Source organism: Amblyomma maculatum, chromosome 11 (assembly GCF_055883805.1).
Source record: "Amblyomma maculatum isolate TAMU_Amacu chromosome 11, ASM5588380v1, whole genome shotgun sequence".
NCBI classification, from domain to species: Eukaryota; Metazoa; Arthropoda; class Arachnida; order Ixodida; family Ixodidae; genus Amblyomma; species Amblyomma maculatum.
Window position 1 is genome coordinate 74,898,849 of NC_139354.1, and position 71,935 is coordinate 74,970,783.

Consider the following 71,935-nt stretch of genomic DNA (forward strand, 5'->3'; position numbering starts at 1 on the left):
GTTATCTAAATAAAATAAACGACAACCACTTCTGCCTTTATAGCAGGGCAGCCGCTGTGGGTACCGGTGCAAGTATAGCGGCGGTGTTGCTTGTGGGATTGTTTTGTAATGCTTTTCAAAAGCAGATCGAGCGGCAACATGCAATAAAGGTACATATAGTTTGTTTAGAGAAAGTAGTATAGGCTTTCTTATCTGCACGTGATCAAAATAGCTGTGTGTATGACACTGTGATATAATAAAGAGGGATGGTATATTCGTGTCATATTCTCGTAACGGCTATAGTGTTAGCCGTTACGACAGTAGGTAACATGGCGCTACCATCCGCTCAGGTCTGACTTTACTGACAAAGTTAAAATATAAATGTCTGTTTAAAGCGTGCTTTCTGGCATTGTAAATGCCCGAAAATGAGCTCACATCCAGGGCAGAACTCGCAGCGAGAACTTACCTGTCGTGGTTGACATATCTGTGGCCGGTTCACCGAAGCGACGACTCCGAGCGGCGGTAGATTTTATTTAGGCTCCTGCTGGACCGCACCGCTCGCCGCTTGCTAGCAATGTCTGTCTCCACGTATACGTAACGCTTTGTGCCATTTATCTCACATGACCGCATAGGAGAAAGCTACGTTCGAATAAGAGTGACGGGATAAACCTGCTGCCAATAGCTAATTAAGCAATCAGTGTAGGTTGAGCCACTTGAAAATTTCCAACGAAAGCATGACTAGCACCACTATCGCACATCGCTGCGGTAAAATTATGATTGAGCTGTCTAGAGTGTCCATTTAAAGGAGGTGATGAAGAATTTTCCCCTTTATTGGGAGGGGAGGTGATAGCCATTTTCAAAGAAAGTATTAGACACGCTGTAGGTAAAGACCTCTAAATTAACCAAACAACCTGCAGAAGGTCCAGTAAATAAAAACTGATTCTTTAATTTCAAGCGTTTCGTAAGAAGGGCTCAGCGACTCAACAAGAGAACATACTGAGAAATTTCCCTATGTCTACCGCTTCACCACATTCATTTTTCGAAAGAAGTCTTTGAGAGAAGCCTTTTCTAACCACTTAAAATGAAAAGTACCACGCAAATGCGGGACAATTTCTATGTTGCTTTTCCCCATAATGCTGGAAAAGTACCTATATGGGGCAAGTACAAAAGCTTTGTTGGGAATGTGAAATTTGTGCATTTTGGCGCGTGGATGCATCGTAAAGGCAATTCTATGGAATTTTTTGTGTATTTTCTTTGGGCATGGTTACTTGAAGAGTGTTTGTCGAATCCAAACATTAAGAATACATCTGAATTCACATTTGGCTGACGTTGTCGACCTTATTGCGTTGGTAAGAAGCATGCGACTTGCACTACCTCAAAAATTGCACATTCTTTTCTATGCGCCGCACTACAAAATGGAGTGTTAACATTACTTGCAATGAGATTCAAAACTCTCTAACAACCTGCACAAAACACTTTGGTGTCCTCATGGCCAAGACAAAGCATGCTGAAAACACCGGGAATTTTCACTTGCCGGAGCATTCAAATATATCGTTAATAAGCAATAGGGAAGAAAACTTCGACAATAGCATTCAACGCTGATGAAGGGGACATTACGCGGGTCGTGGTTTCACGCAATTGATTTGTTATTTAGGTAGGCTATGAGTCTTCTTTTAGGTTAGGGCTGCGCTCTTTCTTATGAGATAGACGTCGGTTACACAGCCCAAAACAACTAAAGATAAAATGAAAAACTCGGCGGAAACAACTCAAAAAATCCCCCCAATCAGTAGGGTCACATGTGAAACAGTAGCCATTGTGTGAGTTTTACTGCAATCAATCTTTTATTATACGCGTGTATTTGTCAAGCGTTGTGATGGAAATTGCATCCTTCAACACCACTGGGGTCACGTTTTCACGAGTGCTGAACTGTATGACCCTGACGGGGTCCTTGAGCAAAAAGCCGTTGTCGGAGAACCGGCCACTCAGGTTTCGTGCAGTAAGCCATACAAAAAGGGCGATCCGGTCTGTGCTGATAGCCACATCAAACTCGTTCACATCGGTCTTAGACGCAGCCTCCGTACGTCCTGTAACAGATACTACCTGCGAAGGAATATATAATAGATGTTCTGAAATCACACAAACGTGAACATTCGATTTAAACATGGTATTTTTTTCTTCCCGTTCTACTGCCGTGGCACGATAGGAAGTTTGCAAAACGTTCCACGGAAGACCTTCGTCTGCCAGCGGTAGTTGAATGCCGGGAAGATCTAATATTATTTTCGATACGGCTGTAGGTTTGGACATCCCCATAATAATTTTTGTTAGTTTGTGTATTTTAACGTTCGAAAAGCCACTCGGGCTATGAAAGACGCCGTAGTGGAGGACTCCAGAAATTTCAACCACCAGGGTTCTTCCCGTGGAATGACATCGCTCAGCACGTGGACGCCTTGCTTTTCGCCTCCATCGAAATGCAACCGCTGAAGCGGGGATTCAATCCCGCGTTCATGGGAACAGTAGCTGAGCCCCGTAGCCACTGCACGACCCCGGCGGGCACATCCCCATAGTGAGATAACTCGTTCAAGCACATTGCATACTTCATTGAAGACGTTATCCTGCACTGAAGATGCCCACCTCTCCTGTAAAAACCATTACCTAGGAGCCTTTGAGGAATAATAGATACCCAAACAAACAAATAAATAAATTTCATAATTCAGAATACCTAACAATGTTTAACACTGTATCACTCAACACAACGTACTAGGGCCGGAGACCTACCTCTCAAGAAAATACACAGCTTCTAAAATAGAATATAAACTACAAAACTATTTTGGTTCACTTCTCGAAATAAACAGCTTGCTACTGGCTAACATCGACAGAGGCGACCGAGAAGCTTTTAAGAATACCTGACAAGATTTTTATTCACCAAAGTGTTGCATGTTATGGAGACTGAAAAACTACTCATGTACTTGAACGACTACGTACTTGTTTTTTTTTTTTTTTTTTTGGGGGGGGGGGGGCGCTGTTAATACCGTTCAGATGAATAAAACTCATTGAGTCCTCTATGAAGGATGTAGGATAACATTCGAGTTTTCAGCTGCATTTCATTTCGTGTATGTACTATTTCCCTCTAGCAATTATTAGCACATCTTTCGCCCGCTATCGGTGGGAGAGGTAATACCTTAATAAATGTTTTCGGGTGGTCGAGGTGTTTTTAAAGTTTATTGTTTTGGATCGAACTCTGGGATTTTGTTTGTGGTCAACTGATATCTTTGGAACCATCCCCGTGCCGGCCAAGAAAGTAATTTTGTATTTCATGGGGCGGCACGATTTGGTGTTACGGACAGATACTAAATTTTGCAGGTGGGCTAACGGGGTAGCTTTCAAACACAACTCGTGCTGTTGTTGCTCACTGATCATTCGGTGTTTAGTAATTGCTAGTTTATTGTGACATCATGAGCGTCTAAATTAATCAGTGAGTTAAGGCCCTTTTCGAAATTGGTGCCCGCTCGTGGTCTATGACGTCACCCCTGTCTCGGCCAATATGGGAGTTCGTTGACCAAAGATGGCGGGCATTTGTCTGACGGAAATTCTTGTGCTATCTCATTAGTACTGTCTCTTTGTTTACTGAGTTAATTAACAGTAGTCGCCCACTGACTTTCAGCTTACAGTAAGCCTTAAAGCAACTGCCCATATTTGAACAATCTCGCTTTTATTGTATCATCATCTTCATCATTATCAGCCTGACTATACCCACTGCAGGGCGAAAGCCTCTCCCAAATTTCTCCAATTCACCCGGTTCTGTGCTAGCTGCATCCACTTGACCCCTGCGAACTTCTTAACCTCATCCGCCCACCTAACTTTCTGCCGCCCCCGGCTACGCTTTCCTTCCCTTGGAATCCAGTTTCTTACCCTAAGCGACCATCGGTTATCCTTCGCACTTACATGTCCTGCCCATGCCCATTTCTTCTTCTTGATTTCCACTAGAATGTCAGTAACTTGAGTTATTTCTCTGACCCGGTCTGCACGCTTCCTATCTCTTAGTGTTACCCCCACCATTTTTCGTTCCATAGCCCTCTGCGTTGTCCTCAATTTAAGTAGAACCCTCTTGGTTAGCCTCCGCGTTTGAGCCCCATAGGTGAGTACAGGTAAGATGCAACTGTTGTATAATTCCCCCTTGAGCGATACCGGTAAGCTGCTAGTCATAAACTGCGAGTGCTTGCCAAATGCGCTCCATCCTAATCTTATTTTTCTTGTTATATCCTTTTCATGGTCCGGATCTGCGGTTACTACCTGTCCTTAGTAGACATATTTGCCTACTACTTCCAGTGCTTCGCTACCTGACGTAAACTGCTGTTCCTTCCTGAGGCTGCTGAACATTACCTTAGTCTTCTGCATATTGATTTTCAAGCCTACCTTTCTACTTTTCCTGTCTAGGTCATCGATCATTATTTGCAGTTCATCCCCCGAGTTACTTAGCACGTTACTTAGCTTTTATTACAAAGGGACGTAATGTAGGTACTTCAAGAAAGGTGCGTGCATATCAAATTACTTAGTTTCAACGAAAAATGAATAAAGCTTCTACTTCTTTTAGGCAGCACACCGGGTGTTTTATGATGGTGAGAAAAAAAACATCTGCGCTATCTCTTCCAAATGTGCCCTAGAGCTTTCTCTGTAACGGATTTACAAGTTCGGAAGTATTGAATAAGGGCATGAACAAGCCGTACACAAGTGAAAATGAAACGAATTGTTCTGCTTGCCCAGTACACAGTACTGTATCACCTGAGGCACTCTTTCAGCTTTCAGCTTTAGCTTGGCATTGCCAAAGCTAAAGCGCATCTAACTAAAATACGACTGTACCCTACAGTTCTTAGGAAATAATGCATAGAACATTACATGATTTCAAGATGCCTCAGTTCCAGACAGCGTTGCAGTTTGGTATGGTATAGGAAGCGTGCAAGGTTCTTTTAGCCTTTACTTATGTTCATTAGTGCTGTTTTGCGCATCCGGTAATCTGCACTGATTACCTATATCTCTTTACTTGGTACGTTTCGCTTCACGGGCACCACAAGTTCGGACGTACTGAATAAGAGCATAAACAAGCCGTGCACAAGTGAGAATGAAATGATTTGTTCTGCTGGCCCAGTACGCAGTACTTTATCACCTAAGGCACTCTTTCAGATGAACATTAGCTTGGCATTATCAAAGGTAAAGAGCACCTAACTAGAATACGACTGTATAGAACTTAGGAAATATTAGAACATTACATGATTTTACAATGCGTGGGTTCCAGACAGCGTCGCAGTTTGGTATGCTACGGGAAGCATGTAAGGTTCTTTTAGCCTTTACCTGTGTTCATTTGTGCTGTTTTGCGCATCAGCTAATCTGCACAGATTATCTATATCTCTTTACTTGGTACTTTTCGCTTCACGGGCACGATTTTCACCGCTAACCTTAATTCGTGAGTAATGCTTTGTAAAGGCGCAAAGGCTGTTAAGGAGCTATAGTAAGGCATTATGGACACGTATTTGTAGTCTCCAACATTTCTTGAAATGCTCCATAGTGGCAGCTCTTCTTCCTTAGCATTCATTCTGTGCAATCAGATCGGGCAAATTTTTAGGACTGCGGTTGGCAGCCTTACTGAAAGAAAAGTCACCAATTCACCTTCGAGAGCTAGAACAGCGGACAGCTATTATGGTATTCTGTGATCAGGCTATCGTAACGGAGAAATATTGCGTCATGATGGCTGTCACGTGCTCCAGGCTGTGTAAAAAGGCGAACATGTCTGTGTTAGCTTTGCAATAGCTACTTTTATTTCATAGAAGTTCCGCCTCAATGGGGTTCCCTTGGACTTCGCTGTTCGCTTACGTGTCGCTATCTGGAAGTACAGCTCCTGCAAGTGATGGCTTAAATTTCCGCAGCTGCAGCTGAAATGACTGGTTAACGCGCATTCATAAAGTTCCCTATTGCGAAAAGAAATAGAACCTGATCGGTTCATTTTCTTACGTGTTTGACAAGCACTAGGGTTCTCTTGCAGTCTCAGTGCATGCGGGAAGTAGGGACGAGGGCTAATGCATATAAAACCTTAGAAAATTAGGTAGACAGTGATGCGTTCGTCGTTCACGTTATTATAAACAGTGCCGAGGCCATTCATGCTGCATGCGGATGACTACTGCGCAAGATTTGCGTCACAGCCAAAGTACAGTGCTCTTACTCTCTAAGAGGGTAGGATAAGCATGTGGTCGTATTACGAACGACTAATATTTTCTCTTCGGTATAGGTATACTGCCGGAATTGAGTATAATGGAACAAAACAAAAACATGATATGAAGGTAATTACGCTGCATGTGTTGTGTTGCTGAGTTTAGTTTGAGTTTTAATTTAATTATGACTGAATCTCGAACGAGTCGAATGATCTGCTTTGCTTACTGTTACGTTGACGGCATGAAGCCTTGTCGTTTTGAGGTCACTAAGCAGTAGATAGGCTTCTGGGGCAAGCAGCCTTCCCGTAGAATTCTCGGTGAGCGTGAACCAGAAGAAGCAGAAAACAATTTCTGAGCAGCCGTAGAGTTGTCGCTGGTCGTCTATCGAAAAGCAGCCAAGATCCACAGACGACGCACTTGGCTGCGAAACGTTTAATGGAAAACACTGCAGAACAACTAAGTATTTGTCGCTGGTTACCTGACCACAACAGGTAGTACTTATACACATAACACAGAAGCGTAAACTAGAATAAACGGTAAACATTAGGTTTACCTGGTGGTGACCATGGTGTTGGAAAAATTGATGACCTCGTCTCAGTCTTAGGTCTCGCGGCTGAAGAGGCTAAATAGCACCACAATAAGGCTTTGAAAGACTGTGCGGAGTCCAGCCAGATAGTATAGCACAGAGTGGAATGTAATACACCAGAAACCTTTCGAACACAATCGTTGTCTTCCGCTCCGAAGTGTGCGAGTAAGGTTGAAAATTCTTCGTAGCCTTAGCTTGTTTGGGCATAGCATATTCCGGCTTACAAACAAAACACCGCCGCCACATGAAAACGCCGCAGAGCATCACGCATAAGTGCAGGAAAAAAGCAAAGCTAGTACTAATATAAGACACAAGCCTATTATACTTGAAAAAACAATTGATTATTAATGAGCTATTCTAGTGTAAATGAAAAGTGTTTAGTTAACATAATGTTTTATCACCTCCCAGAATTTTGAAAGAAATGGCGATTGTAACCAAGTACATTATTATTGCACATAGTGATATGGCATATTGGTTTCTTGCTATTAGTTATGGTTCATGCAGTTAGAATCAGCAGCATGGGAAAGCCGCTCCTCTGTAACTTATTTCCTTTCAAGCCCTTGTAATAATGGACACGTATTGAAGTCCTGCAGAAGGATTCTCTATTATATTAGTATAAAACTAATTGCTACACAAGTGCCTTTGTCTCGCTTTCGCAATCCCTTATAATGAAGATTCCGCACTAAAATCATGCACAAAAATTCGCTATTATATTAGTATAAACCCAAGCACAAACCAACAAAAGCCAAGACAGCGGACAATAGGGAATGCATCACAAGCTCCTCAGTTTCATGTTATAAAATGGGTCAGGAGTCTATTTAATTAGCTTATCGCATCCGGCTTCAAGGCTATTTCAAGCCGATGGGAGAAGATACTTGGCGCATACTCTTTAATGGAAAGAAAAGGGGAAAGAGTGGGGTCGGTTGGAAGAAGTAAACAGGGAGAGAAAAAAGTTCTAGCCATACATTGATAAGGTTTTAGTTCATATTGTGCAATAGATGGCGCGGTTGAGGATAAGACAAAAATTGCAGTATCTCTCTGATGGTGAGGCGAATCAATATTCCACTTGCCAAGCTCGTTTGCATGCAAATGTGCTCAAGAAATTTGCGCGACAAAATTATGTCGCCCTTCGCCTCAGCGAATTACGCAATTTTAAGCTCGCACTGTGCTTCTAATGCCGTTTCATTTGCGTGCGTTTTACAACCTGCATGATTTATCCAATAAAGCATGTTGACGGGCTGGTTGGCTTAACATCTTTTTATAACTGAGGAAAGACCGTGGCGCAAAAAATTAACGCACGGGACAATGGACAGGCGCCACTACCGTGCTGTTTCAGAAAACACGCACATGCATTTATACCGTCAGGCTACGCCCACATTCAAAGACGTACTTCATCGAATTCGTAGCTTATCACCGCGCGCTACCTTTACAATGAAAATCTTACTCCGCCGCATACAAAATGACTGAAGTATCAGTGACGCACAAGAATGCCCTTTTCTCTACGTGAAAGGCTTCCAATAGTGGCTTTTTCTCTTTGTTCTTGCTTCTGACTAGAATCTTCGCCTCTTCTAGTCGAGGCTCACAGTTGCACGTGTTGACATGTCTGACAAAATCAGCATATTTATCTTTATTGCTATCTACATTTTTGCCATGTTCCCCAAGGTGTGTGTTCATACATCTGCCCATTTGCCCTATATAAGACCTTCCACAGGTCAGGGGTGTCTCGTTTGTGTTATTGCAGGTGTTGTCCCCTTGTCTTTCTCTTTTGTGTGCGTTAATGTTTTGCGCCAGGGTGTGTTCTCAGTTTTTAAATAATGATGTTACCCAGTTTGCGAGAGGATGATTATAAAAGGGACTGTATATGGGCATTATTTTAAAACCTCGGAATGAAACGGACAGATAGAACGAGACACACACATTTGATACACAGTGTGTGTTTTGTTCAATTTTTATGTTTGTAGTGACATTTTAAAATAATTTTAGGCAACTCGAACGACAAGCCACTCTACTTAGTAACAGTGCTAAAGCATAAAGGAACAGTTCGCGTCACTTCCTGTTCACTCCTTCCAGCTGCAAGGCACACTGCGGTGACAATTCAGCAAATATTTCTCCACGTACTAACAATTTTCCTGACTTCATTTCTCACTCGGCATGCGTTATAGTTCGAAAAAAGCAAGATTCAGTCATTTAAATCAGTTCAGAGTGGAAGTTACTAAAGCAGAAAGTACTCTACAGGATCCGAGTACAAAAGCGTAGCGTCCGAAGAACGAAAAAAAGGAGTAACAGTTTGGTACTCACCACAATCGGCTGAAGTGTAAACCTCCATGTAGGATGAAATGAGCGCAGCGTGTACAGAGCGACATTCAAAATTGCATCATTGACAGGAACGAGCAGGTCACTGATGATAAAGAGTCTGAAGGTAGAGCCACTGCCACTTTCCAGATAGGCAGACACAATGACGGGGCTGAAGAACTTTCTGGCGAAATAATGAAGCATCTTCCATCGGCCACCGTACTCTAATAGAAAGGGAGAGATAATGGAAGGTCGCATTTGTGGAGAAAAAGGTACATAGCTATTTACAGCACATGTGCTGAGACACGGAAGTCTATTCTTCAATTGCAGGTTGCCTTTCACTACTTAGATTACCATCACTTTGTGTAAATTTATGCCTCTTTTCTTATACGTACCAGGTAAGCAGTGCGCTAGCCGTGCATCAAATAAGCTAAGAAAACTGATGCGTGGTCTCAGGCCTGTGCCACTTTTTCTCTCCCCGATTATGAGCAATATTTTTATAATGCCTTTATCCTCCCCATCCTTTTCAAACGAGGTGATTTCACTTATGCAGACGTTAGTTTAAAATTCTGGTTTACATGAGAAGCTTTTCCTCAAACGTCTTCAGGAATGTAACACTCGCCCATTGCGTTTAGTTCCGTCTAGTGGCCTACATTTTGTCTACGTACCCTCTTCTTGTGTGCTGCCAGCTGCTGAGGTAGCTGAGCATTACTGATATTTTTGGGCTGATGAAAGTACATAAGATAACATCGATATTCTACTCCCATCGGAACGAATTCAGTGAGCATTTCACTCATCAGTTTGTGTCTGGAAATATTAGCCTGTTGTACTCAGAGTGGTCTTCTCCGGCAGCGATCAGCCGCATTAAAATAAGCTTACATGATGAACTCGATATGCAAGTGTTCGGCCACACGACGTGTGAAATGCGATTCATCTGTCCGCGCCGAGCATTCAAAAAGCATTAGCAAAAGAAGACAACAGCGCGGAGTAAGTTTTGCTCGTACCGTTTTGCCAAAGAATTGCAGAGGTGATTGTATCGTATCCCTTGGAGTGACAAAAGACGGCGAAGGTGCAGACGGTTATCTGAAGTGCATGTTAGCGCTTGCTCTAATAAATACTTCGCAAAGATGTTACGTGGAACACATTGAAAGACACCAACCGCTCTGCTGCTCCTATGTCTCAAAAGCCGAAGCTTGGATGTCGATACCTGATATATCGAATTATTGCTTATCTTGCGCACTCAGAAAGTCTTGAAACATCCAGACAAAAGTGTAAGAGAGGTCTTTGCTTCTAGCGAACTCTCATTCAGAGCAACATTTATTACATCAAACTTTCTACAGTTACACTGCAGGATGCTCATTTATGTCTCTCTGAGTGCGAGGGTTTTTTTTCTTCAGGGGGGGCCGGGGGGGGGGGGGGGGGGGGCAGGAGGGCTCTTGTAAGAGCTGCAAAACCGCTTGACAAGAGCAACGTCGTCGCCGCTTGAATGTGGTGTTGGTACTAGGGCGCTTGTTTTCACTGCGACATTGCTACTAAGCGGAGAAGACGGCTGTTTGTGCGCTGGTTGTGTGGCAATTACCACACAACCCAGCCTTGCTGAGCGAAGGCTCGCGGCTGCTATATAAGTGGTCTGCTTCGCTACTCTAGGAAACGAAGAAATCAACTGTACGCTTTTTTAATGTCTTGTTATCGAGTTTATAGTTTGCTGTTAACAAAAGTGGTCTTTTTATGACCAGCAGCACCTTTCACCAAAGCACCGTCCGCTGCAGCTTCACTGTAAGCCCCAGCAGCACGGTGATATTCGGTGCGAGAAGCAAGCTGTGAGCAGAGTGGTGCGCCGAGTTCGTTTCCCGTTTTAAAGCTTGGCGCGAAGGGACGAACAGCGCGCGCGGGTTTGCGTCATGTGCTTCACGGCTTGCTGCACCCGCGGCGAGCTGCTATAATGCCGAAAGCATACCGTTAACGTCAGTACACCGTATACGTTCCTGGGTTACCGATGAGTTCAACAGCTGATGTGTTTTGCTCATCAAATTATCGATATGTCAACTATTCAGCGATCGCCTTCGAGTTTGATGTATTCGGGATCGACTGTTACAGCGTAATATTTTAGCTTAGTAAAAGGCTCGAGAAAAGCCACAAAAACGTTCCAGCGAGTGATCTTTGCAGCCGCAAAGGTCACGCATCCGGAGTCGCATATTTGCGAAGGAGGTTCACCACAGAAAACTTAACAAGGCCGGTACATCATGTTTTTGCAACACACGCCTACATCACGATTGCTAATAAACAATGAACATAGACATTGAAGACTCATAAAATAAACTTTCCGCTCTGGTATTAGTGCTAAGAGGAGCAACTCATGACTAGACTGAGATATGCTCTGGAAGCTTCTTTTATTTTCTGTCCATTGGTATAGGCTCTGAGTGTCGACCTTGTCACGTTTTTTGTGGCGATGGAAAAGCTGTAATGCAGCTTTTCTATCTAAACCACGGCGGGCGAAAAATGACAGGAGTTAGTAAAGTGGTTTTAATTACAGAGTAGTTAGACTGCGAAACGTTTCCTGCACGCCGGTCCCGGTACCGGCGTGTACAAATACATTCACTTGGTGTGCGCAGTCGTGTTTGGTCCAGGCCACTATCGCCTTTTGTCAAGCTTCAAGCTGCTGGTACGACAAAGCATAATTAAGGCGCTGCACTGCGCGGGCGTTATAACTTAGCACCTCAATCTATATCGCTCATTGACACTGCTTTTTGATGTTGCGGAGCAACCAATCTTCCTCTGGTGTCCGATAGAAATTTTTCCTTGAAGAGGTAGCTGCACAACCTGACCTGCTAGCCCGCGCTAAGTAAATGATAATTCGTTTGCTTTGATGAAGCTATTACGGCATGACATCCACTGTACGCACGTGTTGGCCAGCCAGCGGAGCAGAGAAAATGGGCGTGCGTCGGTTTGAAAACGAAAATGCCCGCCCAGCAATCATCGCGGACAGTTTCAATGCTTGATGTCGCGATGTTCGTTTACGTTTTCCTATTTCTTGTACTTCTGTCTTTTCGTCAGATTTCAATTTGAAATGTAACTTCTCAGAAGTCGACATATCTGCGTATATTTTACGTGTCGAACTCAATTACTCTCCATCATTGCTACCCTGCAGAAACCGAGTTACTGTATGAGCATCCTGCTCAGCTCAGTCCTTAATTCTCTTCCGACAGGAACATGCTGGGCACTAAATGGCCACACGCGTAAGAAGGTACAAGAAAACTGCTTTTCGACCAAAAGCTAAGAAGTGCAGATAAAAACTCACTTCCGTAATTATAAATGAAAACATTGGCTTGGTTCTGATGGAACTGTTAGATTTTATATACAAGCGTAGTATCTCGTTGGGAGTGTCCGCTTTTTTTCTTTCCCGGTGTAAAGTTTTGCAGAATTCTGTGCTTGGGAGAAGGCTGTCAGTACCTGTGCCCCCTCTTACTGGGGTTACATGGTTACTTGCGAACAGTAATTGAATAGTAACAGTGGAGATTCGATTGGACTCTGCCAAAGATAATCAGCTCGGCTTTCGTCCCAATCCAGATGCAGGCTTCGGGAAGAAGAATAACCATTGGTTGTACGCAGACTCATTCTATTGAGAGTCCTGCGAGGGTTCCACTGAACCTGTTATTGCAAATTCGTGTTCCCCAAGATCTGGTCTTTGCGTTTGTGGCAATCACAGAAAACAAAGTGATAGAGGTTATTCGCAACCACGCAAATGTACACACAGTAGTGCTTTTATACATTTTTTACCAATGATGCTTAAACAAAGTTATGCGCATATGCTTGGGATGCACCACGCAGAACAGAGTGCGACGCCATTAGGTTGGCGCCTTTCCTCCGTCCATTGGTTCTGGGTGCGTTCTCCATGTGGCTTCCGTTTAATAAAGACAAAAACAAGCGATGTGTGGCAAGAAAAGGAAATTGACAAACCTATGGAAGACCAAGACACTCCAGGCCATATATCGTTGAGCTGCCAGTACAGGGCACCCATACTGTAGCCGAGACCTTCGTATAGATAGCCGCGCAGGCGCCGGAAGGATTCAGAGCCTACTCGTACGCTCTCCGCCTGGACGAGCTGCGCAGGTGTGAAAGCGAATGAATACAGTAATTTTCGCGGAGAAATTGATTAGGAGGTAGTACCTCACAGTCAGACATGCGCGAACAGTTAAACTGACTTGATGGAATTTTCATTGAATTAACGCCTCGTGCAAAAATATGAATAATTGGCACTTGTGATATGGTTACATTTTTTCGAAAAAAACAAAAATTTACTGGATAGAAAAACTAATCTAGAATTATTAGTTTAATGGAAATAAATTATTTATTCCCCAGTCAGGCTTTAAAGTTTTCAAGGACAGCAAATATAGGGAGGCATATCTAATCGAGAAACTTAGAATATGGGAATCAATGTGAATAAATATCTCGAAAGGAACATAAGAATCCTTATAATATTGTCACGCTTGCCGCTTTTGTCATCTGGTAGTGATGGTGACAACTTTGATGACTACCTAGCGCCTATCTCAGCAACGTTTGTTGATCCTCAGCTGTTCCAGAGAGAACAACGCAACGATCAGACTTTGGCACCAGTCTTGTCTGCCGCTCATGCTTCAAGAGAAGCGCATTTCTCTTGTAAGAGAAGACCTCTCTTACAAGAACAATATCAACTCCGGATGTGCTGAAATTGTTCTCACGGTGCCCCAACGCATGTGGCAATATATTCCCTCTGCGCCATAATTAGCCGGGAAAACAATCCCATATAGCATTATTTTGCAGTTTGTTCACAGCACGTGCATACGCTATCTTTCCCCGGCAATGGCTCTAGCGCGGCAGGTATTGTTCACTTGATTTGTTATTATTATGTCTCTTAGTCAGTCACCCCTCTCTGCTGAAAGCTCTTGACAGCCATTCCCCGTGCAGCTCTATTCATTATGAGGACCCTTTGGATTGCTTGCTGCGATTTGAAGGCATTCATACGGAGCTATGCTCTATAGCTACAGAAACGATTCGGTGAGCAGTTATCGTATTTTTAGAGCGAGGGCTCGACCAGTTTATCTTGGCTACTTGAGTCGCCCTAAACGTTAGAGAGAACTGCGGATTCCACGGCTGTTATCAAGAAAATACCCATACATTCCACAGTATGTATTGTATGATTGCAACAAAAATGTACATGCATCTGGTCAGCTTCTAGGGAGTTTTCGTGCGCATGGTATTATAAGTGGAGGAGAAGTGCGACCTGTGTCACGTAGGACGCCTTGTCATAATTAGCTGGCGTCGGCGTAACGCTCCGCTGTTCTTTGCGGATCCCGAAATAGGCGTCCATGACCCAATCTACATACCGCATACCTGAAACAAACAAAAAATTTAGCATTTTTAGCGTGTAGGTAATGAAGAGATAAGCATGGAATGTTTCCTACTATTCTGGCAACGTTTTTGATCTAGAAGGAACTTTATGTCATGATCACTTTTAATTATATCAGTAAAACCCAGCCGTGGTAGGCCCACTCTCAATTATCTGTTCAAGCAATTTTGAAGCATGTTTCGAAGCTCACGCCAATAACATACCACAAGCCCTACTGCAACACTAATTTTTGTATATGACTGCTTGCAAAACTTGTAGCACAAAAGCGCCATCTTAAGAGATATATATTGATGCTGTAGTAATCCCGATCACCATCAGCTCGCGCGCCAACCCGAAGAGGTAGACGAAGTGGAGCCGGAGCCTTGTTGGCGCTGCACTGTTGGTTCGAACGCTACCCCCGTCGCTTTGATTGGCGGGTGTTGCCTATGGTCTTGGTGCTCCAATAAACACCTTACACTTGGTGGAGGTGTCTCGGTCGTCGCCCCAGTCCTCCTCGCAAATTTCACCCGGGAACTTCGGAACCGCACGCTACCGCCTTCGGTCACAACCATGCAGGACGCTCCCAGTCAACCATCGGCGCCCATCCCTGCCACTCTACTGTCTGAAGCGCACACATTTGCCGAAGAATGCCGACAATTGGCGCGCTCCTTCACAACGGAGAACCAGGCTCAACAAAAGCATAACCGGGACCCTACAAATCCAGCGCCTTCATATCCCTCAGGCGCCCTCGTTTGGCTTTGGGTGTCTTCCTCTGCACCCGGCCTCTCATCCAAACTCCTATCGCGCTATCATGGACCTTACCGCATTCTCGAACAATCTTCTCTCGTCAATTACGTAGTAGAGACCTTGAACCCATCTCCAGATCATCGCCGCCGCGGCCTAGAAACTGTACATGTCGACCGCCTCAAGCCGTATTATGATCCCCCTACCCTTTCCTCACCATGAGTCGCCAGGATGGCTCCTTTTCCGCCGGGGGGTATTGTAGTAATCCCGATCGCCATCAGCTCGCGCGCCAACCCGAAGAGGTAGACGAAGTGGAGCCGGAGCCTTGTTGGCACTGCACTGTTGGTTCGAACGCTACCCCCGTCGCTTTGGTTTGCGGACGTTCCCTACGGTCTTGGTGCTCCAATAAGCACCTTACAATGCTGTTAACTGTGCAACAGGCCCGTCTTAAGATTCATACAATAAGCTGTAACGGGAGTACCCAAACTGTGTACAAAATGGTTGCATCCCCTGCACTAAAGCTTATGCAAATACTACAGTTATGTACAGGGTGATCCACTTCTAGGTATAACACAGTCACTGCTTTCTAGGCAGCATTGCGTCGGATGCAGACGCTTAACGAAGCGAAACGATATATGCACAGTGGGACACGGAGCTGATCCTTCGCATGGCCTGCCGCTTAGCTTTATGGAATGACCGGGTCGAACTCAATGACGTTTTGAAAGCAGTGGCAGTGTTATAGATAGAAGTGAATCACCCTGTATACTCTACTGAAGGGAAAGCCGATCGAGCGTACGCCTTGCCCTTGCACAAAATTATTCACCCACTTCGCGGTGCAGTGTTATATCTAGTAATATTCCCAGCGAAATGTAGCGTTAAGTGTGAACAAGAACGTATAATGTTTATAGAATGACACACAGATTTTGAATGTAGTTTAGCATAAGCCGCCGAAAGTGCACGTCTGAGGACACTGTCGGCGGAAGGGAGAAAGGTGGGAGTGAAAGTGGAAAGAAAGAAAGAGGAGCCGTAGTGGAGGGCTACGGAGTAATTTCGACCACCTGGGGATCTTTAACGTGCGCTGATATCGCACAGCACACGGATGCCTCTTCGTTTCGACTCCATCGAAACGCAGCCGCCGAGGTCGCGTTTCGATGGAGGCGAAACGAAGTGGCGTCCGTGTGCTGTGCGATGTCACGATCAGTGCACATTAAAGATCCCCAAGTGATCAGCATTACTCCATAGCTCTGAAATACGGCTCCTCTTTCTCTCTTTCCACTTTCACTCCCACCTTCCTCCCTTCTCCTACGGCCCGATTGAGGTTTCCACAGAGCAAGTGTGGCAGATACTGCGCCTTTCCCTTAATTCCTGTTAAACAGTAAAAAATATAAAAATATGAAAAATTGAAACTCCTGTGTTAAAGTGATCACCGCGGCTAGTAATAGTAGTAATAACGTTAATAAAACAGAAGAGTTTGGGGCATGCATGCCCCTGGGCCCCTGCACGGCCCCACTGATCCTGGCTCTGATGGGGCTGGAGAGGTAGGCCATCGCCGCTTGCGGCAGGGGCTAGCCTGCCTCAGAATTTTTGTCTGTTGTAGGCCGTCGTTGTACCTGCCCCTGCTTCGGTGGTGGTGGACGACATCTGTTGCGGCGCGCTTCTTTCTCTCCTTCTTTCTTGTCTATTTTGTCTTCTATCTGCACGAGGCAGCGGAGGTGGCTCAGTACAGAGCCAGTCGCAGGCCCATGCATTTTCTTTTCCTTCTTCGTACAGCCACAACAACACTCAAACATTCCTATGGTTCATGATGTCGGCACCCAGTCTGCACTTCGAGGAGCCGGTTCGATAGAAGACCACGGCTACTCTCACGGCTTTCGCTAGTATAACTAGCTGGGTTTAAGCAACGCTTAAACCCACACAAGTTTAATTCTAACCACCAACATCCTTAGTTTGGGTAGGCTGATAACTTATTCACAAAGGCCTCGCGTTTGGCGCACACTACGATACGAGTCTTAGGCAATCTCAGTAACAGCTTAAATACCAAGTGTCATTTTTAGGTGAAGCTTTGGAAGTTAATCATGTCTAATTCTGTTTCAAGACGCGGACTTCCTTCGGACACTAGTTATCCTTGAAATGAATATTTTTCTCATCATTGTATTTCATAAGTTGATTCGCCTGGGCACGTATCCAAGATAGCGCAGGTGTTGACGCAGCGATGTCCGCACCACCAACAGTAGATGAGGTAGCTAAAGTTGATGAGGGCATAGCTTGGTTCCCGCAGTTTAACATATACATGTACAGCCTTTGTCAAACGTGTAGAGCCCACGAAGCCTGCTTCTGAGCCATGTAGTGGCAGTGAATTAGAATTAGTGGAGGTTCCTCTGATTGGCGATGGTAGCACAAACAAACTTACTACCAACAGATTCGGAATACTAGAAATGCATTACAAGCCTCACGATGTGGCTCAGAAGCGGACCCTCAGGGCCCTACACTTCTCGCAGACTGTACGTACAGAGTAGTCCAAAAGGCACAGCGGAAGGGCGAAGAATGTACAGACACCACGGGCTCTCTGTTGCGTATGCCTTTTGCATTCGTCTGTTGTTAGAACATGAGTGTAATTTTAGCTGGGTCAATTTTAAGACAACAAGGAATAATTTTACGCACTATTGGCATTACGCTGTCGGTGCGCCATGAAACGGGTGAACGGGAACGTCACCATCGATGCGGGCATCACTCGCTCCATCGAGTCTCGAGAAGGATATGAAAACAAGCCGAATTCGGACATAAACCGCGGCTTTGGAAATGCGTGTGGATTCCACAGGTTTGTCCAATAGCTGTAGAAGTGCACTGAAAACGATACAAATAAAATGCTTGTTTAAAACCAAAGTGCAACGTGAAAATAAGCTAGCAAGGAATAGCAGGCATCACATTATTACAAAAAGCTTTGCTATTTATAATTATGCATTTCTTGCTGCAAATGAATGACCCCTACAATGGCATCCAGTGAAAGGCGACGTTTTCTTCTGGTCTAGGGTCCTTCTTTCATTTTTTGCGCATTTATTCCTTACTATGGTTGAGCCAACTGATTTAGCTGTCGATTAAAGAGTTAAGAGCATGTCAAACCAAAGTGGTTAAATTTATTTTTTCTATTCCGTAGTTGTGACCATCACACATTATTAAAACAGAAATCGGAGTGGGATCAATATTTTGAAGCAATGAAGGGAAGAATGGGGCAAGCACAAATTTAGTTCAGACAACCTTTGCCTCATGTTTCGCTCGCCGCTTAATTGTTTTACGTCACAGCGGCTTGCAAGAAAAAAGAACACGATGCTTTCACTAATCACGAGTTCATGACTGCACATTCGTATTAAATAAATGCGTATGTGCAGTTGAAAGGAACGCTTGTGGTAAGTGCAATGCATACAATCCTTCTCTTTATCTTGTGTAGTTTGATGTCTTAGCAGAAAATATCACCTATAACGTGCCGAATATTACACTTTCAATTTATTCTATCATACGGTTATTATGCCACGCGTAGCAGAGAAATGACAGGCGTTAAATTACTCAAATGAGCAACTTGCCCTAACTCTACCTCGAATAAATGTGAACTATAGCAGCCTAGGGATCCTTTTCCTCGTGTGGCCATGTGGATGAAAAACTTCAAGTGCGCCCTTTTTCACGGACGAAATCTGGTTACTAGAGCTCTCTAGAACTCTGAAGCAATGGGCTGCGGTACAAAAAGTAGCAAGGGCAGCTGCTACGTTCTAGTACCGAAATCTATGGCATCTATGCCTTTCAGGCGCGAGCCCGCTAGCGCCTGAATTTTATTGGTGCTTGCGATTATAATTACTTGAGCTATTATTTATCTCTCATTTGTGCTGAGTCCAGTGTTCCAGCACTTCAGAAAAGCCTCTTCTCTTATGTGAACTCTATCTACATTTCATAGGTTCCTAGAAGTCAGGGAATAATTGCGACGCTCATTCTACATAGAAATAAACGGAAACCTTCCTGGCAATTTGACTGACGACTGCTAGAGGACAGCCAAAATTAGCCGATTCAAGAACGGGTAGCATTGACAAAGGTTAACGCTGAGTCCAGACCAATAAAGAGGGCGCCATGAATACTACGGCCGTGTTCCTGTTTAGAATCCAGAGAAGGGAATGCCAAACAGTCTACAGAAATTATCAGAAACCCAACTTTTCTGGCATCCAACTGTGGTATATGAACAGCTTCCGACACTCCGCAATATTGATACATGTGTACTCACTGTCACCATTGGTCTCGCTGTTTGGGCTGACGCTCAACCCACCAGCTTCGAAAGTTCTTGTGCCATCGCTGGGACTTGAAGGCAAGAACGGTCTTGTGCGGTCTTCGGCTTCGACAGTAGTTTTCACAACACCGATGCACAGCTTCAGGTAATGACTACGGTACAGGCCTTTCAATGGAACCTCTGTGGCCCTTTCAGTCACGACGCAGCAATGCTTTGATCAGTTACACAGACCGTAATGTTTCCAGCCATACTGTTGCATCATTTGCAGCTATTGCTACAATGTAGGAGTTAACATGCACATGGATATGAGAATGTATGTCGTATTTCAATTGATGCCTACATGCCACGACAATTTAAATGTCACGATTTTTTATCCAAGGCAGAGTAAGAGGTACGAAAATCGTACAGTTGCACCAAATCAATTGCATGATTTTATTGTAGAAAAAAAACCAGTTGTCAAACCTTCTCCCTCACTACGGCTGCTGACATTGGCTTTTGTGAGTTTCTTAGAATCGCATAAAGATTACAGTTGGAACTCATATCTTTCATGATATCAGTAAATGTGTAATTATACGTTTTTAATTTCAGGCAATGGGCAAAATATTCCAACACATTTGGTATATTTTACAAATCTTTGGTGAATATTGCTTACTAAGAGGAAACAATTAACAAGCAACGAAAAGAGATAGGGGATCTTTCCACATGTTTTTATAATGATATTACTTAAAGAAATCTAGTAAATAAATAAAATAGAACAATACATGCGTGCCTGAAATGTATTTTGGGTGTAGTTGCACCCTTGCCTATATTTTCGCAGCCTTCATACGCCTACTTATCCGCTAATGCATATTGATTTTGAACCGCTTTTTATGTGATCTAAAACTATGTCAAGCTAACTTTATCGGTACTGAATCGATTACAACTCAATTTAAGCGAATTGCTTTACTAGTGTAAAATATGCTGGCTCCTATTATTCGAACTTTATAAAAACGCACTAAAATATGAAATGCAGCATTTCAGTACATCAGGTAGTCGTTCTGAACTTGCGAATATAAGATTATCGTTTTTGTTATTTTTGGTACACAGGACCAGCACCCCAAGATGCAACCTCACGTTGAACTGAACATGAATATATTTTTTTATATTAAAGCTTTAAATATTTTTATTTTCTGGAAAACATGTCGTCCGCAAAACAGCCTTCCAAAACGTTGCGTATCCCTCCAGAATCTCTACAGCTTGGCAATTTTTGCAGTCAAAATTTGTTCTACGGACGACAGCCGCAGATGGCATTCAGTAAGCAGGGAGTATTGATGGGCGGCCCCCATGAACTACCTACTTCGTCTATCGGTTTGGCACTCCCTCACCCGTGATCGCGTGACCATTTCTACGACCATTTCTACGACCATATCGATGGTGGTTAATGAAACGTCGCAGCCACTAACTCCGGCAAGCACAAAAGGATGCGCTTTCTTCAGGTACGCCAACAAAAAGAGTATCATGCGAACGACGGCCTTCATTCTTTTCTACTTATAATCATGGCGCGGCACGTCGAAGCCAGCGCGAATTAGCGTATCTGCATATATATTTCTACAGCAGAGGTATCGACAGCTGCTAGGCTCTTCCCCCATTTTTTTTCATATGACAAAGCCCAGTTGCCTTCTTACCGTTACACTCCACCCTATAATTGCGTCACGATAGTGACAAAGGGTTGTGAGAGTGTGCGTGAGGAACTGTTCGATTTATTTTTACTCACGTAGACTGCTTTCTCTCTGCAGTAGTGTGCACTACTGAAGGTTGACTGATGATAAAATTTATGGTCGCACCTAAATTACTGATATCCGACCGATTGTTTCTAGGACCTGTATAGGAGTTCTGCCTAAGTCACTGACAGAGGGCGTTGCTGGGGTTATTTACTTGCAGCGCACAAACTAGCTCTGTTCTTTAGAAACAAGTGCAGTGACGCCAACGACAAGCGGTCTTGAAATGTGCCTTACGGCCAAAGCGTGACGGCAAACGCAAATGATAAACACAGACGAATGTTGCTAATGCAATGGTACTTTTAGCATTTACTCCTGCTTGGTGTTGAGTCTTGCATCCATGCATGCATAAAACACCTCCACAAGCATTGAAGTCATGTAAGATTGTTGTACATTTTCCAGTTTGTATACTTGTGGTCAACGACTGTGTTTATACATCTACTTTCCGCATATTTAAACACAGTGAAATGCTCCAAGCTTAGTTAGCAATTTCCTCCATTACCGATGTGATCTCGTACTTTAGTCGATAATCGTTTGCAGCTGTTTGTTCGTGCGGATTTTCAAACTACAATTACGATAAAGTTCAACTTCTCATGGTGTAACCCCTAGAAATCATGCTGACTTAAAAATAATACTTTTCCTTACTATTGAGCATACCTATCTCACCTTCAAAGCTACACGGCAAAAACGCACTGAATGAGCTATTATCACGCTAAAAACCAAGTTTAGAGTTTAAAGCTAAAGTAAGGGGCACAGTAAAACTGCTAATTTTATGGTTCAAAGAGTGCCGTTCAGCTAAGAGAGTGATCAATAAACCTTCACATCTGCACTGTCATAAGTTTAAAAAAACGTGCAGCAACGCTTGGAAGGACGGTAAACTATTGTTTCCCTATATTAAATAAATGTTTTACCGTATTAAACCCTGTAAAAATCAAAGATGCCAACGATGACGCTGTATGAAGCCTTTATTGTAAATTTATTCAAAAGCTCCCCTCGCAAGGCACGGTTTCCATGATATAAATGAGTCATTTAGGAGGAACTAAAGTTGTATTTCCACAGATATTTCCACTTGGAAGTATATGACTAGTCTATCACACGTGCATGTGTACGTCTTACACCCCCCCCCCCCCCACCCATAACCCCCAATAAAAAAAATAACAAGGTCCCTTATTTACTATATAATTCACGGGATGCACATAGGTATGAAGAAAACAGTAATATATTTCCTCCCCAGAGAAATGGAACACGAACATAGCACCTAAGATCAGGAGGGTGCAACAGTAGCAAGTAAACTAGCTCAATTGAAAATTTGTCATGAAGTCTGTTTCCCGTGTGCAAGAATAGCTGCGATGCAGGCAGAAGTGAGTAGAGCAGAGCGCTTGTCTTCTGCTGCTCTAGCTTTGGGAATTATTTTGATTGCCTACGATAGTAGGTAAACACATATAATCTTATTAGATATATAAAATATTGGGATTGGAACAACATGTCACAGTTTGCGTGGGTGTGCACTACGACAATGAAAAAAGGTACACGATAAGTTGACAAAGGGGACGGTATAGGAGGTAACGTGGCATGATGCAACTCAATTTTACGAACGTGTCTTTAAATTTCGATTTGTAGTGTGATCGCGAAATAATGCATCTTCATAAGTATTTTCAAGAGGTCAGCGTTGAAACTCTGTCTTCTTAGTTTTATGAAGTGAACCACGCTAGAGTCAACAGTCGACAGAGGAAATCTCACCGAGGTAACCTGTCAGCTCTATGCGTTAATGCTGACTTCTAGTTAGGTGCCGGTAAGCGGAAAGGAACTTCAGGTATTGTGGATGCCCACTGCAGAGTTCGAAACAATTTTATATAGCGTAATGAAGCGAAAGGTACGACATTGTGCTTTTTTGTTATATTGCGACGCCAGTGAAATGGTAGAAATGAGCGGCGAGACAGCGAACGTGATGACGAATAACACGCACTCACGGCTATTACCAAGACAAGTAGTATAGATGAACACGATGCTCATTATGATAGCGCCAACGACACCAATCGGTGTGGTAGTTAGTTCCTGTTAACATTTGCAGAGGGCTCAGACCAAGAAACCCAATCGCAAAAAGGGTATTAAAAGTACAGTACTCCTATTTTACACCCCATTAATTGGTGAATTGAGCAAGATGGCGCATCTCAGTAGATTTTCTTCGTATTGGTCCTGTAAGTATTCCCACGGAAGGATAATCAAAGGCGACATCGGATTTGTAAATCTAAATTTCTTTTCGATGTGATCAGTGTTTACAGTGCAGATTACAACTTGTGAAAGGTTGCGAAATGATAGATCAAAATATACCACCTGAGTGCGGATATGGCGGCTTCGTTTTCGTTGTTTCCCACCCAGACAATAATTGAGGGGTGATGCTGAAGACGCCGAACCTGTGAAAAATTCAAGGCAGACCGTCTTTAAGTTTTAAGGCGCAACTCTTTAATGGTTCGTACTGGCGGCGTTCGTTCGGTCACACTATCGCACTCAATCAAATGACGTAATCATCCGAAACCCAAACTAAAGTCATTAGAAAAATAAAAATCTGGTCTACACCTTTAATCGATCCTCCATCCTTTGGATCTCGAGCTAAGCATTTCAATCAGCTACGCCACAACCCGGATCATGAAACGCACATCATAACTCTCTTTGTCTACCGTGATGATGATAGTTGAAAAAAAAATAACTAAACAAATTCTGTCTCCACCGCGAATCGAATCTGCATCCCTCGAATTCCCAGCCTTGCGCATTAACCAACTCCACAACACCTGCGATCGTGAAATACATATCATACTTCTTGTCTATACTGAGGATGATATTAGCGATCACAATGAGGCTGCCATTAGTGATGACGAAAATGATGACATTAGCGATGATAACGACGGTGAATTCAATGATAATGAGAGCAAATGTGATGCACTGCGTTCACCAGCAATGCTCAGGCTTTCGCATTTCCGCAGTGTAGATTTCACAATGCTCTCGAAGTTTTTATGCTGCCTCATGATCACTCCTAGAGATGGCAAACGCTTTTAGACCGCTCAGAGACGATCACTAAATTAAAACACGCTAGAGTAATGTGCTTCGCTTTGCTCGTAGGAGGAAACTATATAGAATGCTGGTGCAGTGCTACAATAATAATTTAGCTTGAATTTTGCTTGCTCAGGCAAAGTTCTAGGCCTATCAACACGGCTAAAGCTGTGAATTAGGGCGGCCGTCATATTGAAGTAAATTTGGCGCTGGACTGTGCTTTTAAGACTACAATTCTTCTCATCTCTCTTGTAAGAAAAAAGCACGAAGAAAATAATTTCTCTAAAACAATTTCATTTTTCACTCTTTGGAATAACCAGAAGCATTGGTTTGTTTATGAAGTAGTTCACGTTGTAAGAACCAAATGCTGAGATTGGAACAATTTATCATCGCGTCAGCAGCTTGGTCATTCTCCACAAAAGCACGCCGATCGAGTTATAGCCGATCATCTCACATGTTCATTGAAAACTACCTATGCATACCACCGTGCCACCTTTGGCAATGTTAGTTAGGGCCAAAATAAAACTAACCTCATTGATGCCGCCATCTTGTCTTCACAGTTTGCAGTAGAAGAGAGTGAAAAAAATTTGTTGTGGCTTAGTTCTGGTTAAACCCTGATAGAAGTGAAAACTTCTTTTGTCTGCTACATTATTCCCCTATCCCCCCCTATCAGTGCAGGGCGTTACGTTATTGAGGACACTTACAGCTTTTAAGAATAAGACGCGAGAGCGCAAGCTGCCAGCCCACATATAAAGTTCCGCTTTAGCTAAGCCGTATGGACGTGCCTGCATGTTCTATCGGTAATGTGAATGCAAAGCGTTCTAGCAGAATGATACAGATATCATCCTCCCTTATGAAACTAATGACCCGAGTTGGCAGCTCCTGCCAACGACGGAGCACACGCGAGACTTGGAGTTGACTAGCCTAGTGAAGCTTTTCGCTTCAAAAATTTAGAGAAAGAAATTTGTAAGATATCTTGCTGTTTGCTTACTGTGCCACTGCACATAGGGAAACATGTTAAGTAGGGTAAAAGTGTCTATCGGAAGGACTTATGTTTTAAACACGGCTATCTTTTGAATACGCAAGGGTTAGAAGGGCCAACATGGAACATCCTACGCCAATCCATGTCTGCTTACCCCCGTCGTAAGCGTTAATTGCCGTCAAGCGCGACCACAAACAACCGGCGGGCTACGTCACATATGAGAACATTTAAGAGTAATTTAAAAACATAGCAATGCTGAGATCAAAACTTTAATGGTACTATGTATGCTAAAGGCCCGGTTTTCAATAAAATTCGAAATCGCTGCAGTGAGCAAAATATTACAGGCATGTATCTTACAGGTGATTTTGGCAGATGAGACGCAGAAAATGTAACGTGGGCGGGTTGTGCGACGTCGCGAGGCCACGTGGCAGGTGCTGCTATGTCGGGTTTAATGGTGTTGGGAGGATGAAATAGATAATCGAACCCTTCGGCATCCTTGGTTCCCCAATCAGAAGCCTTCCTCTTTAGGTCACGTAAGGACGCCTTACGTTAACGTAGGTTGTCATTTATCTTTTCGGATGGTGTTTGCCATGTTGCGATAGCTCAATACTGCACGCTAATAAGGAGCTGAGCTAACAAAGATTCGCAAATAAACAAGTGAGAGAGTAGAAATGTTCCTATAAGTGTGCAGATATGGGAGCGCCGCCGCAGAAGGCAGTCATAGTGCTGTAGCACTATAACCTTAATAGAGGAGCGGAAGCTACTCTTTTAAAGTTATAGCCTTCAAACATAACCCGTCCCGCATGATTACAGTGCTCGGGCACGCACCTCATTGACAAAAGTTGATTGAAGCGGGTAACCGCTGCCGCGTTCCTATCAAACAGAAACGCAAAAAAACGTTCTATTGCTTTGAGATGTTAGCGCATCGTAAACAACGGGCCGTTTAAATTAAACCACAAATCTGAAATCAGCATACATTATAGCCCACTTGTCACTTCCGGATGCTGAATTCCAAAGTTTACAACATGTTTTTGCAGCTTCACTGAAGAATTTCTCAATAAATATAAAAAAGGCCACACCTTTTCTTTCTTTTAGAACAATAATTCTAAAACGTGTTATTTTTTCGTGTGCGAATTTGATTTACCAGTTTTTGCACCACACGCAGAATACAACGAAATATTCATAGTGACTATTGTGAAAAAATAATCACAAAGGAAGCTGGACATTTGGGGAAAACATGCGTACGGGAAAGGCGCTACAGCGTCAATAATTACTGCTAGAGACTCCCCTTATGTATCTCCGCCATTGTACAGCTATACCCCCTTACATATTGTTTGCTACTAGCTCAATCACTAGACCCTTAATTAGTGCCTACTTTTTCACCTACTCATTAGGGTGGAACCACAAACCAGCCTGAGAACATGCTTGCATGCCTTAGAATTCTATAGTGTCCGCCTGGGTGTTCAAGCGTCGTTGGTTAGCTCCCATTTCTTCAGCAATAACGCCATCACACCGGCGGCCGGCGCCACTAGGATGTCTGTTATAAGAAGCGTTAACTTTGCCGCCTTAAAGTTCTATAATATGCACTTATTGCTATTTTCATGCTGTAATTGAAATTATGAAATTGATATGAGCCGGCTTTATTGACAGGTAAAAATAATTCAACCGTTCGTTTTACTTTATTGTGACAAGTTACAGGCTTGATTTTTCGCACATCTACTTTGCACTCTATTTTGCTTTCAAGCACTAACTTTAGGTGGCCACCACGTCGAGAAAATTCCCTTTACTGGCATCTTTACAACACGGTAGCATGTACGGAGGGTTAAACTCTAGAGTGATTCATCTGTGCACTGATACTATTAGCAGTAAACTTCGTTTACAGCACTTTAAATCCTTTCCTGAGTGGAGACATGGAATTCCGCTTTAGTTTGATGCTTCACGTTTGGGCTAGGCGGACCGCTCAACAGCTCCGCAGCAGTAATGAAAAAGAGGAAGCTTTTCACTGTTTTTTAACCATTGCACTGAACTATTATTTAGATGTATCGCGCAGCTGTGACCACCGGATTGGCCGTTACATCAAGATCGCCCAGCCTTTAAAGCACAGACAGAGACAAACGTGGCGCCAGCTTCCGAAAAATGTGGCATGTTTCTCCACTTTCAGTAATCAGGAGAGCGACGCATCTAAACAAGAAAGATGTCATGCTTGCAGGGGCAAAAAGGGCCTCAGTCGACCATCTCGGGCTCAGCCACGAACGGAAGCCAGCACTGCGATGCAGTTTTGCAGTTGTTTTGCAAAAGATGCGTGACATTAGTCTAGTTTTATCCTGCTACCGCACTGAAATAAATAGTTCAAGCGACATACCTCGCGAGCTTATAAAAAAGGATTTTGGTAACCACAAGAAAGCTTTCAAAGCTTATCCTAAAACTGCTAAATTGTTCAAGGCCATGGGCAGTGCTGGAAGTAGGCTAGGATCAAAACGAAAGGCTCAAATAAACTTTCTGTGACACGTTTCGATAATTTTGCAAAATCGCAGCATGCATTAACGTTTTGTGTTCATATACGCAGTAACATTCAAGGAGATATAGGCAAATTGAGGAATTTTAGGAATTTGAGAGCTGCTGTGAAATTGTCTTTTCACCTTGCAGAAAGGAATGAAAAACTATCATTTTGCGAATTTAGGACATTTTGCTAAGAATGACAAAATTACACGTACCTGCTGCTGGACTTCTGTAGCAACGTTCTCAAGGAATGTGGGGTCCGCGGGATACAGACTAACGGAGAACATCATGTCCTGCCACACGAGGATACCGAGCTCGTCTGCAAGGTCGTAGAAGTAGTCGGCCTCGTACACACCGCCACCCCACACTCGAATCATGTTCATATTTGCCTCCTGCATTTAGTAGACACTGACGTTATTCCTAGAATGGCCTGGTTGACCTTACGGCAATAGTGTGTTCATCCGTATATATAACTTAGTCTAAAAATACGCTGACTAAAAATGAGCAGGAAAAAGCTGTTGTCCAGTGAACATGGACTTTGCTACTCGCGTCTGCTGTAATGTATAGCTCAATGTGCTACGCAGTACCTCCTGAGTGCGTGGTTCATTCTAAATGTGCATTTTCGCGCTAATAGTGAAGCTAGCAAAACGGTCTCCGTTTAGTGCGCGCTAGTAATGAAACACTTTGTTATCAATTTCATCAGTGTTACTGGATGCTCAAAGACTCTAAATAAAACGCTTACTTGCCGCGAGACGGTTTCTAACCAACAGCGACAATCATTCGCGACTGCATTAGACACCTACGTCTCGGTTGCACCCGAATGTCCTGCATGTTTAACTGCTTATCACTTTTTTGGCTTCGTCAACTTCTGTCCATGCGAAACGTATCTAGAACGCATAGCTTCCGCACTGCGCTCTTGAGACAGGTTAGCAGTATCAAATTACTATGTTGAGCTACCACTAAGCTTCCCGGTCATTCCCTTGCATAAAACTTGTTTGATCTTGAACCTTAACCTCCAAACAGAACCAAAACAGATGATGGACACAGCGTTCTAAGACATATAAAACACGTATGGTCCAGCCCTGCTAAATCATTAGTTAGTTTTTAAGCGCCCTATAGAATTGAGGCGCTCATTACAGTAGCTTATTTAATAGGTCCAGTAGCTACAATAGCCGGCCGAAGCGCCGCAGCTAACTCTCACTCTTCAATGTTAAGGGAAAAATTTTACGCTGACTGTATTTTGCACAAGAACTTTCATAAAAATGCGTAGGGTCATTCATTTCAGGAGAGGAATCTACGATGAAAGTGTGAATAATCTCTACAATGTAGTTCGAACGGACCTGAAGGACAAGAGGGTAATTACATAAGGACAGGTACGTGCAATTTACTGGCGCACGTAACGGTGTTAGTAGCACTGAGCTCACCGCGCTTGCTGGAATTATCGCCAACATATCAGCCTACTGCTGGACTGTCGAGTTACGGCCGCAACTAATTCCGTTTACTAAGATCACAATTTAGAGCACCACAATTGTGGCGCACAAACGCGTTAGTCACGTGATACTTTTTGTAGTTCACGGGCTTTCTTTAAAGCTTAGAAAAGCGATACAACAGAGGCTTTCTTATCGAAAATATATGGAATGGGGGTTTCAGAAGCAGCTGTCCAAATTTGCAAATAGAAATTATTGTCAAAAAGTATCTTAGTTACTAATTAGTTAACTGCTGAATACAAAATTGCCTGTGGTGCGCCAGATAGCTAGCAGCTGTACACAAGTGGTTTTTCTGGCCTGTCTCATATGTTTTATTTTTTTTTAACTCTTGCCTAAAGTTAGTTTGGACACCCGGTATAACAACACCTTTAAGACACTTGTGTGGAGAAATCCCTGATAAGGTTGGCGATACAATCGATCAGGGCACAATCACTCAACAACCGCTTGAATAGCCTATCTTCTATATAGGCTATGAGGTTACTTTAGATAAAGACGCAAACCAAGAAAACTTGAAGATGCCAGCAGCTGCCGGTAAAGGAACTATGCAAAAATACGACTACTAGCGCTCAATGCAAGAGCGGACGATCGCTCTTTCATCACTCTTTGTCGCAGCAGAAGAAAAAATGTGTACTTCAATGAAACAGGCTCATTAGCGACGAAATGCTGATTTTCCTTACCTATTTCCACGTACACAACTAGCCTACATTTCAGAATAGTAAAAATTATTCACTCTGATATCTTAGCCCACGGACAGTACATATTTAAGGGGCCTTGAGGATCGAATAAATGTTACGTTAGGTAGCTAGCAGTATCGAAAACAGAGCACTCTAAGATAGGAAAACTAAAACAGAATGCAGGTGTCGCACCTGCTGGCTTTCTCGCAAGTGGATGTGGATGTGTCGACACTATTTTGTACCGGACATTTCTCAGGTTAGGTTATGCCAACTTTCTTTTCAAGGTGGTGCTCACGCAGCCTCTCTTAGAGTGCACATGGCGAGTTTGAGTCGAAAGATCGGGCATTTTGAACTGCATTTATTTTCAGGAAGAAGTGCATCTAAGAAAATACCCAAAACGATCAAAAAAAAGTTATTTTGAGCATAAACACAAATTGGACTTTGCTCTTTGGGTGAATTAAATGTAGACCGTCACGAAGAGCCAAGGTATACAGTGCTTCTGCCTCAATGCAAAAAAAAAAAAAAAAAAAATCTTGAATTTTAAAACAAAATTCTAACAATCAGCGCACTGAGTGAGCTGTCAATGAGACCAGATAAAAACTAAGTGCCATGACCAAACGATGGCCACCGAACACAACAGGAGATAGTTGTATGCTTAGCATTATAGCCGTCGTGTCTTTTATAGACCGCTGTGGCCAAATTATATGTAATGTAAAAAGTTATTTTTCAAAGAGTGTGTACATAGTTTATTGTCCACCCATGTAACCTGCCACCGAAAATACACAATTTTTCTACTGTCGGAATGCAATATCTCCAAGCCCTCAAGAGCCACTGTTTCTTCTCACATTCAAGCCACATGCTGCCCCGTCAAACACCCAATTTTCACAATCTTTGCATTTCTGACTACATTATTCGGAAGCCATGATACGAGGAGCCAGTCCTGTTTTCACGGCTCCTTCGCTTTGCTTCAAAGTTTTCTAGAACTTGTGTCCTCCGTCTCGGCCCATACTTCCTTATGCGCTGTCACTTCTCCGTGACATTTCTGGCCTATAAGGGCACAATTGTGAACGACGCTGAAGTCTTTCACCATTCCTTAGTTTACTTTATGTACTTTTGAAGCTCCACAGTATTCAGCCACAACTATTCTGTGGAGGCATTTGCTACTAATGATAGTAAGATAGCAACCTGATAGCATGATAGCAAGATTTCTTCACTTCGCTTCTATTGTAAACATTACTTAAAACTATGATATTAGGGTTCTTCCCCAAACAAACTTATCTTCATTTGATTATAAACACGTAACCTAGACTACAGTAACATTCCTACTTCCAGTACTATATAATTTACCCTGCTTTGTATTATACCTACCTAACATTACATGTATTCTACATTATTCCGATGATTAATGAAAAGAAATTCGCAATTCATGTGTACTTTTCAGACCTGTGCTTTGTGAAAGATCCTCTGATTCTTGTTGAAATTACGTGTACGGGATCTGAAGAAGTAGACTGAGTACAATGGTATTAAAAATAAATAGATAGAATACACACCTAATTTTTATTGTGTGCACTCGCATAATGCTTGATAAGCCCCGTCCTCTACTGAATACCTTAACTGAAGCCGAATCGGCTCGCATATCAACGTTGCTGCTGAAATGAAACTGATATCTGTATCTCAGCTGGCGTCCGCCAGAAAAGCAATCGGACAAGGTTTTTCTTTTTATAATTTTTGGACAGCCACACTGACACTTTATAGCCCTAAGAGATAATCGCAAAAGTAAATTACGGGCAGTTGCGTGGAAAGCCCACAAGAAGCATTGTTTCCCCTCATAAAGATGCATAGACCTGAGTTTATAATGTGGGAAACGAGGTACCTTGGCAGAGAGAAGCATTTCTTTCATGTAGCTAGCTGTTATTCTTTCCTGAAAGCTGTCCAGTGGCACCCAGTTGCTTCCCTTGGCATAAATAGGAACGTCATTGACGACAAAGTAGAATAGGTTCCAGTTGTCGTGACCATCTAAAAAAAAAATGAAACACCGCCAGAAATTATGTAGGCTCAAAGAGCCTGCTTGTCATGAGATGCAAGAAACTCAGAACAGTGGCAGGGAATTGCACGCAAGCTGCAGAGGTCGCAAGCTCGGCTTTCATAGGCGGCATGTAGTTACCTTTCCCAAATTTTGGTGAGTTTATTACCCGTAATAATTATTCAATCTTGTTTTCAAATGAACAGCAATGCAAAGGATAGTCCAAATTGATAATTATGCTTACACAGGTTTTCAGGAATGTTTCCTGTATTCTTTCATAGCAATGTTAGTGTAAGCCTAGTACTTTGTGACTATCATAAGCTCAACGCAATCCGATATTACGAAACCGAATGTCTCATTTCCGCAAAAAAAAAAAAAGAGAAAAAAAGCACAGTTTTAGGCACAGTGAAAAACCAGAGCCTTGGGCGTTTTACGCTTGGGCGTTTTAGAGAATATGTACAGTCTTTGTAAGTTTTAACGTTCGTGTTACAAGACGTTATATTCAGCTTCGTTCTTCTTACAGGGTGCTGTTCTCTTCGGACTTAAATGGGCTGGTAGTGTCGCACTACTTAATACTTGCGTGGGCGTGCGCTTAAACGCGTCATGACAGCTAATTTAGAATATAAACTTTTTCTTGCCTCTTATGTAAGAAAGATATTTTTAAAACTAGTATTTTTGTTTCTTCGTGAACAGCTTGCTGATCTGGCATCCGGCGCAGCCGATGAGGACATACGTCGATGCCGCGTCGTCTGCTGCATGTTCTGTGCACAAGCAGCCTCAGCCGCGGCTACGCACAGCCGCGGTAATTTCGGCCAAACAGCAGTCATGCCGCTTTCCGAGGTTACCACAAACTAAGCTTTTCGTCGATCACTCTTAGAGCTTTTACCATAGGGAATAGTGGCATCTGTTGGGGCGACTCAGTTACACGTGTGCGCCTTAGTACGAAAGGCATACTAGCTGCCCCTCTCGAACAGCATCCACATTGTTCACTGAAAAACGCCTCAAAAGAAACACATAAAATTCGTAATGTATATTGTGCCGCCCCACAGCACTTTTGTACAATCTTCGTGTACCGCCTGTCAGCATAGCAGTGCAGTGTATAGGGTGCGGCGCTATACATCGAGCTACCCGATATCCCGGCCATCCCGTCTTAAAGCAGCATGCTGCTTAGTTGTCGCGCCCATGTCTGGCCCTAGCCGCATCATGAAAGTAGAAGATATGCTCACCAGATGCCGCAAGCTTACAGAAACGGCTCCGCCCGCGAGCACGAACCACGACGGCTATCTGCTTTTCGCTAATTGTCACCAGGGCCTAAATTAGTTCGCATCAAAGCCACAGCGGACGGCACTTTGTAGAAGATCAGCGAGGCGTTTTAGTAAATGGGCACTCGATCATGAAGCTTCTTTTTACTTTCAACCCACGGTTTCTTAGTAAAGTAAATAGTTATTTTAGGCAACGCCTTAGCAGCGGAGCTAGCGTAGAAGACCACGACTGACATCGCACCGGATAAGAGCAAGAGCTCTCACTGCATGGCTCGGCATTTCACAAGTATAATTCATTTTTAAATTAATTTTTCGAGGGTCTGGTATTATTACGAGAAAAAAAAAAACATTAGCATTCTTTTCTGACACTGGCGAAAGGGATCCGCCGTATCGCTGGCGAGGACGTCTTGCGCGGAAGGCACAGCCGGCGCTATGGTGTTGACGGTGGTGCGGGCGGTGCTGCCATCGGAAGATGGCGCCGGTCGCGCCGAAGGTGGATGCTAAATCGCGCTTCACTTCAATGTGTTCTGTTTTCAGAAACATGCCGAGTACACTTATTGGTGGTCATGCTGATCGTTTAGCAAGCGCAAAGAGAGTACAGTATATCGGCTGCTTACTGTGGCCGCTCTTTATGCTATAGAACATAGCAATAGTATGATCAATTTGATTTAGCGAGTGTTGCAAGCTTTTGATATTTTGACACGGTCGTCTTTCTAGTTAAACAACGCAACGTTGCATTATAACTTCTTTGTTAATTCTCACAAATCCCTGTTCACATACACATCAGAAATACGGTAAGAGGGTCAAAGGCTTTCAGCCAAAGGCATAGGTCCTGTTATAAAGTGCGCTGAAGTCCTTGGGTTGATGAGAACTCCAAAGAGCTTCAGCGATACGAAATACAGAAGTTTAAATATGGGCAATATAAGCTATACTCTCGGACAGGTTTTATGGGCCTGCAGCGGAAGCTAGGCAGGAAAGGTAGGAGACACGTCGTTCTCATTATGTATGGCTGGTATAGTTTGGAGTAGGTGTGACGTCAGTTTTGGAGACAGAGTAGAGTTGGTAGGGCAGGGGTAGATCATTCTCCATGAGACCGGGGAAAGCACGTCCCATTCCCTTTCTTATGTAGCTTTCCCTGTAGAGCCATAAAAAAGTAGTAATAAGCTTAAACTGCTTATGCGTGACACTGAAGCTTTCATTTCTCTTGCGAAGAAGGGCAAAGAAAGGGACAACTATACTTGTGTCCTTGGTTTACTTCTGAGTCATTCTAGACAGTACCCCTGGTCTGGTTCCCGTATTGAATTAGTGCAACGTATCTAAAATGTTTAGTATTTCTGTTGGATGCATACGTGCTTATAGGAATTTCGATAAATATAGTTAGCTAGAGAACATATTAAAAAGCATCAAAACAGTATTGCAGCAAGCTGCATGCGGAAAGTTGTGAAGAGAGCACTTCCACGTAAGCAGAAGCTAAGCCGATGTGACTGTGAGCCTTCTTCGTTGGGCGCAGGGCTTCACTGGGAGTGCGCCAATAGACCATTCCACAAATTGCATCCCCGCGCCATCCCCTGGCGGATCCGCGCAAAGCATAATGAGCGAATGGAGCAATCGCGTCCTGCGTCGGCTGCTGGCAAACGTGTTGGCGTGCTGTGCCGCTGCTTTAAGCCATCGTGCGTCTTCTCGTGTGCATTGTTGATGCTTCCTTGCAAAATGCAGCAAGTGCCGGAGATTGCTTTGATGGTTAGATGCTCGTCTTTGTTTCATGTTTTTGTGACTTTTAACTATGCCATGTAGATCCAAGGTCGCCCAGTGTGGCACACGCCGCTACAGCGGACTAGGGTGACTCGAAGGCGAAAGGCATCGAGGCACCCAACAGCGGCCGCGCCTTAACCATGGTGGAGTTCCGCCGCTGGGCTCCAGATGCGCTCGTCGGCGAGGAGAGAAGGGTCGTTTCCGCACTGCGCATGCGAGCGCCGCACCGATGAGCTGCAGTGGGCGAAGGCCGGACTTTTCGAGTCTGCTGATGATGCATGGATTTAGAGCGAAACACCCAACTCTGCAACACGATGCAAAGGAATGGTGGGAACAACTCAATTCAAAGAAAACAGCGGGAAGCAGCAGCGCAGCATGAATTCCGAGGTGGCAGGGAAAGAACCGGCAGAGTCGGTGAGACCTAGAGCTGCGGTGGTCCGTTTTCAATGGGGCTTTTCACGACCGCTTGGTGGCGTGGCGAAATTACTAGAAAAGTCTATTGCAGCCATCTTTCTCTCAAATTGATATCTGTTACATAGATGAATTCCTCAATTTGCAAATATACCGCATGTGTCCACGCATTTAAAAGGATATCAAGGGCCAGTGGTACACAGTGTTATTGCGCGAGGAGACAAAGAAAAAAATTAGGCAAGTAAACGGAGGCGGAATAATGATTGCGTCACTAGTACTTGATGTTGCGACACGATGTGGAAAGAAAAGAACAAATGGACGGTTGAGTTATATAATGTGGATAGACGCAGGTGCCCTAAGTTATTGCTGCCGCCAATATGCTGTAAGAAAGAGCGAAGCGTTGGGAAGTTAATTCACACAGCCGTGGACATGTTAGACTGGCGTGAGCGTGAGCGTCTGCGCTGTAGATCACAAGGCACTTACGTATCGCGTCTTCATTCAGCTGCACTGTGCGGAATCCAATTCTGACGCTCTTGTGAGATGATTCCTCGTCTACAGAGACTGTGACGTTGAGTGTGTACAAGATCTGCGGTCCGTAGCCTACCGGCCACCAGCGATGGATGGCCATGGCCTGTGATCAACGGAACCAATTTTTTTAAATAATGGTGTCTAATGTAAAAAAATGTTTCTCCAAAGCGAAATTGTACATGTAACGCCATTTGAGGCCACACTTTCGCAAACATGTGAATGATTACGTGTGTGCAACCCCGCAAATTGCCGGAATTTCCGCCTTTGTGTGGTAACGAGGTATATGTGCTGATACCTACACATAATTAATGAAACTTTTTGATCAATGCAGATGCTTTTGATGTATATCATGTAAAGGCATCGAAACTTCAGGTCCTTAATTTTCTACGTTTCAGATATATATATATATATATATATATATATATATATATATATATATATATATATATATATATATATATATATATATATATATATATATATATATATATATATATATATATATATATATATATATATATATATATATATATATATATATATATATATATATATATATATTTATATATATATACAGGCTTTTAAATGAAATTTGTAGGAAAGCGAGTCCGAGGAGTCTCTGCATTTATGGGGTATTAAGGAGGAAGTGCGATTCGTGATAGCCTTGATAATCATACGGTTTCCGTATTGTACTTGAATGTACTACCATGATACCTACGAGGTCATGTTATATGCCAATAAGGATATATGCTCTGGACCTGAATGACACGCTTCGGGCTAGTCCGCATGACATGGACCAATGTTCTCATCTGGGTTTATACACGCCAATGTGGACGCATATGTGAGTTGGTGTTGGATCATCCTAGCCACGGGGCGACACGTAGAGACGTAATGTGCGCCACGATATTGATATAGACGAGAGACCGGCGTGCATCTCTACGCCTGGGTCTGTTGCCAAGGGGCAAGAAGGGCGTATAAGTAAGGTTAACCTAACATGGACTAAGTATTTATTCCATTTAATCATAATTTTCTTAAATATCCGTTAGAATAACGTCAGCTTTGCATTTTCGATTTGTAACCCTTGTTGTTACAAACAAATAGGTAAAAGGGCGTTGGAAAGACGGGGAGTAATGCAACGTAGCGTGATTGTCGTGACGTTCATCTCTGACAAGGTATAATTCAACATGCAAATACTATAATGAAAAAATATATGCTTACACTAGGTACGGTGATCAGCAATTGCAACCGGCCAGTTCGTTGTGACGATGGTTTAAATATAACCGATTCTGTGTCCAAGAACGTGTCGTCTAGTGTCACCGAGACGATCCCAATCCTCTCCTCTTGCGTCGACAATTTGTAGTGCACGGTGATGTTCAAGGCCCACTTGGTATTTCTGTTTCGCGTCTCTGAAAACGCCATTCGCAAGGATTTTACAGTAGATCGGTAGCGAACGCCTTAGGGAGAATATTTACTTATGGTATTCGCATTTCAAGTCCTTGGAAGGAATACTTCCATTCTTCTGTAACGAAATTCGACCACTGCGACTGTGACAGGAAGTCTTCAGCTGGATTATCACTCACCATGAGAGCGCGATCATTCTTTTCATCCTCACGTGGTCGGGATTTTTCGTTTATTTGGCAACTGCATCTGTGATAGACTTTACTGCATAGGGACATATTTGCATTCAGAAAGCAAGAAATCATGCGGCTAACGGTGAAGAAATGCTTCATTTAGAATAAAATTAACAATACGTGGCTGCAATATATTTCATTCATGAACGGACCTCAGGATAAACAAGTAGTGGAGAACAGCACCTTTAGAATTAAAATCGTAAGTATTCAAATTGCTGTCCCTTCACTTCGAAACATAGAACGGTGGCTTTAGACATTTTCTTCAGTCCATACCAAAAGTGGAATAGTAACTATTGCGCATAATTGAAACTGCAAAAGTTTCTTCGATCCTTAAGATCTGGCCACTAAACATAGATTTTTCCTTTGTGACCATGTAAATGTTCTATGACAATTTTCAGAGATAATGCGGAGTTGCCTATTTTGAACTTTTTCAATATTACTGATAAAATATTGAGCGCATCGATCCCAGCAGACAGACGCACACTCAAGTATCATGTAGACCCGATAAAAAAAAACAATTCCAGAGATGCACTTACGTTTGCTGAGGTGCAGTAACGGGAAAACATTGCGAGTTCTGTCACGCCGTCTAGTGGATTCGCCGGAAACTACGCTAGTAATAATCGGCCGCACTCGGCCAGATGACGTAGGTGTATGACGTATTACTTAGGTTAAATAAAGGAGCAGTGCAGATGGAGCTTCATGAAGATGACCATGTTAAATACCCATTGCGAGAGTGTTCGGCAATATCATATTATACGGGATTGGCTGCGGCATTAGAATGCTGATCTGTTCGGATAGCGTTTCGATTCCTGGCGGTGACGCGATTTTTTTCCTTAGTGCCAATTTGTGCATACCAGCTCTGATTGCAGGCTGTGGTGATAGGCTCTGAAGACAAGCTCTGCTCCCTCTACTCATGAGCCTAGAAATGTTTTCGGATTACTATAACTTTGCGAGATTACTTAAATTTCTTCTTGAGACACCCGAGGTATTACCAGCCTAATGACGATGTAGTTATTACGCTTTCATCACCTCTGGTTACTATTAAGATAAACGCCAAAATTCTTGAAATTCTGCGCCTTTTTCTAGATTGCATGGTTGATACTGTATATACAAAAGATGTAGGAGCGCTCTCTCCAAAAGGTAACGTATGCAAACTTTTTCAATGCAAAATCGTGTCCCAATTAGCATACCAGCCGTTTGTCCAAGTTATCTTGCAGGGTTTGCATGTCGAATACACTATCTCTGGTGATAGTAACAAACCACTCGCCATAGCCCAGAACCAAGGGTGGTTGTTTCTGTATTTTGAGGAAAGCCTCCATTAACGAAAATCCCCGCAGTTAGCCGGTGTTTGTACGTACTATAATTGCTCCATTGTCACCTAGTTCTCGTCAGAACAAACGTAGAGATGCTCATGATCGGCCCCATTTAACATGGACTTGCTCGTCCCAGAAGCATTAGCCCCGTGATCATTGTATTCAATCCTTACGCCGTGCCAATAAAAATATCGGTTCGCAAATCTGCATTGAAATGTCTACTACGAAGTTTCCTGCAATGTTGTTGACTCCACACTAACAAAATTATATGCGAAATGTGTTGCTAGCAACATACTCGAGATAACAGTTGTAAGCATTACATAGTGGAGTAAAAATAGGATGAACAATTGGTCAGTTCGAGCCTAGATGCTAAAATGAAGCACCTACCCTGCCACAACAAAACTGCGCTAGCGGAGTACGCGTGCTATGCTCTTTTCTCTCAGGCGTAGCGCAGAACTGCAGTAAGTTTGTTTTTTAGACTGAAAACATTAGCGTAGTTAGTAAATGCATTTCTACACTAAAGTTTAAATGTGGTTCTGCCCAGCTAGCGGACAGGGGCTTATGCGTCATCTATTAGTTTGTGCACAATTCAACCTGACATATTCCTCAAGCATGCGTTTCAGTAAAAATATGCCTTGTAATGCACATCATGGGTAGGATCGACTTTTCGATACTCTGCCTAAGTTGGTGTTACGCCAAGTTAAAAGGAGAAAATGAGCTTACGCTTCGGGATCGTTCCCACGATGACGTCGCGGATGACCAGGCCATTGTAAGCCTCCAGTCCAATGGATTTCCTGTGGGTAAACAGGAGCTGACAATGTCTAGAATCTAATTCAGCATGTACACTTTCACGAATATAATTGTGGACTTTACTCGAAAGCATCAACATGAGGCCAGCATGAAAATATTCCTCTAAGGTAAATATTCGGTTGCAAACAGTAGGTTATATAATCCTTTGGATTTCCGATTATTTATGGTGCCATGACATATGATTGATGGTTTCATGTTTAGTTTCTGACCACAACATTTCGCTCAGCTCGTCTTATATAGAGAGTTCGTGTCTGAGATGTTTGCGACGTTTAACAATTCGCTACTTTTCTTGCTGCAATACACGCTCTGTAACTACGTGAACCAATTTCAAGAAATACTCTACAGCCTACCAAAATGCTTCCTTAGAATACACACGACTGCCATGAAGGTATCATGCATAGATATCGTGGGTTACATATTATTGCACACAACCTAAATTTTATCAGTTACCTATTCTATGAATCGTTGTTCACGCTTTTGACATCAATAATTCATGATAAATATGAAATTCCCTGCATTGGTGGACTGCACCCAACAGGAATGTGGCCGTTGTGTCCCCTTCTGAAAATCCTTTCTCCCCACGTCACTTCGTAATTCCGGTCGCCAAAATATACTCAATTCAAATATCCCTCAATGCCCTCTATGGGTGCTTTTTTATTTGGGACGGCGGGAGGGCAGTTTATGTAGGCTACATAATTCTGCATTGTATATATATCGCCGCTGAGACATAGTGGTTAGCGCGCTCGACTGCTGAATCCAAAGGAATTCAATCCCGGCGGCGGGGCCAAATTTTGGTGGTCAAAAAGAAATGTTCCTGGAGCATCAGATGACACTGCACGTGAAAGAAAATTAGGTGGTGGAAATTACTTGTGCCCTCCACTATGGTGTCCCTCTTGAACTGAATCGTTTTGGACCATTAAATCATATGCCCCAAACTAAACGTAATTGAAAAATGTAAGAAGAAAACTTTAAAGACCGTGAAATAACAAGGAAACCGCCTACGCTTCGTATTAAGATTACAGAAAAGACAATAGTGCATTGCCCCACCATTTCATTTCCAAATTTCGGTATTACCTCTTAACATCGTAAGTCTTAACATCTAAAGTAACAATTAATTCGTTAATAGCAAAGAAAAAGACGCAGTGCCTGTCAGACTTTCTCCGTGGGCACCTAAACCGAGTATAAAAGGAAGGGAGGAAGGTGGGAGTTTTTAGATTGTTACGTTTTTAGGGAAGGAAAGAAGTCTCACTTCTCGGTGGGCATGCAATTAGAGCTAGATATGTCGTCGTTTCGAACCGTATCACAAATTAGCCTCTCTGCTGACAAGCAAATGGATGATAAGTATGAATGTAAATTGCCTGACCTCTCCTTGAACTCTACAAAAAGAACAGTCGCGCCACAATTTTAGACGAAAGTTTGGAAGACGCTTAAGCTTCGCGATATAGTTGACGAGATACCGAATTTAACACCAAAGTTTTCATTCCACAAATCTTTGGTGTTCAGAGACTGTCAGAGAGTTTGCAAAAGTGTGAACCGCATAGTTGGATTCTTTTTTTTTTCTTTAGATAAGACAGGGCAGTATCGTTCTCACGTTTTGGTGGACACCTGCACTTCAATGCACAGCTTAAAATTTGAAGAACATATTTACTCGGTTAAAATTCTAAACGGAAACTACGACTCTAGCATGACTAGAAGAAGGATGGTCAGAGGGAAGTGGAATTGTATGACCATATTCTGAAGGCTTACAAAAGGTCCCATCACAACTTCTATGCGAAATCGCGTCCATGTGTTTTTCAACGGATCTTTCTCCATACTAGGGTACGCCGAGCGCAACGTCAGCGGAAACGCTTCTTGGACCGAACCAGCTTGTCGCATGCATACTTTTCCCGTTATGATGCTGATGATGATTATGAGTTTAAGGTTATTTATTTAAACAGGGAGGATGGGGAATCAGACAGCCGAGGGCCACTGAGCACGGCACTCCCCACGGCCCAGGCCACTACCGCCACTTGAACGGCACGGACAGAGCTACGCAGCGGTACTTCCCATCGACCTGTGGTGCGATATTGATAGATGTGATTGATATTTTTGGACATGTGCATAGGATGTGTGTGACATCTACGGGTTCTTTAGAAATCTGACATGAATTGCTGTAGCGATCTGGGTAGATGTGGGCGTAGATAGTGGGGTATGGGTATGTGTTCGTCTGCAGGCGACGCCAAGCCTGCTCCTCTGCCCTGAATGCTTTTTTTCCTGTCGGGTACCTGCTGAGGTCCAGCCGGTAAGAATAAGCTTGTGTCATATAATTGTTGAGCGTATCCTTGTGCGTATCGTCACCCTTACGTGTCTTTACCCGGTAGGCTAATTCTCCGGCGTTGTTATGGGTAGAAGTGTAGGCGGAAAGGAGGGAGTCAGTCGGGGTCCGTATGACGGTGACAAAACAGGAATTTCGGCTTTGCATTAGGACTCGCTGAACAGGGACATATATCCGGTCACGGGCGTAGTTTCGAATGGTGCGCTTGAAGTCGATTATAATGATGGTTGCATTGGTTTTGCAGAGGTCAAGCGCGACAGATGCCTCCTGGGCTACCGACACGCTACGAGAGGTACAGCCAATGCCACCGTGTTTCCAATTACCTTGGCACAGCTTCAAGGTTAAGTTGGAATTTAAGCCACAACACCTTTGGGTAGCTATGTTTCCACGAAAGGTCAAGCTCAAGGGTCAAAAGTCAGAGCTCAAGGTCAATGTCAAAATGAAGGCCGAAGTGAAGGTTAAAGATGAAAGGTCAACTTACGTGAGAATTATCTTTACACACGCGTCGCGAAACATGATCGCTGACGTCAATCACTATTAGGCCGCGCCACTACCGGAGCTATCGGTTTACACAAGGTTTAACCGAAGCTACACCACAGCCGTTTTTTGTTTCAAGTGGCAATGGCGAGGCAGAGGTAACGGTGACAGCGATGGCGACACTTTTTCGGCCGAACGAGCAATAAACTCTTGGCGAAAAAGTTTGGTAACAATGAAACATAGAATAACAACATAACAACATAGAAACTCTCCCCCTCCGATTTTCCTATGGAAGAAATTGGCAAGAACAGTATGTGTAAGTAGACACTGGTAATATATTTGTAAAGTGCCCGACCTATTCTATGGGTGGAACATGCAGCCGGAATTGAGTACTACGGATACGTATAGTTCGACTGAAAGCCGTCGCCGTATTAATGAATCGAGGTATTGTTTTAAAAAAAATGTACCTCAAAAATATGCAAGCAAATTCAGATTAAACATTTGGCACACATTTTTTTTTTTTTGCGCAGCGTTCGAATGGGTGTAATAAGATATCGCTTCTCATTTCACCTCCATGTTTTATCAAGCTGAAAGTTAGTTCAAAACAGGGAATCGAACCAATGGCATATCCACCTAAAACATAATCTTCAATTTTGAGTCTTCGTAGGTGTCCACAGAGAGGTACGACAGCGTGCCTTTCTTTCCACGATACCAACTTAAAAAATGTAAAAATAATTCGGAAATGGAAAGACGGTGTTAAACTCTCTATCGCGTCTACTCATAAGGTGAGGAATAAGCGTTCAAGAAATTTTCATCCAACCTGTACTAGGCACCCTTGATACATGCGTGACTTCCGGCCTTCACTCATACAGGTAAGTCACTCAGGCGCGTTCAGAAGTGAACGCGATAATACGTTAACTTGAGAGCATTCAAGTTTCGAGCTGCAAAGTGGCTCACATGACCCCCTTATTCACCTTTTCTTTTCTGTGGTCCCCTAGGAGAAGAACGCCCCGCTCATCATACATTCCTACACTTCAGTGTCCTCCCATTCTGCCTCACACGTCAGCAGGAACTATTTAGAGACAGGTCGAGACAAACATGTTCTCAGCCACCTTATTCATTCTTCCTTACAACTATCCATGCTTTGGTCCACCGCTGTCTCCACATTGCGGGCACCGTTTCACACAATTACAAATCATCTAGCACTAACAGGCGATGCCCACTTTCAACTCCATATCACATCCTGCCGCTTCGGTAGGGTGGTGGATCAGGTATGCCTGACTGACTGTCTCAATAAGGCTCGCAAATGTTTTACGACCTCAGGTTGCAGTTCCTCAGCTGAGCGGGGTAATATTTCTCATTTTTGCAATGGAATTTCCCAATATTCTTAATAGTTAAAACAAACTACCAAAGCTGGCAACCGTTTCAACTGTTTGAAGAATGAATCCACACGAAAACCGTGTGAAATCGTTCTTTTTCTGAAACGAGGCGTGGTTGCAGACGTGAACCTGCTGCGAATGTGCAGTGTGTCTAAAATGTGCTCAGAACTATGCACAAACTAGTCAAGCCTTCATTCATGGCCACCTGCGGCTGAATCAATGTGGCAGCGCATTCACCGGTGGCGTATGGAGGCCGCACACTACGGAATTCATGAGCTCAGACAATGACGTACAGTCAGCAGCAGATTCTTTCGGGTTGCGGATGCGTGAAAAAAATGATATCTTATTCAGGTGCGTTCGTGCAATCCAATATCTGATTTGTTTGCAGTAGTCAGGAGAAAGGCGTTCTCCATTTAGTCACAAATATACCAGGTGACTTGTTTGTCAGGAATATTTACAATATTGTAGCCCTCGCATCAAACAAATTGACATAAATACTGCACGGTATAATGATATGATATAGCAGTTGACACTGTGCAGCTAAGACATATCGCGCAATGAGCATACGCTCGCCGTAAACGTGTTTTCTGTTTACATGAACGAATGCCGTTTTTAGCCAAGCAAAAAAAATTGAACCTGCGTTTGCTATTCATTATCTATGAGCGATATAACTAGAACGAAGAAAAAATGTGCTTCTTTTGAAGTCCATATTATGATTTCCGGTCGAATAACAACAATGAGCTCCGCTTCCTTACAGGAAGAAGTTCTACATTAAGCTCAGTTAACACATGACCGATCAAGATTGAAACAAGACTGCGGATGTGAATGACTCACCAGATACCAGTCGAGGGAAACGAAGGAGCCCAATCCCAGCTGAACGAACACTGCATCTTCCTGATAAAGTTGACGTGGCATTGTCCCTTCTGCACGCTTGGCGAACACAGCGGATAAATACGATGCTTGTGCTCTTGCCTCTCATACATTCGCTTCGCGTACTTCACTGGTGACTCACACCACACGGATATGGTGTTTCTGCGCTGTAAACACAGTGTCCAAAGAGCTCGTTAGCGTTTTCTGGGCGTTTGGCCTGCGTACTAGTCATATTGCTCGCGTGCTCACTCAGAAAGACAAGAATACTTACACACTTCATTAGAGGAGCACTAAAGGCAACTGCAGTCGCGATTCCCAGTCTGAAAAAACTACAGAAAATTTTCTGATGTTACGACAGAATTTCTGTGCGGGTTTTGACCGGAAATCTGTTGTGACAACAGAACATGTTGTAGTAACATCAGAAATGTCTGTAGCTACAACAGAAAAGGGCTACAGAACTACAGACAACAGAAATATACTACAGAACTACAGAAAAATCTGATGGTTACGGCAGCACTACAGGATATTTTGTCGTATTTTTTACACAGTTCTGTAGCTTTTCGACAGGGTTATTCTACATAGATTATTGTAGATTGCTTAAAAAATATATATAGACGTATCCTAAATGTGCAGTGATTCTCTTATTCCCTCTTCAATGTATTCAAGTTCAAGTTGTTGATGATGACGTTAAAAGAACTCCAGGCTCTGAGATTGATTCCACGATGCTGATTGTAACGTTACGGACTAAGTGATTAGAAAATTGGAGGTAGAGTAGCGGAGAAAATGTGCATCAAGCTTTGAATGTCGAAGTCTTCTGATAGTAGATACTTGATGGATGTGCAAGTAACATTTACCTGCACATAAGGCACTATTATATTTCCTTTCGACAGCGCAAAACAAGATATTGAACGCGGAGTCGCGGGCCCTGCTATTATCCGGTTCAAGACTGTAGGTGACGTCATCTCTGCATTTCAAACCTACATGTGGTAGGGACGTCTTCGCCTTTCACGCCTTTTCTAACTTCTAAAGGCGAAAGATTCAAAATTGACGCCTTTCACGCCTTTTCTAACTTCTAAAGGCGAGGGATTCAAAAATAGCGTTTGGTGGCTAAAACACATGACATCGATTGCTTAATACTAAATTGGACTTGTTTCTCTGCTGTAATCATACCAGTGGAGGAAGAGGTCAGGGCATAAGCTTCGGATTATAAGTTCCTGGTGGAATCAATTCTTTAGCGGCCGTATTTCGATAATGGTTAAACAAGAATAAAACTAATGTCCCAGTTCTAGGGTTCTTAGCTTCGTTAAGAACTGCAGGGGCGTACATTATTACCCACCCCTCCCATCTGGATTTTTCATATATTTATTTAGGCTTTGATTTTTACTGAAGTAGAAAGCTTTGGAAATAAGCAAAACAAAATGAGCGAATTTGGGGCATGATTGAGTAGCTTATAATTTATTACATCGCCTAAAACGAGGTACTTGGATAACGTGTAGAATATTTGGAGCAGGAATGGTTGTACAATGACCTACACTAGTAGCCACAAACTAAGGAATAAAATAGCTGTTGAACGAAATTTTGAGATAGAAATGCCACACGAGATGACAAAAAGAAGACCAAAAACGGCAGAAGAGCAATATTAGCAATAGGAACATTTGCTTCGATCGCATATTTATTGAGAACAGTTTTGTTTTCAGCATTTGGTGAACTCCTGGACTTTATAAACGGGAACTAAATATCAAGTCAAGTTGGCCTATATAAATTTATTACCGCGTTTTAGCCGAAAATAAAATTTTCGATGTAAACAGCACTTTATTCAGCTAAAAATGAAAGTGCAAGAACTTATATGCATGTGAAAATGTCATAGTCGCTTCTTATATGAACTCTATCATGGCACAATTATTTTTAAATTTTTTTTGAAATATTAAGCTGAATTGGATGGCGTCATCTCATCGTCCACGTCAAAACTAGTAACGGTATAAAATTCGGAAAATATGTTCCATTCTCAAATCCGAACATCGCAAGAAAATGCTGCACATTTTTTTAACATTCAAACGTCACCAAAGCCCCAGTCATCCCTTTAAATAAAAGCAAAAATTGATATGGAGACAATCTCTCCAAATAAATTTGTGACACAATACCACTGATATTTAAAGACTGCAGCTCCCCTTGGACTAAGCTACTTTGCCACAAATAAGCTACCTTGAGTGAAATCTGTAAGCGAAAATTTCGTCTTGGTTCCCTGGTTACTTCCTGTGTACTTCGAATGCGTCGTTTGCTGCCTTTACTACCTCTTTTATTAATGGGATACACTTTAGCAAGAAAGAAAAAAACAATACTTTCTTTCCAAGCTTTTCTGCCATGGTACCCAATACGCGAGAGTTGACCTTAACAGCGCGGACGTACGATCACGCCACCATTTTGAAGACAAGCTCTGTGCACGTATTTATTTCGTACTCGAGGAGGTCTAACTGCACCATCTTAAGAACACCGTAACTTAAAGTACTTCCTCCTTGAGGATCACGCTTTCTCAGTCCAGTTACGGTGCCAAGCGATTGCAAATGGTGGCAGTAGCTAGATCCAAAATTGTGTCGTACAACATAAACTCGCCAAGAGTGGTTCGTACATAGCGTGATGAGGACGTGTTTATTATCATTCTGCTGTCTTTGCTTGCCTCGTCGAGGGTCTGTGAAGCTTTGCGTTCAGCTTCATGTCCCTTTATTCAGGCCGATGTACACATAGGCAATATGAGTTCTCTAAAGCGCTGCATTTGGTAAAAACGTCTGTGTTTGTGGCCCGCAGCGCTTCTCAATAGAACACTTGTCGCGAATATTATTTTTCTCACTTGGAGTAAGGTGCACAAAACCTTTTGTCATTACAATTTTTTTTTCAATTTCATACCATATTTTATCTTTTGTAACCTGAGAAAAAAAAGCAGCTACTCACGCCAAAGTAAGTTAGAATTCCTTGGGACAATTGTTGGCTCGACTTTGAAAGAGTTGTTGAAGAAAGCAAAGCCTTATTTAAAGTATGATGTTCGAACTGAGTTGTTGGACAGATAGGGCTGTAATATCTGGCAGCAAAATGACCAATGTTTTGAATTTTTAAGCTATATCCTGCATAGAGTCCAATCTATACTATTTATGGTTCAAAATCAAAATTATATATATATATATATATATATATATATATATATATATATATATATATATATATATATATATATATATTTCTGACACAATACCACTGATATTTAAAGACTTTAAATTGATATTTAATGTGCAAGGCAAACTTTTTTTTATTTTTCATACTGTTGACATTTCCGGGAATGTTGTGTGTTGATTATTGGAATAAAGAGCATTAAATGCAAAGCGGAAGGAAAAACAACGCGCAGATGGTTTTATATATATATATATATATATATATATATATATATATATATATATATATATATATATATATATATATATATATATATATATATATATATATATATATATATATATATCATCATCAGCCTGATTATACCCACAGCAGGGCGAAGGCCTCTCCCATATTTCTCCACTTAACCCGGTTCTGTGCTAGCTGCATCCACTTGACCCCTGCGAACTTCTTAATCTCATCCACCCACCTAACTTTCTGCCGCCCCCTGCTACGCTTTCCTTCCCTTGGAATCCAGTTTGTTACCCTCAGCGACCATCGGTTATCCTCTCTTCGCACTACATGTCCTGCCCATGTCCATTTCTTCTTCTTAATTTCCACTAGAATGTCGGTAACTTGAGTTATTTCTCTGACCCACTCTGCACGCTTTCTATCTCTTAATGTTACCGCTACCATTTTTCGTTCCATAGACCTCTGGGTTGTCCTCAACTTAAGTAGAACTCTCTTGGTAAGCCTCTACGTTTCAGCCCCGTAGGTGAGTACAGGCAAGATGCAACTGTTGTATACTTTCCTCTTGAGTGATACCGGTAAGCTGCTAGTCATAATCTGCGAGTGCTTGCCAAATGCGCTCCATCCCAATCTTATTCTTCTTGTTATTTCCTTTTCATGGTCCGGATCTGCGGTTACTACCTGTCCTAAGTAGACATATTCGCCTACTACTTCCAGTATTTCGCTACCTAATGTAAACTGCTGTTCCTTGCCGAGGCTGTTGAACATATATATATATATATATATATATATATATATATATATATATATATATATATATATATATATATATATATATATAACATAATTGATGAAAAAGTTCGCGACAAGATCAAAGAACGTGGCTATTTTTGTCTATAGTCTACAGCGTGAGGTTATCCTCCTCTTAGCAAATGTAGAACGGCAGCCCTAGAGTGAGGATATTCTGGGACGTTAATGCACTTTGTTACTTTTTTATCCAAGAATGCCCTTATATATGTTCGCCACTGTTATCTCTCAAACACACATAATCATACAGCCCGTTACTTCCCCGTTATGTGAAGGACCAACGGGCATAAATATAAAGACCGCGCTTTCTACAAGTCATACGTGCGTGCCGGCAGGGACTAGGAGTAGCGTGTCCAACACAAAATCCAAGGGTACCAATACGGTTCAATTCTCATAGGAACCTTCCACCTTAGAGTAGAGGCGTCAGGTTGCCTGCTGCCTGCTCTTGACCGTCGTATGGTCCTGTGACGTTACGAAACACGCAGAACAATAATTGAAAAGCTCTATCACCCGCCTGACAGAGAACAGACCATGATTTTTTTCTCACCTGTATAGCTAGAATTTAAGGCTCCGTCTTTAAAGCTAGGCGCAGCACTTTTGCAACAAAAACATTCACCTAAATTGTGCTGCGTGACTTCTTCGGGTGCTTCACAGGAGAGGAAGGAAACACGCATATTATACAATACTTTCAATCTTTCATAAAACAAATACGAGAAACGCATGCAGATTACAGAAAATTGCATTCGCACATATTTCAATGCAAACTGCACTCAGTAAAAACTTCGGCCCCGCCTGGGTGGTGCAGTTCCTAGGGGGCTCGACTGCTGTGCCCAAGGATGGGGGATCGACTCTCGACCGCAGCTGTTCTTTTCGATGAAGGCGAGAGGTCAGGCGCCCGTCTGCTGCGCGATATTAGTGCACGTTAAAAATCCCCCAGGTGGTTGCCTGGTGGTTGCAAGTTTTGTATACCTCCATTATGACGTCTCGCATAGCGTGAGTCACTTCGGGCCGTTCAACTCCACAAACCAATCCAAACCACTAGCAACTTCGTCTTCATAGATGTCGAAATACTTTGTCATGTTAAAATGTGACCTAAATGTATTCAAATGGTTCTACCGCGAGACTAGCTCCACAATCACGTAAGATGATATAATTCAAAGATATAATAATGCTTTCTTTTTTATGTCTGCATGACCTGCTTCAGTGATGAAATGAAAAACAGAAGAGCGCAGGAATGATCCTTTATTTCACTCACCTTTAAAGCAAACTTGACGTCGGCTTCGTACCTCACAAACATGTTGCTTGCGTTGAGAACGGAATTTCCGTTTATCACGACATTGCATGCGGTATCAATACCATGCGCTACAAGCACCACGCTCGCATGTTCGAGAAGATCTTCGGAAACTGCGTGAACAATGGATAGCAATAGAAAGCGAGTGAGTTGAAGATAGCATTCTGCTTATGGCTAACTTTTCACAAATCAACCATTCTATCAAACGCGCTTTGTGTTCGTCTCAAGTGGAGTTCATAAAGGACTCACCTACGAAGGCTCTGTAAAAGGTCCAATCTTCCAGGCCAATCCATTCGTAGTTGATGTCGTTGAAGCCGTAGTACGGTTCACTAATTATGCCGCTTCGCATTAGATCTGTGTAAATTCCACCGGGCACAAAAGACCGAACTACGATCGCTGAAAGAAATTTATGTTCAATAGTTACACTCAGGACGATGTCAGTAAGTCGTGTTGCAAGAGGTAGCGACTGCTTTCTTCTCCTACAAGCCTCCTACAAGCATCATTTTTATAAAATAATTTTGATTCTTGTAGCTACTATACAGCCCAACGTAAGTGAACACACGCACAGAAAACAAGTGAAGAAGCGGTAAAATTTCGTGACTCCAATTACAGCTCTAACTATGCTTCGCGAGTACGTGTAAAAATTTGTGTTTTCTGGGAAGTCGTATGATTGTATAAATAGCAAATGGGCCCTTTGCCGCAATAAATTCGTCTCATAGCACTCTTAATATTAGTCGCATTGCCCCTTATATAGGTTATATGGGCTTCCCGGTATGAAAAAGCGGTCATGTGACAGATGTGATGGAGATAGAGTCCTACGACTGACCCTATGGGTGAAACCATATATGTCAGGACGTGTGCATTGCCCATTAATTAAACCAGTGTCTTCAACGAGCAATGTGACAACTCAAAGTGATGAAACCTGTCGACGAACGCCAAATATTAAGGTTTGAAAAGCAGGTAAAGTGGTCTATGATACTGCAAAGCGTATGGAGAGGAATAAAAAAAATTAGAGCACTGCAAAATCTACATTGGAGTGACGCGAAAGCACGGATACTGCTGTTGGTTGATTCTGGTTGCTTCTAGTAGCTTAATTCAGTTCTTGTTTGCCCATTTAAATGGGCCTTATACGCAATATCCGACATACCGTGAGGCTGTGCCGCGACTACTGCGAGGAGCTGAGCCACAGCCCCATTTATCTTCCTAGCGTGACGTCACAAACAACGAGCGCCCTCTCTCGGCTGCGACACAGAGCCGTGTGTGGACTCGCCGCCACCATCCGATGGCGCGAGCTGGGGCTGCGTCTCTCGATATGACGTGACGTCACACGGTCACGTGAAAATGTAGTGACGTCACCGCTGTGGCTCCTGTAAGGACTCACCGCCACTATCCGATGGCTCGAGCTGGGGCCCCATCTCTCGGTCTGGCGTGACGTCACACGGTTACTTGAAAGGTCATGTATGGAGGCGCCACGACACGGCAAAGGCTAGCAGTATTGCTTTCGCAATAAAATATTTTGAGTTTCCCTAGCACCAAAAATAAAACAATGGCGTGAAAGGCTAGCCAAGCTGGGTCCGCTGCGCATAATTGCAAGCATCATAGGTGGTTTGACCAGGTACCAAAGAATCCCCGCACGCTAAGAAAACCTGGCGGTGATAGCATGCAAAAGTGCAAAAGCCTTCGTCTTTGTAAACACTGCTACACAAGGTTTACTGAAGATGATGGAAATGTTTGCTTAAGATGAATTCAAGAACGTCGACGCACCTTGTAAGACCTTTTTCGCGTGACGAAGAAAGCATTTACGCTCTTTACGGGAAAAATAACCTAAAGCGAAATTAAAGGTTAAGAAATACGGCCTTTAGGTAACTACTTTCAGCGGTTAAAGCATGCACTGCACAATAGCCTGTTGGTGCTCTTGTAGTTTGAAACTTCATATTTCGCCATTTCATATGTTTAATGTGTTTTGTAGTCGCTGCTGATTTCTTTATTAGATGTCGCATTGCTGTGCGCTACACCTTGTATCGGTTTCCTGAGCCTAGTCAAGCTGTGTCAGCAACGTTCTTCCAGGAAATCGTCCCGTCATTCCTGGTGAATAAATTCAATTGAATTGAATTTAGCACAGTCAGGGTGTACTTGTGCAATACGTTACCAGTACTCGCATCCATGTAAGATTATGACACGCTGTTCGTATTAACATATCTAACATTAGGAAAAGGGAAATGGGCTTACATCTGTTCCCGTTCCTGGCCTTCCACTTGCCCTCAAGGGAGAACTCGGACAACATTTCCACGAGAGAAGCATGGGCATACAAGATACCTAGACGAAGCACAAGATTCCCACTCATTTGTTCGAAATAATTCAGGCGGAGATGGTACCACGGCCGACGCTTCTTCATCTTCTTTTCTTTGGCATATCAGAAAGCAGAACACACATATTTTACACAGTTCTCTCCTCTGGCTTTGAAAGTACAGGTTAAAGTCTATGTCTCGTAGACTGCACATGACAAGTAATAGGTGCACCACTGTGACGTTCTGTTCGTACAAAAGAAGATTGGTACTAAAGAAGGTGAAGGTGGGTAGCCAGAAGACCTGTCCGAACCTAAAGAGCAAGTTCTATATTATTTGTAGGTTCCGCCTATCTCCCGCACCACTCGTTCATCTTAATTACATAATTGAGGCTCGGGGCCTGCTTTTATTTGATTTGCGAACATTAAGGCGAAAGTCCCACTATTTTGTCTCCCCACAAAATTAGGGGAAGATCTGTGAGCGAAATAAATTAAAATTGCGCGTAATAATGCGATGAATACAGACAAAAATTAGCAATAACAAAGTTAAACAGGAAATAAGTGATAACGCAATTGATGATAAGGAAATAACTGTTAAAATCCTCGTGACAGAAAAATTGCACATAAGAAAAATGTTGATAAAGAAATCAGTCAATAGCAAATCATTGGTAAGGAAATTAGTGACAGGAAAATGTAATAAGAAAATTTGTGATAACGAGATTATTGACAGAGGAATTATTTATAAAAATACAGTGACTAGGAAATTAGTGATAAGAATGCTTTCGGATTCCTTCATTGCGGATTACCGCAGTGACCTGAAATGTTTTAAATACTTTTTTTTTACAGAAAGGAGAGCCGAGTACCAGACATTAAGCGCGTAGTTGAATATCGTGTAGTCAATAAAATATTGTAATAGTGATGCCAATTTTATAATCACGTGTTTAGGTAGCGCCGTTTTCTAAACAATGTGCTGTTCAGGCATGCTACCAAAAGCGTAGTTCTAAAGAATAAGCTCCCAGAAACTCCACGTAGAAGATCTTAGGAAAATAAAATGGCCTGGACTTTTCATCATAATATGCTCACAGTTGATTCTTAAAGTACACTAATACCGACATCCTACCAACCGTATCAGATATAAACATGAGCACAGCGAATGGCCTTTATTCGTGATCAGCAATGTTTCTCACGCATTATTTGGTTCCACTCGCTTGAATGGCATTCTCAGAGCACCACAGGAGTTTCGGTAGAGAACTCAAAGCAGAGTGGGCTCGAACAGTTGAGTTTAGTGATGTGAATACATTCCCGGTTATTTACATGGCGTTCCAAAATATTCACCAGTGAAGTCAGAGGCAGGCAAAACAGCCATTCTCTCGAACCGCATCTATAGTCGAGGCTGCATGAAAGAGGTCGTTCTTGTCCGGTGGTCACGCGTTCTCGCAGTGGTCAGGTCCCGTGGCTCCTATCCGTCCGTCAGCCTCGGGGAAGGGCGCTAGGAGTTGACAGGACGCGGGGTGCATATCGTTCCGCAAAGCCACATTTTGTACCAGGCTGGCAGTGACATCCGGTTGTCAAACATAAGGTACACTTACAAGGTACCACTTGGTACTTCCGGTCCTAAGATTGCTCTCTGTTCTATCTAATCCGATGCTTGCCACACCGGAACGAATTCTGGTCGATCCTTGGCGGTATATCGAGCGTCCGCCATGTACGTTACTAGAGACATTGCAACTAGAGTATGTGTCATTTATTTGGACCCTTTATCAGGCGTATGCACAACGTTTATGAGAATAAACTCAGAACAAACCTTCTGGTTTCATTCTGTATTCATACTCGGGACGCCAACGCTGAATGTCTGAAATTGAAATTATCTCTATCCCTAGGTCAGTGCAATTGGCTTCGCCGCCTGTACTTCTCTATCGTACTATATATACGTTTACCTAAGTCAATGCAAAGAGGTGCGAGCTCAAAGGATCTAGAGACCCTTTTGGCTATCTCCGCATCAAGAGTTATACAAAAGCTAATTAAGCTCCTTCCCTCTGTTCTTCAATGATTTATTAGGCCGCTGTGATCTTTCTATCTTGAAATATGTTACTGAAATGGAAACTGACTAGTTATTATATTGTTCTTCTCCATAAACACCCGTTCTGGTAAATTGTCGCTAGAGTTCCTAGCCAGCCTTACAAAAAGGCAATACAATATCATAGCCAAATATAAAAATATATAAAGAAAGGATTGCGCTTTTAGTAAACGCGGTCACTATAGAAGCTTGTATGCACCGGTAGGCACCATACATCCAATAGAAATAAAATAATAGCATGTGTTCCCATTTTTCCGAAATATGAACCGGGCAGCAGTGAGACATCCATGAGTACTTACGTTTATTATTTTCTCTGGCACAACGTTGGCCCCATTTCAAGAAGATACAAGAATTTTGGCTGGTAGAACAGCGGACTGCCGTGTACAAAGATTGCAGTAATGAAATTAAGCGTTGGGACGCAAAATTGTGGCTGCCGTTTGCAACAAAAAAGTTTCTATTCATCCTGAGTCATATGATCATGGCAAAGGCATTACGAACAGGCTACAGTGATCGGTCTACCTTGCAGTTTCAAATTGGCTTTATATAGGAAAATTGAGCACTGACATGGGCCTTCAAACTAATTATGAACATAAAAAAGTTGGCAGAGGCTTAGCTTGGTTAAGCCTGGTAGTTTGCGAAAGCATCCTTAGCAGTAGGCGGCATCGTAATCATGCGCACCGCCGTCTCTCACGGACGGCGCGAGTCGGTCGCCGCTTTACTGATTGATTGATTAAAACTTTAATTTCCACCGATTTAGGAGGCCCCCTACTCCCCGCTCCTGGCACGCAGGCCTGAGGAACGGGGGCTGGAACCTCCGCGACTAAGGACTGGCGAATATACATTGGTTATTCGCGGCCTCAGCCGCCAGGCGGACGGCTTTCTGCTGGTCAGCGGGGACGTCGCTTCGCAGCAGGGTTACCCAGGCTTCTCTACTTTTAATGTTGTCCCTAGCGCCCGGAGACTTAGGGCATTCCCAGATTATATGGTCGAGGGTCCCCCTCGCTTTGCAGGCTTTACATTTATCGTTTTTTCTCTCCTCTATCTGGGTGTGAAACAACCAGACAGGGTTCGGGAAATTTCCGGCTTGTAATCGCCGCCAGGCTATGGCCTCCTTATTATTTAAGCTAGGATCCGGTGGCGGCATCAGACGTCTTCCTAATCTATAATTTTCGATTATTTCTTTATAGGTTTGCAAACGTTCGCCCATCGCCTGGCAGTCGGGCGGCTCCGCGTGCAGCTGTATAACGTCACAACACCTGTGGCGCTCCTGGCGGAGAGAGCGGGAGTTAGGCCGCCGTTCATGCGCACCGCCGTCTCTCACGGACGGCGCGAGTTGGTCGCCCAGCTTTGAGGCGTTACGTCACACAGAGGTCATGCGAAAGGTCATTTCATGTGCACCGCCGTCGCACCGCAAAGGCTTGAAAGTGAAAGTAGTATTGCTTTCGCAATAAAAGACGCAATGTATAGGGCGCAATATACTTGTATCGAAAGAAACAAGTATGAAATACAATTCACATAATAGCCGTCCCAATGCCAAAGTTTTAAATGCTGAAGCTATTATTTCTACGAGTTTTCTGAAGTTTCTGCAGTCCAACCAAAGGAAGAGCATGAAAATTTTTCGAAGAGGTATTGGCGTTGAAAAGAAACGCGCAAAATTTTCTCTTCAGTGAAGGGGGGGGGACCTTCAAAAGTAGAAAAAAATTATTATCGGCCATAAAATTAGTTCCTTTCGTAAAGTGAGAAAAAAGAAAAGCTAAAGCAATCTTAACTAGGAGGAAGAAGAAGCGGCGGGTTTGGACATCTGTGCTCTGCGGTGTACCGTAACTGCTGAAATAGCGTGAGTGTGACTGCACCGATGTTTTTTGGCCGTTCATTGCATTACTGCTCCACGTTAAATTGTGCCCTCCTGGTCAGCTAGTGCCCTCAGCTGCAACAGTGTCCCAATAGTCACTTAGGGGCTTAACGAGGGCAGTGGAGACTTTCGGACATTTTTTTTTTGCTCTTTTCACTTGCACCATATAACATCTCCTGAAAGATATTCCTGGCTATGCCACTGTCGTCATTTCTCTGTTCTAGGTTACCCGGGGCTGCTATTACTATCAGATTGCACGTTAGCGGTACCCACACTAGCAGTGTCGTGTTCAGGAGCCGTACTGCTGTACCGCGAATATTTTGTAGAGAATTTAGTACCCTTGTTACATGGACAGAGTTAAGCGCGGTTAGCGTAACCACGGGTATCGAACTGAACTGTGCTATTTCAAATCGCGGTTCATCATTGTCGCACAGCACTACAGAGTCCTCAGTCATAGGGAGCCTTACTGGGCATGGAAGCTAACGCCCTGTTGGGTGGAAAAGATGAACTGACGCAACAATTCGGTGGAACGAAATCCGTACTCAAATATGTGCATTCTTTAAAAGATATTTGTTATAAAACATGATTTCGCTGAAGCGCATGTTTTCTGTCGCAAAATTTTTGCTTGTAAATATTTGTAACACTGGCGGGGACGCTGCTGACGCGCTGCCTCCGTCCATGGGCGCCGCCATCTTCTCAGTTAACGACGCAAATCGAGGTCGTCAAGCTCGGTTCGCGATAACCGCGGTTAGTGATGTAACCACGGTTTGGTCTGCCGTGTAATATGGGTTAACCAGGGTTTCGCGTAACCATGGTTAGTGTAACCGCGATTAACTCTGCCCGTGCAACAAGGGTATAATGACTGGATGGCACCTTTAGGCAGCAATTTGGAAACTGCACTAGGTGTTCCTGCCAGTTTACCAACAAGCAGCGCAGTACTGTCACTTGGCCTACGCATTTCTGGGGAAGAGTGCTTGCCGGTTACAACAGGAGATGCCTGGATGCAAGTTCCTTTATATCTGGACAGGGAGTGACTTACCAACGACCTGTTTTTACGGTTATGTAATTATTAACGAATGATATAGCACCTTTTGTCTATTGAAATAACAGTTCTTGTTAAAATGTTACGGAAAATGAAGCCATTTAAAAGCACTTCAATTCTCGCTCTTGAAGAAAAAATTGAAATCGCCCCATAGTGAAACATCCTCACCTCCATACATCCCTTTCATATTTTAGTAAAAAAAAAACGTATAGAATAAGGGGTTCAGTGCCCCGATAGGGTGCATGGCATTTCACAGGCTCCGCTTTGGATGAATTTATCTACGTTCCCAGCGTGTTGCTGACCCGTGCTGACAACGCAAGGGTCATTATAAATTTAGTATTCAGCCTTTCTTAAAAAACATCTTCACGGTCGGAAACCAACCAGCGACGTTGAGATCAGCAGCATGATATCACGGCAGCTACGCTCCTTCGGACATATATGAGCCCGTGTGGAATCCACAAAGTTGCAATCTTACGCAACATTGACCACCCAAGCCGCATGTCCATTGGCCAGTGCTTTATAGGAAAGCACACATCTACAACCGTTTGCGATTGCTGGAACGTAACGTCACTGCTATTTTGCGTTCAATTACTACGCCTATATACACGGATACTACTTATAAAGGGTGTCCAAGCTAACTTTAGCCAAGGGTTAAAGAACTGAAGATTTGAGATAGGCCGGAAAAACCATTTGTATACAGCTGTCAGCTCTCTGGTGCACCATATGAACATTTTATTTTTTAATTATATAAATAGTAACTAAGATACCTTTTTTTAATTTATTTATTATTGCCTTTAATTAGCAAATGTGACTTGCATAGTTGGAGCGCACCTTCTGAAACCCCCTTTGCATTTATTTCCGATAAAGAAGGTCTAACGTGTATCTTTTCCGAGCTCTAAAGAAAGTCTGCGAAATACAAAAAAAAAATATCACGTCACTGGCGCATTCGCGCTCCACGATTGTGGTGCTTTCAACCGTGGTATGAATGAAAGAAATGAGGTATGGCCGCGGCTTCATGGCCTGCAGCGACAGGCTGATAAGTCTGTAATAGTTTATGTGGTGTCCTTCAGGCAGCTCGTGCATGTCACGGTGCAAGCTAGCTGCAACCATCGCTAACATATCAGCCTACCACTGAAACTGGGCTGTCGATTAGCAGCTGCAGCTAATTTCGTTCACCCAAAGCACTATTGAGAGCACCACAATATGGTGCACGAATGCGTTATCCACGTGATATTTTTGTATTTCGCGGGCTTTGTTTAGAGCTTTGAAAAATGATACAAGTGAGGCAGAAAGAAATGAAACGGGCGTTTCAGAATATGCTCTCCAATTTTTTATAAATCATTAGTTAACTACAAAGTAAAAACAAAATTCCATATGTTGCGCCAGATGGCTGAGACCTGAATACACAGTGCTTTTTCTGGTCTACCTCAAATCTTTTATTTTTTAACCTTTGGCTAAAGTTAGCTTGGACACCCAGCATACCAACTGCACGTATAACTCAAGATGCATGCGTCCTGGCAATGAGGTTTGGGGAACACCACGTGCTACAGTCGATGATGCTGCAAATTAATTATGCTTTGCTTGCTCAGGACAATGTATGTTGCGGATTCCGCGCTTAGGTGCTTGTGATGGAGCGAAGAGTAATACATGCAAGAAAACATGCCCCTAAGCATAATCGTTCTCACTGAGGGATTTATTCCTCCTGCCTTAGTAACTTATATTTCCTGGAGGGAAATGTGTCCGGTACTTCTCTTGCTTCTTCTGACGTGTTGCAGGAGGTAGCATTAGAGGTTGGATTTATTGGGACCTAGGAAATGATTCCCGTGCCTTTCCTCACAGCCTGCCGTACTCATATAAATTACGCATTATTGTAGCCGAGTAGAATTACTAGTTTTCGTACGTGGCAAAGAATCTCGGGTGTTCAGAATAAACCCGGAATCCGACATCCTGAACTCAGGAGTGCGCATTTTGCACACTCGGAAAGGTATATTCTTAACTGCGGAATTTTATAAGTAATACCGTACATACCGTAACGTTACTTAGAGTGCAACCGACGATAGCCTGACTGGATAAGTGAGCTGCAGTGTTTGAGTGTACACAGTGCAGAAGAAGGCAGTGGAATACTTTCGACCCGAAGGAACACATAGCAGCTTTCAATATTTTAAATCGTGTAAAATCTGGAATGTGAGGCAAACTTTCTTAGCTTGGAGTACTTGTTACCACTTTGTATTATATATACATATTATTTTGCCACATTTAGGACTCAATGAGTTCATCTTGCCACCAACAGCCCCTAAATTATTAAGAAAATGAGCCGCAAAGTCACGCGGCAAGTTCGTGAGAGTATATCAAAAATGGACGGCAAGAAAGGAGAAAGGTTCTTTCTATATCTTGTAATAATGAGAACAAATATACTAATGTGACATGGTTGGCAAACTCTTGCGGTATAAAGACTTGAATGGATTGTTGCACAGGCGACAAATATGAAATAGCGCGCGTGCGCTCCATACAGTTCAGCGTGCGCAACCAGGAAACTCCTACGCCCACTGCGCCTGCCGGTGAACGACAAACGCACCAAGCCCGGATTTCCACAAGGCTCCTGTCGTCGCGGCCTGTGCACCCACCCAGAGCGGAGCATTCATACAGTGTGTACGGCCTTCGCGTGAGAGGCATTTACGGCCGCTTTCGCCTAGAATGCCTTTATGTAGAGCTCTCTGTGGAATTTCGACGAGTCACACAGGCATCTTCAATGCAAGGTTGTTTTCGCATTAGTTTATATTCAACACGAATTCAGTACTCTCACTTTTAAATGGCCAAGAGCTATACTCGTGGCAGAGCCAGCCGTTCTCGCCTGTTTTTGCTTCATTCAGCACGACCTGCAATAAAATGACAAGTTTTCCAGACAAAGCTTTACGCCCCTGGCCTTCCCTTCCTCCGCGAACGCCCGTAACTCCTTCCTGCGTCGCACTAACCTAAACTAAGCCAGCTGGCTTGTGTAGCTGAAGGCCACAGCATTTTGCTGCAGAATTGGATCTCGACCGTTGAAAATATATTTTCATGGAACGAATGGCAGAAAACGCCCAGGTCCAGGTGTCGGTCACTCGATGAGTCGCAGTTAAGCAGATGAAGGTGCCAGTTTCGATTTGACTGTATTTGCTTCTTCCATGATACCGATCCACCATGAATAAATTGCGCTTTCTGTGAACTAGGTTGCCATATTGATTTACTTATTATGTACAAGCGTAAGCCAAATGTATCTACCTTTTGCTATAACAATACTTTGCAAAAAAACTGGGTGTACACGTACCACCTTTGCCAAAAGCAAGCAGACTGGCGCCTTGCTTCTCGGATCTTTATTGAAGCGTTAATGGCAATCCTTAAATTCAAAAACAACATAGTGGGAAGAAACTCAATTGGCCGGACCTATTAAGACATTACCTTTTTTTTTGCATTATACGGGGTGAACTGCAGAATATCAGAATGTTATATAATAGCAAACCCAGTAGGTGGTCACGTTTGGCAAAAACGGTATAATATTTCTTCATAGCAAACCCAGTAGCTGGTTACTTTTTGCCAAAAAGTATAATTGTTCTTCATTGTTACCTCTATTTGAGATCAGTTATCTCCATTAGACCACAATAATGTGCATTGTTACTAAATATCACGGTTCGCGATCAGTTCTCAAGACACTTTTAACCACTACGCTCGTGTTAAGATTTGTGCAAAACGATAATCGTCGCAAAGCGGACGTGTTTGACCGAGACAGATTAATGTCACAAGGAGGAAAACAACCTAATGATCTCGACTGAGAGATGAGTTGATTAGAGGTGGGATGCCCTGCGATGTCGCCAATTATCTTCACGCCGACAAATGTATATAAAGGAGTGCAAATTTGGCGCAACCAACAACTTAAAATCGACTTGAAAAATATGGCGAATTCTTCAGTAGATTAACAAAGAGGGAGACTATTTAGAAGCATATGTGCATGTCGCACATCTACTGCTATGTAGATTTATTTTAGAAGAGAACGTTGAACGCGTTTGCGACTTACACCTAGTACGTAAAAGTTAAAAGGCGCAATGTCCAATTCGCCTCTGCTTAAAGCAGGTCTGTGCAACAATTATTTTTATTTTATTTAGGGGCGGGGCGAGGGGGGGGGGGGGAGGGGGAGGAGGGAGATCTAGTCAACGCGAGGTTACTTTTGCACGTCTCAAAAACAGCTGCGATGGCGTCAGCATAAATATTTGAGAGAAAAAAAACTCCCTGGCAATGATGTCAAGCAAAAGACTCGACAATGTGCCGTTTGCATCGAATCAACAGCTAAAGCGAATGTATAAAAGGAGATCGCCGTTAAGTGGCGCGGTGGAACTTCTAAAATACAGTAATTGTGGTCCCGGCTTTCGGAGGGGGCTCTTATCACGTTCAATAAGTGTGCCTGAGAAGGCGAGGTATATCGAGCCACCCAACATGACTAAGGATTGGATTTAAATTCTTTGAGTGATTCCATTTTTTGGCTTCCTGAATTTTTTGGCGATGAAACTTTTCATAAGTCTCCTTATTCAGATCACATGCCATATCGGAGGTACATAAGATGTGCCTCGATAAAGCTAGGACAAATATGCGCTCCGAAACTCGTGCGAAATAATGCAGAGCATTGTAGCTAGAATTATATCGTGTGAAAGCTGGTATGCAGAAACCTTTTGTGGCTATGGGCTTGGTGCGCTGCAGTTTAAACTGTACATGCAGTGCCATCTGGGAATTGCCACGTGATTAACGGAGGTTTACCTGTGGCGCCCTCAAAGAGATCTGGTTTAACGGCGCGCTTGACCGCGGATGCCACGAGTAGTACTATACTTTCGGCGCCACTTCTGACTGCCGCGTGAACTGGCGGATGTGTCCCCCAACTTAAACCTGGTTATACTGTGCAAAAGTTGCAGCAGAGGTCGCTGATTGGTAGGGAGTCTCGTTTAGTGAACTCGCGTACCCGTCTTTGAACCCGGCAGGTACAGCTCAGCAGCTAATGACTTGTAAGGCTTATCAGTGGTGGGCGCTGCAGTCTACGTATGATGACATGAAGATCATCTTGCATGGTCTAGTTCACGGCGGCATCGGCGGCACTTTCATTCACAGGGCTTCGATAATGGCGGACCGCGAAGAGGCAAAGCGATGCGTGGTCTGGAGGGAGGCATGCTGGACGCTGTCTATGATCTTCGTTCGCCGTGAGAGGACCAAGGAAGATAAGGTTGCCTGGAGACGATGCAAGGCGAAGATCGTCAAAAGAGGAAGCATAATGCTGTGCTGGCTGCTCTTTATCGACCTCATGCTCCTCGGCATATGGATATGGGCGCGTCGCGCTCCAGCCAGCATCAGTGACAAGGTCAGTGCACCCCTTTTTCGCTTGTGTGAACTTTTTACAGAGTAGTGTTTATTCGCCGTCATGAATTTTCTAGTTTAGGTTTTAGCTGTATGTTACGCTTCTATTTTTTTTTAAGTAAGGGGAGTGGGCAACTTCTAAATGTCCCTCAAAGCGCAATAATATTAGCTGCCGCTACAGGGTTAAAGAAATAGTTCTTCAGAAAATCCGGCATCGTAGTTGGCGTTGTTGTGAGAGAAGACTGAGGAGCATGCCACTGGCAGGCAAGAGTTGGCAGGTGACATGGCAGGGCAGCAGTTGATCGGATGGTTTTGTGACATCATGAGACCCCGTGACACAGACGAATGGGCAGGAGTTCCTAACCCGTGCAGCTCATTTGAGATTGGAAGTCCAGGGGGCAATTCAAACCAGGACACCTGGATCGAAAGACAAACATGCTACCGGTAATCATGTACGTTACTTCAGATGCCTGTTTAAAGCGAGGCTTTGCATTGGATGCTGAGTTGTCTTAAAATGTGATAGCTTACGATTACATGCCAGTGTGTACACATAAGCTATTAGAGGCCAAATTGAAAGAATTAGGGTTTAAGGGAGCAGCAAATAACACATAGTATAGAAAGATAGTCCGCAAATCAAGCCGGACATTGGAGCCGTTAAATCTGTCGCATAATACTTTCAGAGGCGGAGATTATGGGCTAGAGTTTTGTTTGTTGACCTGCTTAGATTGATCCTTAAGCAGTACGTGGCATAGATTCTCCCTATAGCCAGTGTTTGCATTCAATGTTCAACAATCGCTTGGGGACGAAAGGGAAATAACAAAGGCCTGTACAGATCGCGCTTATATGCAGTCAGGGACAAAAGTTTGCAGAATGCGGATTTGTGTAAAAACTTTTAATAATTAGTTGGCTCTCTTGTTTTCCTGCGATTTATTTTCTCTTAATGGAGCCTGCATATCCACTAGTTGTTCAGCACATTTATTTCAGTATGCCTGCGCAGTCGTAGAGGCAGGAATATTTTGCTACGAATTCACGTCCCACACAGTTTTATCGCTGACTGTAGTCTAATTTTCTTGTTCTCCTCCTCTCCGTGCGTTTATTATGATAGGATTTTCAACGCTGACTACCCACTAGCCCAAACCCTCACATTACTTCTACATGTCTAATTAGATTGGTTCATTTACAAACTCGGACCCATTTCTCAGAATAAACATTGAAGCGATGAAGAACTGAAACAGTATAGCAGTATTGAAAGGCGAGTATTCGTGCACGTTAATCAAACTCTGTTCAAGCCATTCTCGCTGGTTAAAATTTTACTAATTGAGAGGTATACCTTCGATGATAGTTTCCACAGAGGGGTGGTAGTTTGTTCTTGGCGTCTTTGCCCCTTCGCTTAAATTTAAGAGCTGAATTCGTGTAATGGCTTCTCAGTCTTTGAATTCTAAACTCCTCAGTAAAATCGGTTCAAGCAGAAGTTATGAGTAGAGGCCTTTTGAGGAACTATTTGCACGCCTTCTTCGTCATATTGCCGCGAAACCTTCAAAACAGTGTTGTTTTTTAACAGCCGCCGGCATACAGGCTTATCACTCTGATTCTGGACCGCATATCAGATCCGTAATCTTTGTTTGTTAATGCTCGATGTCGCGAGTCACACCTTTATCAGTTTTGTTGTAGCGCAAGATGCTCCGAGTTCTGTCTCGAAGGTTCCGGCCACTTGGGTGTCTTTCCCCAATGTTCCAGCCCGTGCTGGTAGCTGTTTGCGACGTTATCTAGATTGTTCTGTGCAGCCTTTAAATTGAGCGTTGCCGAGTGTGACGAGCATTCTTTGTTCGACGATCGACAAGCACGTTTGTTTCTATCGCCGCCGCCGAGTTGCTTAGTTTTTGAGGGCGCAAGTCAGCCTAAATAAACAGTTTCTTTAGTGCAATCATGGACCCTTCACTTATGTCGTCGACCTCGTCACCACTACGTGACATCTGGTGGAGGTGCTGCCTTTGATCCTTCAAGCGAAGACCCAAGCCGTGTTCCTGTCGCCCTGGAAGACCAGCCTACAGGTCACCGAGCCAGCCGCCGACTTCAAGGCCTACAACCCGAACACGGTCTGCTGCTTGACCCCATTCGATCTCGGAAGGCATCGACGCTGACAATGGCCCAGCCTACATCACCGGTTATTTTCGTCCAACCCCGGGAGCCCCCTGCTTCATGGACTACCGGATGAAGATGCGGGAGATTGGATGGACCTTTTCGACCGTGTGGCAGATTTCAACTGCTGGAATGACGCCGCAAAACTTAGGCAAGTCTACTTTGTTCTTCAAGGACATGCCCGAGTTTGGTTCGAAAATCATGAGGCAACTATGAAAGATTGGGAGACTTTCAAGGAAGCGTTTCTGACTGCCTTTTCAAGCATCGTCCGAAAGGAAAGAGCCCAGGCCCTCCTTCAGTCAAGACTGCAACTTCCTAACGAGTCTGTCCTGGCGTACGTTGAGGAGATGAAGCGCCTCTTTCGCCGCGCCGACCCTAACATGACTGAAGGTGAGAGAGTCAAACTTTTAATGCGAGGCTTCAAAGAATCGCTTTTTGGAAATCTTGTCCGAAATCCGCCAAAAACTGTGGCGGAAATTGAAACGGAAGCGTCTGCCATCGAGAAGACGTTGTACACCCGGATGCGCCACTACGAGTGGCCACTTCAGCCAGACTACTCAAGCCACTACCCCAGCGCATCTACAAGTGGAGAGAAACTTCGTGACCTTATCCGGGAGATCGTGCGAGAGGAGCTCCGCCGAATGCAGCCATCATCGCAACAACCCCAGGTGGCGACGCTCGCGGACGTCGTCCGTGAAGAAGTCCAGCAGGCGCTGGGCGTTCCTGAAGCGACGACTGCGACTGTTCCAGCACAAGAGGCAACAGCGATGAACTACGCTGGTGCATTACGTCGCCCTCCGCCCCGACGTGATGACTTTCCGAGCCCTCGCCGCTACCGGCCTGTTCCTGAAAACCGCCCCTTGGCTCCCGCCCGTCAAGCCTACCAACGACCAACAAGCCCCAGAAAGTGCGACGCATGGAGGACAGCGAACAACCGGCCATTATGCTTCCACTGCGGTGAGGCCGGCGACATTCTGCGGCACTGCCCGTACCGACGAATCGGTCTCTGCGGATTTGCAGTCGACGCTCCACGACCAGCCCAGGTGAACGACCGCAAGAAATCGACAACTATCTGCGTAGCGGTGAGATTGCGCCACCAAGCCGTACAGGGCCCGCTTTGCGTCGCCAGGACGCAACTATGATTATAGTGTGCGTGGAAGGTCCCCAAGCCCCCGTAGGGGAAACTAAAGGCAGCAACCTTTGGAGGTGAGGTTGCTCAACGGCGAAAAGACGAAGATCCTCCGCCGCCGACGACCACTAACGACGACGCAACCATTTCATCGCCGCTCCACACGACGACATCGACGACAATACGACCAGAGTGCAAGCAGACACCGCCGCCCAGCGAAGTAACAACAGTATGCCCCGGCCACGACCTGAAGAAACGACGGAGCCGAGATCGGACACTAAGGCCCACGTGCAATGCGAGGACGCGAACAAGTGACCTTGAAGTTGATGTCAACGGTCGCGGAGTCACTGCCCTAGTAGACACCGGAGCTGACTATTCAGTCAATAGTGGACCGTTAGCCTCTCAGCTAAGAAAAGTTACCACCGCTTGGGATGGCCCGCTGGTTCGCACAACAGGTGGCAACCTGATTACTCCATCGGGACGATGCACTGCAAGAATAACCGTAAATGGGCGTACTTACCCCACCAGCTTTGCGGTCTTGCAGCAGTGCTCCCGCGACGTGATTTTAGGCATGGACTTCCTAAATGAACATAGGGCTATCATCGACCTGCGCTCCAAGCTCATCAAGCTCTCTGCAGACAAAGCCATTCCTGCTACGACGACGTCGATGCAACACATCCCTCTAAACGTCCTCGACGAAGAATTGAACGTCCCGCCCCGATCAAGTATCGCAGTCTGCGTTGGTAGCGCCAACATCGAAACCGCTGAAGGCATCGTCGAAGGAATTATCCAATTGCTCTGAGAACGAGGTGTCGGCATCGCAAGAGGCATCACGAAATTCCGGAGAGGTCAAGCTCAGGTTCTGGTAACAAACTTCACCGAAGAATACCGGCATCTCAACAAGGGCACGACGATCGCCTTTCTCGACGAATTAGCGGACCTCAAAGATGCATTCACCCTCCACGACCAAACGCTGGAAGACGCACCGGACCTATTTCGTCAGCCCACATTTGACATCAACCCGGCATTGACCCACAACAGGAAAGACCAGATTCTCAGTCTGCTTCGAAGCTACGGGGAGTGCTTCTCATCGTCATCGAAGGTACGAGAAACACCACTGGCCAAGCATCGCATAATAACGGACGAACACGCCCGACCTCTGCGCCAAAGCCCTTATGGTGTATCGCCGCGAGAACGCCAGGCAATTCGCGATCAAATTGAGGAAATGCTGCTTGATGACGTAATCCAGCCATCGAACAGCCCCTGGGCGGCACCAGTCATTTTGGTCAAGAAGAAAGACAGCACACTTCGCTTCTGTGTTGATTACCGTCGCTTGAATAGCATAACGAAGAAGGATGTCTACCCGCTTCCCCGCAACGACGACACTCTCGACCGGCTCTGCAATGGAAGGTACTTCTCATCGATGGACCTGAAGAGCGGATATTGGCAAATTGAGGTCGACGAAAGAGATCGCGAGAAGACCGCATTCATCACACCGGACGGCCTTTATGACTTTAAGGTGATGCCATTTTGCCTCTGCTCCGCACCGGCCACGTTTCAACGAGTAATGGACACAGTCCTGGCAAGCTTGAAGTGGCAAATTTGCTTGGTATATTTGGACGACGTTGTTGTCTTCTCGTCAAACTTTGAAGACCACCTAAAACGACTACAGACAGTGCTGGAAGCCATCAAGTCATCGGGGCTAATGCTAAAAGCAGAGAAGTGTCACTTCGCCTACGAAGAACTCCGATTCCTAGGTCACATCGTTAGCAAGGACGATATTCGCCCAGACCCGGAGAAAACAGCTGCAATTGCACAATTCCCACCACCTGTCGACAAGAAAGCTGTGCGCCGATTCCTTGGGCTGTGCGCTTATTATCGCTTATTATCGACGATTTGTCAGAAACTTTTTGCGGATCGCCAAACCGTTGACGCAGCTTACGAAGGCTGACGTACCTTTTAAATGGGAAGCGCCGCAAGGAGAAGCCTTCGACGAACTTAAGCGCCGCCTGCAATGCCCTCCTGTACTTGGCCACTTTGATGAAAACGCCGAGACCGAAATTCACACCGACGCGAGCAGTGTAGGCCTAGGAGCCATTCTCGTCCAGAAGACTGCCGGATGAAAAAGTAATCGCCTACGCTAGCAGGTCTCTCACAAAAGCCAAAGTCAATTACTCGACGACCGAGAAGGAGTGCCTTGCGATCATCTGGGTTACTTCTAAGTTTCGTCCATACCTATACGGCCGACCATTCAAGGTGGTAAGCGACCATCACGCGCTCTGCTGGCTGGCTAATTTGAAAGATCCTTCCAGCCGCCTTGCCAGATGGAGCCTACGACTTCAAGAATTTGACATGACTGTAGTCTATAAGTCGGGCCGGAAGCATTCCGACGCAGACTGCTTATCCCGCGCTCCCGTCGATTCTCCCCCGAAGGACGATGACGATGACGCCTTTTTGGGACCGGTAAGCGCCAGCAGTTTCGCAGAACAACAGCGATCAGACCCTGAGCTGAAAGCGCTAGCCAGTTACTTGGAAGGAAAGACCGCTTCCCCTCCTGGTGTGTTCAGGCGACATTTATCATCCTTCACGTTAAGCAATGGCCTCCTCGTGAAGAAGAACTTTGCACCCAACAAGACCGCGCAGCTTCTCGTAGTGCCTAAAACCCTTCGGCAAGAAATTCTGCAGGCGTTGCACGATGAGCCCACAGCTGGACACCTCGGATTTGCGCGCACGTTGCGTCGAATCCAGAAGTATTACTGGTCGCGACTGCCTGCCGAAATTTCCCACTACGTGAGGACGTGTCGTGAGTGCCAACGACGCAAGACGCCGCCGATCAGACCAGCAGGACTACTAAACCCGATTCCGCACCCAATCCTGCCCTTTCAACAAATTGGGATGGATCTCCTCGGCCCCTTTCCATCTTCGTCTATGGGTAACAAGTGGATCATCGTGGCCACTGACTACCTTACCCGTTACGCCGAAGCAAGAGCACTACCAAATGGTACCGCGGCAGAAGTCGCCAAATTTTTTGTCGAACAAATTCTCTTGCGACACGGCGCCCCAGAGGTGCTCATCACGGACAGGGGAACGGCGTTTACGGCAGATTTGACGCAAGCCATCCTGGAATACAGTCACACAAGCCATCGACGAACAACTGCGTACCATCCCCAGACCAATGGCCTTACGGAGCGCGTGAACAAAACGATCGCGGACATGATCGCTATGTACGTCGACGCTGAACACAAGACCGGGGACGCCATCTTGCCGTACGTGATCTTCGCGTATAACACGGCAGTCCAGGAGACGACCAGAGCGACCCCGTTTAAGCTTGTGTACGGCAGGGAGCCCACGACGACGCTCGACGCAATGCTGCCGCACGTAACCAACGAGGACAACCTTGACGTCACCGCCTACCTGCAGCGTGCAGAGGAAGCCCGACGACTCGCACGGCTGCGTATTAAAGACCAACAGCGCACCGACAGCCGACGATACAATTTACGACGACGCCACGCAGAGTACAATCCAGGAGACCAAGTGTGGGTTTGGACACCAATTCGCCGTCGCGGATTAAGTGAAAAGTTGTTGCGTCGATACTTTGGGCTATACAAAATCTTTCGCCGCGTCGGACCACTGGACTATGAAGTCATTCCCGACGGAACGTCAGCATCACAACGGCGACGCGCACGCCCAGAAATTGTACATGTTGTGCGGCTGAAGCCATATTACGCGCGTTAAAGAATCTGTGGTGTTTAAACTTTGCAGTGTTTATGTTTAAGTTTCTTTATTCTGGAACATCGAGGCGATGTTTATTTAAGGGGGGAGTAATGCCGCGGAACCTTCAAAACAGTCTTTGTTGTTTTTTAACAGCCGCCGGTATACAGGCTTATCACTCTGATTCTGGACCGCATATCAGATCTATAATCTTTGTTTGTTAATGCTCGATGTCGCGAGTCACACCTTTATCAGTTTTGTTGTAGCGCAAGATTCACCGAGATCTGTCTCGAAGGTTCCGGCCATTTGGGTGTCTTTCCACAATGTTCCAGCCCATGCTGGTAGCTGTTTGCGACGTTATCTATATTGTTCTGTGCAGACTTTAAATTGAGCGTTGCCGAGAGTGACGAGCATTCTTTGTTCGACGATCGACGAGCACGTTTGTTTCTATCGCCGCCGCCGAGTTGTTTAGTTCTTTTGCGGGCGCAAGTCAACCCAAATAAAGTTTCTTTAGTGCAATCATCGACCCTTCAATTGGGTCGTCGACCTCGTCACCACTACGTGACAATATAAAGGAGACAGTACTGACACACATTAGCACTGATCCGCAAGTTTTAATTAATGTTTAGAGAGCACTTTGCAGGTAAAAAGTGTCGTTGGTAGAGATTTGCAACCAGCAGTCATTAATATTAAGAAATATTCCTGTTAATGATATTTTGTCTGGTATTTGCTTTAGGATGCTTTGACGAGAGAAAATTATTAGTTCAGTCCAGCAAGAATTTCGCTTCCAGAGCAGACTAATTTCACCGGTTTTCAATAAGAAATGTTATTTTTTTCCGCCATACAGCATTCAAACAGGCCGCCCCATTTTGCACATTTACGGTGGAACCTTGATTCTGTAAAGCGTTCGCATAAAAATTATTTTCCGCATTATTATTATTTATTTTTATTATTATACAGCATGTAGGTGACGTAACTTTAAATGTCACCAAATGTAAAAGCCGGATACGGGAACACAAATCACTATCACATGCATTCGGGTGGATTAAAGGCGGGGATCTTCGCCTTTACATTCAATCTTCATTGCTCCGTTTGCGAGGTAGTTGCTAATTCTTTCCTCACTGCTGTCCAGGTTCCTGGCAGCTTGATTGAAGGTGAGCGCAGCGCGGTGCCTTACGCCAAAGACGTGCACGAGGAAACTGAAGAAAGTGAGTACTCTTTGAACAACACAAGTTATCCCGAACATTATCGGAGATTCCGAACAAGAGTATCGGCGAGGAGCAGCGAGGTCTGAATGGCGGTACAGATAAATCTGACAGCGATGTTATTATTAAAGGGGGATAGCAAAAATATGCGCTTGAATCAAGGTGGGGCTGCTAGTGGTGGTTTGGTATTTTCTCTTCTTTCAATTACTTTAGAGGCAGGCCTCAAGCGCCGTAAAGAGATATGCCATAAAATGAAATTGCTGTAAAAATATCAAACATCCCTTATTATGCAGCACTGTCCTAACAAATAAGTAATTTCTTCGCAACGTGCAATCTGAAGATGTTAATAAAACCAATATTTTGCTTTCTTTATTTTCTCGCATATGTCTATTTTGCCCTGTGTTTGAGAAAATTATTTTGATTGTGAATATTCATCGATTCCATCTGGCGTTTAGCGCGTACAGGCCTGTAGTGCGTGTTTACCTGTGCGTTTCCCTCCCGCGGTCTCTTCTATCATGGTTGTTTTACACCAGCCTCTCTCCTCGCAACTCCAGTCCTGAACCGAAATACTCCGAGGAAGAGGGAGAGGCTTGGAACTATAGTACCATTATTACAGAAAATACGCGTCCACACCAGGTGTCGCTTGTGGCTCTTTCGGCTGTTCGCCCGCAATCGGTAAAAAGGCGTTCCTAAACTCAAATTTATTACTCCTGTGGATATCTATGGCAACTCTGCGACCAGGTACGTAATCTTCATGTAATGCACATACACTGCCGATAGCGGTAAATGGGGGAAGTCGCGCATAATACTTGCTATGTCACTAAGAGCATTATCTTTCTGAACAAAATTTGAACTGCTTGCATTGAGTCAGCTTCTATATCCTCTGAAATTATTGGCTGAATATCGTTGTATGGACTGGCCATCATCAGCTCCTCAATGAACGGTTTTCCACCCTCGAAGGGCTTGCGAGCGTCAAACTCACTGG

At 43.9% G+C, this 71,935-nt stretch overlaps 2 protein-coding genes across 2 annotated transcripts; both read right to left on the reverse strand.

The window, feature by feature from the left end:
* Positions 1-1,812: 1,812 nt before the first annotated feature.
* Positions 1,813-9,261, reverse strand: LOC146174184 (beta-mannosidase-like). Its single transcript, XM_084585343.1, has 3 exons — positions 9,064-9,261; positions 6,406-6,600; positions 1,813-2,079 (listed from the first exon to the last, which is right to left on the reverse strand). The coding sequence occupies exons 1-3, from the start codon at positions 9,259-9,261 to the stop codon at positions 1,813-1,815; spliced, it is 660 nt and encodes a 219-aa protein (XP_084441469.1).
* Positions 9,262-22,676: 13,415 nt separating this feature from the next.
* On the reverse strand, positions 22,677-52,422 carry LOC146174185 (beta-mannosidase-like). The gene is made up of 11 exons (XM_084585344.1): positions 52,368-52,422; positions 50,388-50,534; positions 50,103-50,251; positions 44,615-44,817; positions 39,524-39,594; positions 37,075-37,262; positions 35,812-35,959; positions 31,754-31,896; positions 27,935-28,111; positions 23,525-23,604; positions 22,677-22,698 (listed from the first exon to the last, which is right to left on the reverse strand). The coding sequence occupies exons 1-11, from the start codon at positions 52,420-52,422 to the stop codon at positions 22,677-22,679; spliced, it is 1,383 nt and encodes a 460-aa protein (XP_084441470.1).
* Between the last annotated feature and the right edge of the window lie 19,513 nt (positions 52,423-71,935).

Coding starts and splice junctions, on each gene's coding strand:
- LOC146174184 (XM_084585343.1), bottom strand. CDS start 9,261: ATGCTTCATTATTTCGCCAGAAAGTTCTTCAGCCCCGTCATTGTGTCT. Junction 6,601..9,063: donor TTACACTTCAGCCGATTGTG/GTGAGTACCAAA, acceptor AACGTTTCGCAG/CCAAGTGCGTCGTCTGTGGA. Junction 2,080..6,405: donor TTCATGCCGTCAACGTAACA/GTAAGCAAAGCA, acceptor ATTCCTTCGCAG/GTAGTATCTGTTACAGGACG.
- LOC146174185 (XM_084585344.1), bottom strand. CDS start 52,422: ATGTTGTCCGAGTTCTCCCTTGAGGGCAAGTGGAAGGCCAGGAACGGG. Junction 50,252..50,387: donor CTTTTACAGAGCCTTCGTAG/GTGAGTCCTTTA, acceptor TTGTTCACGCAG/TTTCCGAAGATCTTCTCGAA. Junction 37,263..39,523: donor CGTGGGAACGATCCCGAAGC/GTAAGCTCATTT, acceptor TGGCGTTTTCAG/AGACGCGAAACAGAAATACC.